Source organism: Rattus norvegicus, chromosome 8 (genome assembly GCF_021556685.1).
Source record: "Rattus norvegicus strain SHRSP/BbbUtx chromosome 8, alternate assembly SHRSP_T2T, whole genome shotgun sequence".
NCBI classification, from domain to species: Eukaryota; Metazoa; Chordata; class Mammalia; order Rodentia; family Muridae; genus Rattus; species Rattus norvegicus.
Genome location: NC_141541.1, coordinates 127,936,231 through 128,006,945, shown reverse-complemented (window position 1 = coordinate 128,006,945; position 70,715 = coordinate 127,936,231). Strand labels below are relative to the sequence as shown.

Below are 70,715 nucleotides of genomic sequence, written 5' to 3'. Positions count from 1 at the left end.
CTCATAATGATACAGGGAAAATGTCAGGGGTGTAGAACATTCAGGAAGACACTGTGCAGTGAAATTCACAGCCCTTCTGAAGATTGTTCAAAGTTAATAATCCAGTCCAAGAGGAGGACTTTGCTCAAAGATGGCTTTGGAACTTTGAGGTATGGGTCAGAGACATGGCTCAGTAGAAATCAGGGCTTTCCTCTAAGCCTGACAGCCTGAGTTCAGTCTGCTAGATCCCATAAGCTGTTCTCTCATCTCCCCATATGCGCTGCAGAATCTATACAAGTGCACATACACACATGAATGAATGAATAGGTGTAATTTGAAAGTACAAGTCTTGGGCTGGAGAGATGGCTCCGTGGTTAAGTGTGGCTTAGTCAGTAGGGAGCTGACCTAGGAGGCAGGAAGCCCTGGGGTCATCCTTTAACACCATGGAAACTGCATATCTGTAATCCCAGCACCCGAGGCAGGAGGATCAGGAGCTCTTCACAGTGAGTTTGAGAGTAGCCTGGGCTATGCGCAAAACAAGATAAAACCAAAAGGTTAACTGGTATTTGTCAGGAACTAGATGTAGAACTATCATGCCAGCACCCAAGAGACTGAGACAGGAGGATCACCCCAAGTTTGAGATCAACTCAGGATTCTGTCTCAAAAGAAACAAGAAAGCAAACAAAACAAAGGAGGAGGAGAAGGGGGAGGGGGAGGAGCTAAATACTAGCTCAACAGGAGGATCGGGAGTTCAAGGCTGCATGAAGAATTCAAGGGCAGCCTGAACTATAGGGCGCCCTGTCTCAAGGTCGGAAGAGAAGGGGCAGAGGCTGGATACTAAAGAGGTCCCTTTCTGTGAAGACTAAGAGCAAACAGAACCAGCCTCTGGAGTTAGAATTCAGAAGAGCGTCTACCTCACAGAGAAGCCATGGGAGAGCTCAGGCATTGCCCTCCCTGGGTCTTCCCAAGGGAGCATGGGTGAACTGCCTGGGGTGATGGAAATGATGCCCATCTTATTTTGGTAGCGACTCTCCTGTTAAAAGTCGTGGAGACTAGAGAAATGGCTCTGGTTAAGCAGAACACTAGCTACTCCCACACAGCAGCTCATGACCACAGGTAGCTCCATTTCTAGGGGATCTGATGCCCTCTTCTGGTCTCTAGTGGGTACTGCATGCATGCGAGCACACAAGCACACACACACAGGCACATGCACATGCACATGGATAAAAATGTTTTATTTTAAAATGGGTTTTCAATAACTCATAGAGGAAGGGAGGGTTTTCTGATCCTCAGAATGGAGGATGGCTGAAGAGTGACCCTAGTCAAGGTCACTGGGGTCTTGACAAGACATAGTGACTGAGGACTTGGCAGGATCCAACATCAGTCTGAATTTCCTCTGTCCTGGTGTTGTTTGTGGCTCAGCTTACAGACACTGGGCAGTGCTCGCCTGGTAGTTTGTCAGTCTACCGGCTAAATTGTGTGGTGATAGCTGGAGCTCTGCAGCTATTTGCTGTCAAGAATAATTTAGTAGACCTATAAAACTTGATTCAGCTTCTCTCTCGTGCTCCAAACAATGTACAGATAGATATGAATCATCTTTATTTACACCTTAGGGTGGGATTCCAAGGAAGAACAGCATATATCCGGACCATCTCCCATAAAATCACTTACTGGCGGGTTGGGGATTTAGTTCAGTGGTAGAGCGCTTGCCTAGGAAGCGCAAGGCCCTGGGTTCGATCCCCAGCTCCGAAAAAAAGAACCAAAAAAAAAAAAAATCACTTACTGTCACCAGCAATCTGGCTTAGTGTATAAAGTGGATAACTGGAATTCAATCCCCAGCACCCATGAGAAACTCAGTAACCCCAGCGCTCCTGCTATAAGATGTGAGGCAGAGGCAAGAGAACCATTCAGCTCATGTAAACAGCACAGGAGCAGAAACATGAGAGACCTTGCCTCAAAAAAAGGAGTAAGGAGAGGACTGACTCCAAAAGCTGTCCCCCAACCTCCATAAGTGTGCCATGACATGTATGTTCACACACACACACTCACTGACCTCCACATATGTGCCATGACATATATACATACACACACAGACCTCCATATATGTGCCATGACATATGTATACTCATACACACACACCCTGACCTCTATATATGTGTCATGACATATATACATACACACACAGACTTCCACATGTGACATGATAAATGTATGCACAGACACACTGACTTCCACATATGTGCCATGACACATGTATGCTCATACATTCTGACCTTCATATATGTGGCATAACATATGTATGCTCACACACACAGACCTCCACATGTGATATGACATATGTATGCACACACACACTGACCTTCATATATGTGACACATGTGTACATACGCATACACACTCTGACCTCCACATGTGACATATGTATGTACACACACACACATATTAATTACAAAATGAAACCTAACTGACAGAGAAGCTTGGTGAATGGATTAACCAAATGGTCACCAACCAATTCGTCACTGATGGAATAAACCCACGATGTATGTGTGTCTCAGGATATAACACATTAAGACAGATGCTGTAGCCATCCATGTTTTTGTGGCTACAATAAAAAAAAGACGCTTTATAAAGAGAAGAGGCATTTTTAACTCATGTTCTGGATGCTGCTGGGCCACCTTGTAGTGGAGGCCACCTTGGTTATGTAACAGGGCAAATGTCATCAGGGCAGGAAGCCATGTAAAAGGGATTCTCACAAGAACTCTCCTTGTAATGCCCACTAACCCCTCCAGGGGGCAGCATCCCTGGTGACCCTGGTACAGGATCCTAGAAACAAACTGGAGACAAGGCAAACCAAATGTACCCCCATGGCCGACGCACATCACTTCTGCGAACTATAGAAATAACATCGCATTGATGATCAGAAGAAAACCTAAGTCTGAAAACGTTGGCAGTGAAAAAGTTAAAGAAAAACTGCAGGTTACATTGTCCTGTGTAGCTAATGGATCAAGCCTGGCCCTCCTGGGCTGACCACAGCCTCACCTCGGCGTCTAGGGCAGAGAGAAGGAAGAATGGCTCACAAGGTTTCCAGGGGGATGAACGGAACTGTCCTGGAGTCTGTGTGTCCAACCAAACATCTCTGCTCATCTCTCATCATTCCTGCTCCTGTGTGGCAGCTCAAAGGACGACAGTCACTTCAGAAATGAAAGACACCCTGCTTCATTGCACTCTTCTTAGGAATATGATTTTCTCAAAATCTGGGCCAAGGTAAAACAGGGTTGTAAATGATGCCAAAGTCCGCCCCTTCTTCTCCACGGAGAAGAAAATTCTAAGCTTGTCAATCCCCACGCTATCTGCTTCACTATTCACCCCTCCCCCCACTCAGAGCATCTCCACACACCATTCACCCCCTCTCCCCACTCAGAGCATCTCCCCAACACCATTCACCCCCTCCCCCTAGAGCATCTCCACACACTACTCATCCTTTCCCCCATGCATTCGTACCTCCATGCATTCGTTTGTTTAAAAAAATACACTGTTAAGTTGGTTCAGTCACTGCCCCTATGCTTTTAAAAAGGTTTTATTGTATTTTGTTTATTCATATTTATTTATTTATTCATTTATTTTAGTTTTTTGAGACAGGGTTTCCCTGTATATCCCTGACTGTCTTGGAACTCATTCTGTAGACCAGGCTGATCTAGAACTCAGACATCTGCCTACCTCTACCTTCTGAATGCTGGGATTAAAGGCATGCACCACCATTTTATTTCGTGTATGTGTGTGTGTGTGTGTGTGTGTGTGTGTGTGTGTGTGAGTGAGAGAGAGAGAGAGAGAGAGAGAGAGAGAGAGAGAGAAGGGATTTGTAAAGCCGGATGTCTCTTTCCATTACACGGATCCCAGGGATGAAACTCGATTAATCAGACTTAATATCAGCTTCCTTTACCCACTGAGCCATCTCACCAGCCCCCTCTGCCACTGACTTACTTATGTCACATCTGAAAATCCCCCTTCTGGGGACACTGTCCATCTAGTTCTGCAGGGATGCCTCAGCCCCAGGGACTTTGGCAAATACAGTAAGGAGCAAAGTTCAACCTGAGCTGCCCAGAGCTACAACACCAGCAGAGATGGGGCTCAGCCAAAGACATACAGGTAGACACCACGACAGGCATCACAGACGGGGCTCAGCCAAAGACATACAGGTAGACACCACGACAGGCATCACAGAAAGCTCTAATGTGTTTCCAGTGGCCACTAAGACTGCATGCAGACTGTGTGCATGCCCATAAAAGGTCTGAAGGGCTCCAAGCAGGGCTGGGGGTATCTGAGGCTCCAAAGGAAGAGGTAGAAGCCAAGATATTTTTGCAAACTGCCAGGGTCACACCCACGTCCCTTATCGAGAGTAATTCCCAGTAGCCCACAGGGACATCTGCCCAAGTGGTGTCTGTGAATATCACAGGCACCCTAAATCAGGATTACATTGGAAAACTACTTTTTGTTGCTGATTTTTTGCAAGCTCACCAGAAACTTAGCAAAGCTTAAATACAGAAATGTAAAGGTTTCTGTACCCACTGCTTCTGACAAGTGTCTAGGTAGAAATGAGAGTAAAGAACCCATGGGCAAGCCAGGCGTGGTGGCACACACCTTTAACTCCAGCAGAGGCAGAGGCAGGCAAGTCCCTGAGTTCAAGGACATCCAAGGCTACACAGAGAAACCCTGTCCCAAGGAAAAGCAAATCAAAACAACACCCAAGTCCTGGGCAGATCCCCTGTACTGGCTGGCATCCCAACAAGCACAGTCAATGGTACCAACTCCCCTCTTAGTCCCTGCTACACTAAGGAGCCTGCATTAAGGGGCTGGAGAAATGACTCAGTAGGCTTTTTTCTTTCTTTCTAAGATTTATTTATTTATTATAAACACACTGTAGCTGTCTTCAGACACACCAGCATCAGATCTCATTACAGATGATTGTGAGCCACCATGTGGTTGCTGGGATTTGAACTCAGGACCTCTGGAAGAGCAGTCAGTGCTCTTAGCCACCAGAGATGGCTATCTCCCCAGCCTCAGGCTCAGCAGTTAAAGAGGTCCTCTTACTTAGGACCTCTGTTCAGTGCCCAGCACCCACACCAGGCTGTTCACAACTTCCTGTAACTTCGGGTCCATTGGATTTGACATTCATTTCTGGCCTCTGAGGGCATCTAGATACATGTGGCACACACAAGTGGTGCACACACACATAGACATGGATGCATGCACGCAGGCGCACACACAAAACAAATCTGAGAAAATTTAAAGAAAAAAGATCTGCCATTAAATTCTAAAATGCATGATCAGAAGCCCGCTCGCCTCAGGTCTCTACTCCACACAGGAATGAGAAGCCTAAGCTAGTTAATACCAAGGAGGAACGCAGTGCCTGATAAATGATTTCCCTTGCACGGTGATTTTTGAGACATAGCTTTGAAATGGCCACTGTTGTGTTTATAAAAGGCTAAAGGGTAGGGGGTGTTATGTTCTATGGAGGTGTGGTGAGGTATGAAGAAAGGAGGTGTCTTGGCGGCCCACACTGAGACATCCCTCCCCACCTCCTCTCCCCAGGGACAAGCCACAGGACGGTATAGTACAGAACAGAGTTTATTCAGGGTGTGGGGAGGGAATTAAGAGGGTAGTAGGGGGCTGGAGAGATGGCTCAGAGGTTAAGAGCACCCGTCTACTCTTCCAGAGGTCCTGAGTTCAATTTCTAGCAACCACATGGTGGCTCACAACCATCTGTAAAGAGATCCGATGCCCTCTTCTGGTATGTCTGAAGACAGCTACAGTGTACTTATATATAATAAATGAATAAATCTTAAAAAAAAAAAAAAAGAGGGTAGTAGGGCAGAGAAAGAGAGAGAGAAGTAGAGAAATAAAAGAGTAGAGGCCAGCCATGAGCACGTGGAGAGAAGTGGGGAGGGGAATGGGGAGAGTGGGGACAAAGAAGGAAAACTGTGAGAGAACAAGAGAGCAAGATCTAGAGGAAGGGCAAGCGGCCCCTTCTATGGTGTCAGACACACCTGGCTGTTACCAGGCAACTGTGGGGGTGGAGCTTAGACAGAATGCTAACAACTACAAGATCTGAAAGAAGAGAATGAGAGGGGCTGGAGAGATGGCTCAGTGGGTAAAGGCACCTATGGTTCCTCCAGAGGGCCTGAGTTTAGTTCCTGGCAGCGTTCAGTAGTTTACAACTACCTGTAACTACAGTGCTGGGGCCTTCTGGCTCCTCCTGGCCTCCACCATCACCCAGACATGTGGTATGTAATTAAAACACACATAAGTAATAATTTTGTTGTTGTTTTGAGAAAGGGTTTCTCTGTGTAGCCTTGACTGTCCTGGTCCTCACTTTGTAGACCAGGCTGGCCTCAAACTCATAGAGATCCACCTGTCCCTGGAGGAATTAAAAGCATGTCCCACCACACCTGGCAGAAATAAGTTTCTATAAATTAAAAGAGAAAGAGGATGAGATATGAAGGTGGATAAACCATACTGATATTCGATAGAGAAAACGGTAGGAGTGGCCAGGACATGACCACGGTGCACCCCCACAGAAGGGATGGAGAGCGAGCTATGGGAGGGAAAATGGGAAAGAAAATCGGGGACATGTGGGAGGGGAGGAAGGGTGTGAGGGGGAGAGGAGTCACCAAGAAACAGAAACCATCAGAATAGACAGAGAACTGGACAGGACCAAGGCCCAGAAGAGCAAAGAGAGATCAAAGCCTGGAGAAAACAAGCCTTGACAAGGTCACCATGCCAAGAGAAACACAACCCCCAGCACCAACTGACCAAATACTCTTCCTATGAGGAAAGAAAACACCCAAATTCTAAGTGATACCCAATCATCTTTTTTAAATTTATTTATTTTATGTCTATGAGTACACAGTAGCTGTCTTCAGACACACCAGAAGAGGGCATCAGATCCCCATTACAGATGGTTGTGAGCCACCATGTGGTTGCTGGGAATTGAACTCAGGACCTCTGGAAGAGCAGTCAGTGCTCTTAACCACTGAGCCATCTCTCCAGCCTGAAGCCCAAAAATCTTGTGGTTAATATCGTATACACTGCTTTGGGGGAAAATTAATTTCTCCTGGAAAGGCAGCTGAGCAGAAGTTGGCCTGACAGCTGTGAGCCCCTGTGGAGTCCCTGATAAAGCTAGGGTGTACAAAATCCCAGCATGCACCAGGAGCAAGGTTGGAAATGCTAGTCCTCAAGCAGGGAAATCCAGGCTGAAAGTAATCTAAGGAAAATGGGGAGTGAGTGTGCAGGTGTGTGTGTGTGGACAGTGAGTGTGCAGGTGTGTGTGTGTGGACAGTGAGTGTGTAGGTGGGGGGAGGACAGTGAGTGTGTAGGTGTGTGTGTGGACAGTGAGTGTGCAAGTGGGGTGAACAGTAAGTGTGTAGGTGTGGGGGGACAGTGAGTGTGCAGGTGTGTGTGTGTGTGTGTGGATAGTTAGTGTTCAGGTAGGTATGTGTGTGGACAGTAAGTGTACAGGTGTGTGTGTGTTGAGTGTGTGTGAGGACAGTGAGTGTACAGGTATTGGGGGAGGACAGTGAGTGTGCAGGTAAGTGTGTGTGTGTGTGTGTGTGTGTGTGTGTGTATGTATAGTGAGTGTGCTGGTATGGGGGAGTAGTAGGACACCCAAGCCTGCCCTCTACAGTCTCATCTGTGGCAAACACAACCTAGATCTAAATAGTACAGCAGGTGGAAGTTTTAAAACAAAGTCACTCTTTCCACTGCTTTCTAAACATACCTGTGACCAAAATTAGTGTGGCTCAACAAGTGACACCATCCTTGACCCTGCTGGAGCCCATGCCCTCGCCATGCTTCATAAGGCATAAGGAGCTGTACAGGTTGTGAGGACAAAACTGACTCGGGGCTCCTAGAAGGCGGGCCGCCTTTGAACCCTGCACCAATGGGGCATCTATGGGAACTGCACATTGCGAAGCTGCTCCTCCACACTCAGGTCAGATTCCTTCCCTAGAGCAAACAAACACCTTTCTACAGAGCGTCTGGGGCTCACCAGGACTGCAGTCTCTTGGACACTCTCGGCCCAGGGTGCTTCTCTCTCTCCAGCTTAGAGACAGGGCAGTTTGTGAGACAGACGTTCAACTAGAGAAGGAAAGGAGGGAAGACAAGTTGAGGACAGCTACCAGTGGGTTCCCAAGACCTCTATCAACCCCCATTCTTCAGGCCCAATGGGGAGAGACATAGACTCCAGAAGTCAGCACAGCATCAGGGGTCTAACCTGGGCTCCATAATGCAGCCAGAGGGAGATGACCTGGGCCTGTACCTCAAGAGAGGACACTCCTTCAGGAAGGTTATCCACTCAGGTGCTTCCTTTGGGAGCCCTTCCACAATGGTGGACACCAATTCTCTAACCAAGGAGGGACAGACAGAGAGCCACACCCTCCCGTGCAGTAAGACATCCAGATGGAAACCATGATTACTAGCAATGCCCAGCAACCTAAGCACCTCCCCAAGTTGGGGAGCTAAGTCCTTCCCACAGACATCCAACCTCAAGACCTCGAGAGTTCCCAGAATCCCTGAGGAGGCACCCGGGCTCTGACAAGGTCTTACCCAGAAAGGCAACATGGGCATAGATCTCCAGCATTGTGTCCCTGTACAGACCCTCTGTGCAGGCTGCAGGATGTCCCATGGACTCTGTGTGAAGTACACAGTCACATCCTCAAAGGTCATCACATCCTGAAACAGCAAACTCCCGATCAAGCTTAAGTGAGGCGGAGAAGCTCTGCACTTCTAGGGAGTCCACGACCCCAAGCCCTCATGAAGAGCAGCCAGCACTGTAGCCAGGGACCAACCCAATGCTCCCACTTTCAAATGTGCAGCCCCAGCTCCGTGCCACCCACACAGCCTGGGGTCTCACACAGCTGTTCCAATATTCAGCCCAAAACCAAGGCAATACCCGCTTCCTGGTCACCATAGCAACCAGTAGGGACATATTCCTGGATTTACAGACTGCCTTTCAAGGAATGATCATCCTCGTGTACACCTGTGTCACCTGGGTTTTCTTTTTAAAGTAGAATGTACTTCTTAATTCTTTGAGAATTTCATACATGCATACCATGTATTTTGGTAATATTTACTTTCTGATCCTAACTTCTCTCAGACCCACCCTTCAAGCCCCACCCCACCCCCATGTCTTGTCAGGTGTGTGTCTCTCCAAGCCCAGTCAGTGATGTTCATATGTGTATGGTGCAGTTGACTACCAGGGACCACAGCCTTCAAGAAACTGATACTACCTCCCCAAGAAGGCACCGACTGTTCGTAACTCCTCAGCTAGGGCTCTGGAGCTCCTGAGCCCCTCCCTCCTCCAGTTAGAATGCTGACCGGCTTGAGACCTTGTGTAGGTCATATGCAGACCACCACATCTGCTGTGGGTTCATGACTGTAGTGGTCCTGTCATGTCTTATCAGGGTGAGAGACTCCTCCTGACCTATGGTTCTTGCAATCTTCCCACATTCCTCTGTGGTAGCTCAAGTCTTGAGTGTGACAGAGATGACCATTTGTGGCTGAGCACTACACTTGTCCCCTGCACTTTGACCAGTTGTGAGCTTTGGCATTAACCACTGTCTCCTGCACAAAGGACCTTGGATACAGTCTGAGTGCTGCACTAATCTGTAGAGATAAATGAATTTAGAGGGCAGTTTGACCCCCTGGCTAGGGTCACCCCCTGAGCCCTATAGACTCCCAACTATGGGTCTGTGGCCAGGCATGTGGTACTAAGCATGTGTTTCCTCCTATGGAAAGAGCCTTAGAGCCAATCAGAAAGCAGTTGGTTACCCCGAAAGCATCAGGCTGCTGTTGCACCATGGACATAACTTACCATGCTGGTCATTTCTGTAGCTCAGTGTTCAAAGCTGGTCTCACTGAACCCGAGAAGCCTGCATTATCACCTTCTGGTGGCAAGAAAACCAGCCAGCAGGAAGGAAGTCAGTACCAACTTGATTTGTTCATGTGCTGTGACTACAGTTCTGTTGATGTTATTAGTCAGCTGTCACTCATGCTGACCCCACCCATCTGCATTGTAAGGAATCACCCGTTTGTTCCTCCCCTAGCTTCTTTTCAGATTCCCAGCACCAATCACTGTGTAGAGCAACGAAGCTCTGAAAAGTCAGGGTTTTGCAAACCACATTTTCCTGTCTTTTGAGAAAGCCAGCTCTCTCAGGAGAAGTGTGTGTGTGTTCTGGCTTCCTTGGAAAAACAACTCTCTAACTGTGGGTCTGACCCCAGTGGAGTCACAGAACTAAACGTGAGTCACCAAAAGCAACCAAAAAAACTGGTTCAGTGACCAAAAAACTGACTTAAATCAAGTGTGTAACAAGTCCAAGGTTTTTCCATCTGTGTGGTAATGTGTGACTTCACCGCCACTGTAAACACATGTGTGTGCTCTGCATGACAAGAACTCAAAAAAGGTTGACTCAATACTCAAAGTGTCTGTGGAAGGCGCTCACAGGCCCCAGATCACAGCAAACCTCGTTCCCAGCCCCTCCCCTTCTCCAGAAGCTTCAGTCAGTAAGGTACTTCCTGCACAGCTTGAGTACTTGGGTTCATTCCCTTGAACCCACGCGGTGGAAGAGTTGACTCCTGAAGGTTGTCATGTGACCTCCACACACCGTCTGTGGCACATATGTCTGTACACACACAAATAAGTGTATGGGGAGTGAAAGAAAATGCACACACTAGGGGCTGGGGATTTAGCTCAGTGGTAGAGCGCTTACCTAGGAAGCGCAAGGCCCTGGGTTCGGTCCCCAGCTCCGAAAAAAAGAACCAAAAAAAAAAAAAAAAAAGAAAAGAAAAAGAAAATGCACACACTGAACTGAACACTGGTCTCTTGACAATAAGTCCACAACGGATGAAGCAAACTCTTCAACGAATTTTGGGTTGTTTATTTTTAAGGGATGGATCTGGTCGATGTCCGACACACGCACACACACATACGCAGTTATTCCCTCTCCCAGAAGAGCGCATGGGCTCCCCTGAAAGGACCTGGAGTTACAGGAGGTTGTGAAAGAATCAGCAGGGATTCTAGGAACCAAATTTTGTTCCTCTGGAAGAGCAGCAGGTACTCTAACACAAAGGTGTGGCCAGGCTCGCTCCCCTTCAACTCCTGATATTCCTGCTTCTGCCTCTTCAGCACATCCTACTAGCAAGGGATACCACAACCAGCTCAATAACGAACTTCTAACTTAAGCAGGTGACTCGTTCGCGGACACGATCTGCGCTTCCACACTCACGGGATGTCCTGGCATGGCTTTCCTTTCTTTCATTAGTATCTGCAACGTCAGCCTCACCACTCCTAACATTTATTTCCTCCACCATGGGCCACTGGCCATGAACTTCGGCGTGGCCCAAGGAGTCCTTCAGCGTTTCGGATAATGGACAGCTAGTCTGAGGAGGAAGGAAGCTAACTCACCTGAGGCCAAGCGGTTTGGAGCATGACTGGTGTCCCTGACTCCTGGCACTGTTATCTGGCCTTAGATAAGCAAGACCTTAGAATCCAAGGGAACCGCAGGAGTGCTAGGGGAGGGACCTTGCCCTGAATCACGGAAGCCTCCAGTGGTGTCTGGGTTCCGTGTATCTCCCACTGTGGCCCCCAACTCCTCGGACACTTCCATCCAAAGCCTTCCTGCCTCCCACACAGGTGGAGGCCTCCACTTTACAGGCTTTGCAGCGCGCTTACAAAGGAGCGTGGGTCTGACAGCGAGGGGACAGACATCCTCTGAGGACAGATGATGTCCCAGGGGCCCAGTGCACCCCGGGCCGCGGGGGCCCCCACATCATATCGTCCGTTCGTGGCAGTCTAGGAACGCAGAGGGAAGATCCCACCTCGGACCCAGCACCAGCTGCAGTTAAGTCAACGACCAACTCGCCGGAACACTCTACAAGGCCCCGACCCGGAAGTACAACACACTTCGGCCGCTCTAGACCTTCCGGAGGCCTCATCTCGGTGATAACACCGCCCGACCCCTTGACCGTAGGGCGGAGTAGGAGGAGTTTGATGTGTCTCAAGGCGCCTGCGCACTTGTTTAAAGGAACTAACACGCAGGCTCCGGCACATCTGCTCTGAAGATCACAGAGGTGCGCTTTAGGACATCTGGGTGCGGGCGCACTGGGGCAGCAAGTGGTGAGCGTTGCTCGCTCCGGGCATAAATTATACAGATTCGTTTGAGCGATATATGTGGCACCAATTTTAAATAGCAACATGACTGGACAAAAAAGTCACACCTCCACAAATAAAGATTGGACATCAGTGTGCTGATGTGGCCAGAAAATTGGTTTAGCCAGTCAGTTCCCAGCACCAGAGTCCAGGCGGCTCAACTCAGCGCCAGCAAACCTAACGCCCTCTTCTGGACTGCCTGACACTGCACTCACAGCATATACCAACACAGACATATGAATCATTCTAAAAAGTATTTTAATGATGGGGTTGGAAGAATGTTTCAGCAGTTAATAGCACTTGTTGCTCTAGTAAAGGGCCACGACTCCATTCTGGCACCCACATGGTGGCTCAAACCATCTGTTAACTCCTGTTCCAAGGGACCCAAAATCCTCAGACACCACAGAGGTGCAGACAGCCCAAGCTGGCAAAACTCATTTACATAAAACAAACCTTTCTTTAAATGGTAAAGCAGTAGAAATTATAAGGTAGAAAGAACCTATTTCTCACTGGACACCAAGGTACTTACCTGTAAATGCCAGCATTTCAAAGGCCTAGGCAGGAACCAGAAACCCTACCTCAAACAGGTTTTTTAATGTTCAATAAGGAAGGTGTGGTGGTTGAAGGCCTATGCAGGCTAAGGCAGGAAGTACCCTGGAGCTCAGAAGTGGGAAGCCAGAAAAGCAAAGTGAGACCTCATTTTCTGGAAGCTAGCCAAGTGCACGGCAGTCCCAAGGCTAAGAAATCCTCAGTAGGCAATAGTAAATACCCCTGAAACCAATCACCAAATACCTCACTGTAGTAACCATGCTATTGGAAGGAACTGCTGACTCTTATCTCCATGAGTTCAGTCCCCTCCACCCCTGCCCCCTTACCTCAGGCTATTGCAGTAAACCCAGTTCCAGGTATTAGTTCTTAACCATCAGTGTTTCAGTGCAGTGAGGAATTGGCCCCTTTTGCCAGCCGAGGGACCAACCTGAGTCTAACTAGGTATGGGCTCTGTGCAGAAATCCACTTCCTTTAATTCCCAGCCCTGGGAGGAAAACTGTTGCTTCCTAACAAATCACCTGCTAGTTGGCTGGTTGAAAACAATACATTCTACTCCACTCCCATGGGGATAGGGAATCGTGGGGAGCAAGGCTAGAAATCTCAAGATTACTTTCAGTGTGGTCTCCTTTCCCACAAATCTTCACAGGCCACTTTTTGGACCATAAATAATTCCACCATGTAGAACTCTTTCTGCCACCAATGCCTTGGGAGTATGGGAAACGTGCTACTTATTTCAATCCCTTTCTCACAATCCCATGAAGGGAATGGGCTCATGGAATATGGGACCACCACCTTCCTGACAGCAGAGGGCCCAATGTGTACTCTGAAGTGCATAGATGTAATGAGCATTTTCAATTTCCTTCCCACTCTGTAAGACAATTGGGGCTGGGTAAACTGAAGTACCAGGGTTTTTAATCTTATGACCTACTTCACAGTTCCACTCGGGAGCTCTATACCTTCACTGTGCAGCACTGGCTGGCCTCAAACTCCCAAGTTCACATCCATCTTGAGTGCTGGGAGTAAATGCCTATGCACCATACCAAGGCCTGGCTCATGTCCTTCTTAAAGGCTACTCAAAGGACTACTCCATATTGCACCATTTCCTAGAAGCAGCCTGAATCCTGCCCTCAATCTTCTACCTCATGGGATAAACACAGCCCTTGAAAGCTGCAGACAATGACAGAACCCCACCCCCACCCCAGGTCATTCCCAACTTGTATTCCCAGGTGCCCAGGTATAAACCCTTGGACATCAGACTGAAAAGCACCCAGTGTGCTGGGGATCACCCTACAAGCAATCCACCCCCCACTTCTCTTATCTTTTTCAAGAACCAAGCTTCTCTCCAATCATCCACTTCCCTAGAAATATTCAGAGCCTATTTTACAGTCCAAAATTATCAAAATCATGCCGTGGAAAGGGAAGAAACGCTAAACGCACCACACATGCTGGACAGGCAAGCCGAGCCTCGCAGTAGCTTTCAAGGGTTGTACTAGATTCTAGATCATCAAACAAAGGTGGGAAATACAGTTATCTGTACAAGGGCTAATAACACTGTACTGTCGTGGTACCCGTGTAAAAAGGATCAGTTTAATTCTGGCTGTATGCTGAGTACTGAGGCCTGGGCAGAGTGAGTTTATGTAGCTAATCCTGGAAAGCATCTCACCAGTCCATTCCCCACTTGGTGATAAGCTTAGAGTCCACACATGAGATCTACCACTGTGTCAGTCAAAAAGAACCTTTATTCTTTGTGTAGCCTCCTCATGCTTTCTTGCCAGCTGCCTTTGGAGCAGGTGCCTTCTGGGCCGGGGTCTTCTGACCCTTCTGACCTTTAGCAGGGGGCGCTGCCTTCTGGCCTGCAGCCTTCTGTGCAGAGGCCTTCTGGCCTGCGGCCTTCTGGCCTGGTCCTGTTGCCTTCTTGGCTGGGACCTTGGCTTTAGCTGCTGCAGCGGCCGCAATGGCAGCCTTAGCAACAGCAGCTTTTTTAGGAGAAGCTTTCAGGAGAGCAGCTCTCTGGAGTTTCTTCACTTCAGTCTTGATTATTCTGTTCCTCTGAAAAAAAGAACACAGGAGAGCATTTGCTACAGGATCACACAAAATATACCAGGTACCCCAGCTGTCTTGCTGGCCTCACCTAACAGGAATTTTAAACACCTATCACCTACACCACCATGAAAGGGGCTGGCTACCATGCCCTTTTACCCTGCATCAAATACAAACATACATCTGAAAACTTACCATTTTCTTTGCCTTCATGACTTTGAACCGATCAAAATCTGTCATCTTGGCTTTCTGTTAAAAAGAAAAAAAATTGATCTCCCCCAACACTTCTCAGCACCCCACTCTCCAGAACTTAAAGCTTTGTCATTACCCTTTCTCTGGCATCAATTTTCTTGGCCCATCGTGTGGCGGCCCACTTTGTATTGATGTCTGCCTTCTCCCAAGCTTTCCGTACATACTTCTGGCGCGCACTGTGAGGAGCAAAGGCACAAGTTACTGAACCAGCCTCAGATTCAGATCAAATCCCCCGAGCACACATGCCACTGCTCACATATACGTAAGCCCAAAGCCATATCCTTTTGTAGGTGACAAGAGCTGCTCCTTACACGTCATATTTTGTACATTAACTTGGCCAAGTTTCTTAACCACCAAGAGTACATAGTAACTGTTACTGCTCTGAGACCTGTACCCCTGACCTGCGTGTCTCATGGACCACCCGAGTTAAATGTACGCTGGTGGCTCATTACAGCAGGTGCTTCAGTGCACCAATCCCTGAAGACAACTGCACAGTACTGCAGAAGTCTTAACCTGCATTTCCAAGAAAAACCAAACAATCACTGTTGCCTTCATTTCCAAGCTGGAAACACACTTCTTCATGTTAAATACCCAAGTCCATCAAATGACAGGTTTTTGCAGGGGGCATGGTAGCACCCACCAACCGCATTACTAAGGGAAGTCAAGACAGGAAGGTTGCAAGTCTGGGGTCAATTTGGGCTACCCAAGAACAGCCATTTTCACTGAATTTATAAGGGGTTGGGGGGTGGGGGAGACTCAAACAGTAAAGCGGAAGACCAAATATAGCTAACTTCCACGATGGCAAACGAATGAAGCCATGTTAAGTAAATTAAGGTATGTTTGCTAAATATAGACACCTTTTCTGGGTTGGCTCCAAAACACCTGTATTGTCTGTATATAATGGACCATGGCACCAAACCAAAGAGTGACTTAGAACCGGGTGTTACCTGTGTGGGAACTTGAGGATGAAGTCAGTGAGCTGCATGCATTTGAAAGGCATGGCCTGTCTCCTCACCCGGGTGCAGGGTCCATCCACTAAAGCCTAGAATACAAAATTGAGAGCCTTAGTCACCTCATGTTCAAGATAGCTGTAACCTCTATATAACCTCTGGTCTTCTTCAGGGCCAAATGTACATTACTATTGAGATAAAGCCAACGTGCACTCTAACCCAATATCCCAAACACCTTCATTGTGGGTCTTTTCCCCCAGACAAGGTCAAGTAGCCCAGGCTGGTGGCAAACCCCTGGTTCTCCCACCTCAACCTCCCAGAGCCTGAGGTAACGAGAGCCACCACAACTATCTTCAGGGCTGGGGAAATGACTCCAGGGTCTCTAGCAAGCAGTCTTGTCAACAGAGCTGCACTTCCAGCACCACTGGTCTTTTACAGTTACCTCATTTAAACTCACTGGTATTTGTCTGTCTGGTTTACCCGGTGAACTAATCTTGTGAGATTACTTACCTACCCTGCACTTCAAACCCTGTGCCCAGCGTTTCCTCAAAGTAAAGCTGTAATCTGAAGAACGCCACCCTACGCCGAGCACCATGTATAGTGCTGTCAATCTATGGCCCCGTTAAAGATTGTAAAAATACTTCGTCCAACACGTACCCTGTTTTGATCAATAACATCTACGATTGCGACCAGCTTTCCAGCATGGGGCCCAAAGGAGATGTAGGCCACTCGGCCAACCTCCACGAAACGCCTGAACACCTAAAACAGGAAGAGAAGACACAAGGGTTGGCTTTAGATATTCCAAGTCCGATGTTTGCCGGCAACACAGGGCTCAGAGCCGCCGTGGGGGCCGAATTTGAACTTAGCAACCAGTCCTTTTAACTTAAAAGTGTCCTGCATGCACTTTTTCCAGCACTCAAGTAGCCCGGATTCGCTCTTACCCATGTCTGATACTCCCTTAGTTCTCATACAATTTTCTCATTGTTCGACTCTGACCCACTCCCCGGTTCACTTTTTCCCGAGAAATAGAGCTGAAGGGAGCTCCCGTGGAGTCAGGCCGTCGGGGAGGGCCGAGGCCGCAGTAGCGCCGCCATCCCCGAACTTCAGGCCCGACCACTCCCGCCACTGCGCACGCGTGGCCCCGGCAGAGCCATCCACGCGAGCCACGCTCCACGAGGGCTGGGTTCCGCGCCCCACCGCCTCCCCACGCGCTTCCCAAGTCGCACAGAGCCACTCCACGCCGGGGCTCGCCCGCTCGGAGCGGAAGACGAGCGTCCGGACCGCGGTGCTCGGAGCCCTCAGCAGACACACTCACCATGTTGGCGGCGCTCAGCGAGAAGGGAGAGGGCCCGCCCTGCCGTGCGCATGTGTCGGCGGAAGCTCCGCCCCTACGTCCAGCGTATCCACCGATTGGTCGACAGGGAACGTGCGTGCTTTTACGCATGCTCAGTAGGTAATGACATGGCGGTGCCGGTTCTTAGCTGGTTGCTCCTACTCAGACACGTGCTGTGAACTTGGTGTTGTAATTCCTCTTTTCTTGTTTGTTTGGGTTTGGGATTCTTGGGACAACGCTCAGTGTCTGTCTTCTCTGTATAATCCTGGCAGTCTCGGACGCACCAATGCTCCTGCATGTCTCCCAAGTGCTGGCATGACAGAGCGGTCGTCATTCCTGAGAACTTTACAGATAGGAAGGACTCAAAGGCTGATCTTTTCGTCCGAACTGCCCAGAGCCCACTTCACTTTTCTTCTGTATACAAAGGATATAAGTAAAATACAGCCGAGCATGCTGGCGTGCGTCCTTAATCCCAGCACTCGGGAGGCAGAGGCGGAAGCAAGTTTGGATTTAAGGCCGGTTGCCTTACCAGTAATACATATTGAGACTGTCTTAAAGAACAAAGATACAGGTTATTTGGAACAAAAGGGGGCCGCGGTTGGATCCAGAATCCCAGATCTTAGAGTTTCATGCCTCCTTTACAAGCCTTACGTTGCATTGTTTGGGAAGATGCACCCTCTTAGTTTTTCGTTTGCCCATCTGTGTTTCTGAGAGGGTGCGAGTGCCACTGGGAGTCAGCACTTGTGGAAATTGGTTTTCTGCTTCCACATCAAAGGTCCTTGGGACTAAACTTGGGTTATCAGATCTGGCAGCAGGCGCCCTTACCCACTGAGCCATGTCACTGGCCCGAACTATAATTGTTAAAGACATGAAAAAGAGTGGCCGCAACAGTACCTTTTCTTTTGCTTAGGTTTTTGTTAGTTTGTTTTGACAGGGTTTCTACAAAACCCTGGCTAGCCTGGAACTATGTAGACCAGGCTAGCCTCAAACTCAGAGATCCACCTGCCTCTGCCACCCAAGTCCTGCTATTAAAGGCATGGGTGACCATGCCTGTCCCTTTTAATGTTTTTAATAGTATACACCGGAAACTGTAGAGAACCATACACAGGAGAATGGATAAAGTTTGGTAGCCTGTAATCAGGAGACTTTGGAACAATGCAGGTGAAATTCACACAGAACCCTAAGTGAAGTAAACAGATGTGAAGAATATATACTTTTTTTGGGGTTTTTTTTTGGCCAAATCTTGAATGTCAGAAGTATGGATTGTGGCTCTGGGAGGTCACTTCATGGGTAAAACATTTATCAATAGGTCAGAACTTCAAATTCCTAACATATGCTGTGGGCGGTAGTGGCCTGCCTGTGATTCCAGATCTCAGGAGGCTGAGGCACTTGGAGCCTAGGGGCTCACTGACCCAAGAACTAATCTACTTGTTGAGTTCCAGGTTCAACAACTGTGATGGTTTGTTTATGCTCGGCCCAGGGAGTGGTATGATTAGAAGGTGTGGCCCTGTCGGAGTAGGTGTGTCATTGTGGGTGTGAGCTTAAGACCCTCATCCTAGCTGCCTGGAAGCCAGTATGTCTGCTAGCAGCCTTCAGATGAAGATGCAGAGCTCTCAGCTCTGCCTGCACCATGCCTGCCTGGATGCTGCCATGCTCCTGCCTTGATGATACTGGACCGAACTTCTGAACCTGTACGCCAGCCTCAATTAAATATCCTTATAAGAGTTGCCTTGGTCATGGTGTCTGTTCACAGCAGTAAAACCCTAACTAGATAACAACAGACCTTGTCTTGAAAAGTAGGGTGAAGAGGCATGGAGGAAGACAGATGCTGGCTTATGGGGATGCACACATAACCGAATGTGCACACACAACTGAACGTGGGAACAAGCGAGCAAAAAGCACGATAACAAAACAGGCTAGCACCGATCTTGTTTTTCCATGGTTCAGGCTGCATTGCTAGAGTGTAGCAGGCCGGTCATGCTGTCCCTCATCCCCCAGTTCAGTACTGGAGTGTTTGCTTTGTGCAGACAAAGATCTCCAGGTAACACAGGTGTCCTTTTTTTCTCCAAGCATGTATTAACTTAAAAAATATTTTAAAGAGAAAAGAAAAAACCTTTTCTCCCTAATGAGAGTTCCCTGGACTTACTACCAGAGAACTTGAGGGTAGGAGTGGGGGCTGAGACAGTTTAAAATCCAGTGGTATAGTGAACATACTTTGAGGATCACTGGAGAATTCCTTCAGCCTAGAGGACTTTTCCATAAGTGTAAAGTCAGATTATGTTACTCCATTCCCATCCCTCCCGAATTCACTTTAACCTCCTAACCTAGAGGGTCCACAGCAGAACCTGGCATCCAAGCCCCTCCATTGTCTCACCCAGACACCCTCCATGGCTTTTGTTGTTCAGTTTTTCAGGATAGGGTTTCTCTGTGTAGCCCTGGCTGTACAAAACCCTGGCTCTGTAGACCAGGTTGGCTTTGAACTCATAGAGATCCACCTGCCTCTGCTTCCCAAGCACTAGGGTTAAAGGCATTGCCACCACTCTGCTGTTCTCTGAGGTTTTAATGTTTTGTTTTTTTCCTCCTGGAAAGACAGGCCATATCTGTGAAGGGATGTCCCAGAACCTTCACCAAGACCAAGCATCAGGCTGCGGTCAGGTTTCTATGGGTTCTGTTTTATGGACAGGGTAACTATTCCAAGCAAGACTTGCTTTGCTCTAATGGAGAGGTTCTCAAACCTGTGGATCTCGACCCCTTTCACAAGGGTCACCTGAGACCATTGGAAAATACAGATATTTACAATTCATAACAGTAGCAAAAACACAAGGTAGTAGCAATGAAAATAATTTTACGGTCAGGTCACCACAACACGAGGAACTATATCAAAGAGTCGTAGCATTAGGAAGGTTGAGAACCTTATGAATCATAATGTACTATCTGATATGGCAGGATATCTGATATGCATGACCAACAAATTAAGAATCCCTGCACTAGAGTCCAGAGAGAAGGTAACCAGGATTTCCACTACAACCCTCTATAACTAGAGCATCACAAGACTCCAGGCAGTCCAATCACTGAAATAGGAAGGGCAAGTTGAGGTTGACACCGGGAGCCAAGATTACAGCCCCCATGCTCTCCGGTTCCTCTGACCTCTGCCTAGTGCCAATGAAAAGGCTGGTGAGAGGCTGGAGAGGGCTTAGTGGAGTTCAATCCCTGATATCCACATCGGGTGGGCCACATCCATCTGTAACTCCAGCCCCGGAGGATCTGATGCCTCAGCCCTCCAGCCGCACATAGACCTAAATGCAGGTGGAAGCCCCAGCAGCTGTCCTTGTTGTTTCCTATTGGTCCCATCCCTTGCTTGTTTCAGAGAACCAGGTAGATGACCTGGGGAAGACAGCAGGCACCCTGCCCAGCTTATCACAGGCCTGGTGCCCCCAACTTCTGCCAACAGCTGCTTTGTGGATGTAACTTGGGTTTCCTACTCACCAGGGATGGAGGCCTCAGTTTGGCAGAGAAAACCTTTGAACCCTCAAAGAAAAAAATATCTGTACCAGAAGTGAAGCTAAAGCGACCCTGGCCCCGACTGATTTCCTTTAAAAGATGTGTAATTATCTGTGTATGAACAAGTGTGCACACCCATCCAAGTATGTGGAAGTTAGAGGTCAATGCTGGGTGCCCTATCTAGTCCCTAAGTGGCTCACAGCAAAAGTCCTCAAAGAGGTGGATGGCTCTTCCTTGCAACCCCATCCTATGGCTGTGGTAAGATGCCACAGGAGGAGCTGTCAGAAATGGCGGTTCTTGTCAAAATGGTGGCACTGCAACATCTCAGTCTCCAGCCTTCACAGGAGTCTTCACAGGAGCTTCCCCTCATGAGCTGTCCATAGTGGCCACACTTTCCCTGCCTCATCCTACAGCCCTGGTGCAGGAACAGGACCTGTCCCACCCTGTCTCCAGCCTCCCCAGCAGCTGCACAGAGATGGTGCCTCAACCAAAACCCTCTGTGACTGGAAGGACTTTGAACCCTAACCCATGGGCCCAATACAGACAAAAGGAGCCACCAATTCCTGAATAGGAGAGCCTACCAATCACTGAGCTCCCCAAGCTCAGGACTTGAAATCTCACCAATCCTCAATCTAGAAATCTTGGCCCCTGAAAAGCTCCGCCTCCTAAGAAATCCTGTATAAGCCCCGCCCTTTGTCTAATTCCCTGCTGTCTGCTTCTGGGAACAGAGGGCTGCCACATCTGGATGCCTCCCTCCTCTTCCTGGACCCTCCAATAAATCTCTTTCATGAGACCTTCTACCTGTCATGACTCTCATCAGAAGAAGCCATGAAGCAATGAAGAGATGGGAAGGAGTGAGAAAGTGGAGCAGGGCTAAGGCTCCTGAGCTCCTGAGCTCTGCTGGAGACACTCTCCCCTGGGAGCTGCAATGCCTCTGCTGAGGAGGCTTTCCCTCAGAGCTGTGTGGTTCCTGGGCTTCCAAACCCAGGGAACCCTTCCAACCAAGTAAAGACACTTACACTCTAGTTTGCTTTCTATTGCTGTGAGAGAACACATGACCAAAAGCAACTTGAGGAGGGAAGGATTTATTTGGCTCACAGCTTACAGTCCACCATGAAGGGAAGTCAGGGCAGGAGCTGATGCAGAGGCTGTGGAAGAATGTGGCTTTTTGGTTTGCTCCTCTTGGCTTGCTCAGTTGCTTTCTCACAAAGCCTAGGACCACCTACCTGCCCAGGGGTGATACAGCCCCAGGTGGGCTGGGCCCTCCCACATCAACCGCTGACTAACCACAGATTAAGAAAATGTTCTACAGACGTGCCTCTTATCCCCCAAGTGGGGCTCCTTCCTCCCAGAGGACCCTGGCTGTGTCAAGTAGACAAGAGCAAAACGGCACACTGGGTGCCTTCCTCAGCGACTCTTCATCCCAGTTTTTTGAGACAGTCTCTCACTGAACCCAGAGTCTGCCAGTTCAGCTAGGTAAGCCACTGAGCCCCAGGGGTGTACTTGTCTCTACCTCCCCAGGATGACCACTGCAGGCCATTGATCTGAACTCTTCACGTGTATGATGGGGACTCAAGTTCAGGACTTTACAACATTAAGCCCTTTTTCCTAATGTGGGTGGAGGGGGCAGGGGGCAGGGGGCGTAGTTCTCTTGGAGGCCAGAGAGAGCGACCAATCCCCTAACGCCAGAGTTATGAATAACTGTGAGCTGGAACCTGAAATCTGGTTCTCTACAAGGGCAGTAAGAAAGCACTCAACTGCTAGTCACCTCTGCAGCTCCGAATGAGCCCCATTTCAGACAATTTTTGTTTATTTTATGTGTTTGGGTGTTTGCCTGAATGTACTTCTGAGCACCAAGTGCAAACAAACTCAGTACCGGCAGAGGCCAGGAGAGGGCATCACATCCCCTGGAACAGAAGTAAACGGACTATGAGCAGCCATGTGGATCCTCTGCAAGAGAGCAGCAAGTACTCAACCACTGAGCCAGCTCTCAACTCCCTCACAATAAATCACTCATCCTGAGAAGTCTGCGATAGCTGGAGAGTGAAGAGGCACCGTGTGAGAAATCCCAAGGAAGAGCTTTCTATCAGACGGGTGCAAAGAGCTGAGCGAAAAGATGTTTCAGACAAGCGTTGCTGAAAACCCTCCCCCCACCGCCGCAACACATGCACAAGGTCCTCTCAGTGCTGCTCCCCCCCGGGGGGGGGGGCGCAGTGGGCAGTCCTGCCTGGAGGCCAGTGCAGAGGGTGGGAATCTGAAAGAGGCGCTCCGGAGGACTGACAGGGCTGGAAAGTGCTGGCTCAACACGTGCTTCTCAGAAGCTTGTTTTTAAGTTGTTATCTGTTGGAAGCAGCTGTTCGGACCCCGCTGTCCGCGGAGACGGAGCAGTCAGCACCTGTATTCTATTAGGAGAACGGGGTCCCAGGAAGCTCTACTGCCTGGAGTTTGAGGGACGAAGCAGGAAACAAGCACTGGACTCAGGAGCGTGGCTCAGCAGTAAGAGTTTTCCTGGGACACAGGAGAACCGACGTTCAAAACCCGAACCGCCGAAGTGAATACATTTAAAGTCCGTCACCGTGGTTCAGGAAAAAAAAGTTTTTTCATGCGTTCTTAAACACGAGGCTTTTATATTTCCTTGATTTTATTATTAGGTCGTTAAATCTTTTGGAAAGGAAGCCTTAGATGAAACCTCAATTTCGGTTTTTACAAAGTAAAACTATTGCGTATAAACTGCGCGCAGTGGTGCACGGCTACAGTCCCAGTACGCGACAGGCTGGAGGAGAAGGTCCCGAGAATTTGAGATTAGCCTGGCATATATAGCAAGCACCAGTTGGGCATCATGGCAAAACTTTCTCAAACAAAAACCAGGATTGGGGAAGTGGCCTCGTTGGTAAGGGGCTTGTTGTGAGAACCTAGTTCAACTCCCAGAACTCACATTAGGAAAATAGGAAGGAAGGGAGGGAGGGAGGGAGGCAGGAAGGAAGGGAAGAAAGAGAAAGGAAAGAAAAAAAGAAAGCCAGGTGTGATAGTATTATTTTGTAATCCCAGAGCTGGAAGTGGGGAAATGAGACAGCTAGAAATACAGTGGGCTGACTCAGCTCCTCGCTCTGCCCCTCTCTGGCAGTGTGATACTGATTAAATTAACCTCTTATCTCCTCTCCTCTGTGAAATGGCATCTAAAAGCTTTCTCTGTTTGCCGGGGGGTGGGGTGGGGGGGTGGAGGGGAGGAACACTTGCAATCCCAGCTACTCAGGAGGCTTAGGTGGGAGGAGTAGGACCAGCCTCAGCTGCTGTACCAGTGCATACAGGTCTGAGCTGGAGTGGAGAGCCAGATGCCTTGTCTGGGGTGGTGTGTGTGTGTATGTACTATGAGAGTGTGTGTGAGACTGTGTGACTGTGTGTATGGCATATGGTCTGAGTATGCGTAGGAGGAGCACAGACATAGGGGCCATTAGAGTTGGGATAGCTGTTGGGATAGCTGGGACAGTGTGTGGGTATGAAAAAGTGTGGCTTTCCGAGTGTGTGGAGCCAACAGGGTGACATCTATAGTGTATATAAGATAGGAAGGACCCAGAGCAAGCTCTCCGTCTGTAATCCAAGAGCTCACGGATGACAGGGGTGAGAAACACAGACCTGTCAGAGAAGGTGTGGCCTTGGCAGGAGGAGAGGCAAGCAGCTGCCTTTCTTTCCAATGACTGCAACCTTCCAGCCAGGAGCTTGTTATTTAACTGTCATCTTCAGCATGGGTTGCTTTTTAAAGCAAGCACAGGGTTCTGGTTTTATCCAGTCCTTGTTTGTTTTTAAGTGAAGGAGCTGTGGGGCTTCTAGGAGTCAGAGACTGGCATGTAAAATCAAGATATTTGACTTTTTTTAAAAAAAAGATTTATTTAACTTTTTTAAAAACATTTTATTTATTTTATGTATATAAGTACACTGTTGCTGTCTTCAGACACACCAGAAGAGGGCATCGGATCCTATTACAGATGGTTGTGAGCCACCATGTGGTTGCTGGGATTTGAACTCAGGACCTCTGGAAGAGCAGTCAGTGCTCTTAACCACTGAGCCATCTCTCCAGCCCTATTTAACTTTTATTTAAAATTTATTCATTAGCTTTTATGTGTATGGACCTTTTGCTTGCATGTCTGTCTGTGTAGCACGTGCATTCAGTGCCGGAGAAGGCTAGAAGAGAGAATCAGATCCCCCAGAGCCACAGATGGCTATGAGCTGCCACACTGGTGTGGGGACCTGAGCCCAGGTCCCATAGAAGGGCAGTCATTGCTCTTACCTGACGATCCATCTCTCCAACCCCTATTTTTATTTCTGATTTATGCATCTCAGTGAGTCTGTGTCAAGACCCTGTCTCAAAACCAAAACAAAGGCTAGGGCTATGGCCCAGTCAGTCAGTAAAAGGCATGCAAGGCTGAAGACCTGAGTTTGGGACCCAAAATTCATGTCAGTCATAAATAAATAAAACCTGGGATCCCAGTCCTGTGGAGGCAGAGACAGAGCTATAAGCTACACAGTGAGACTCCTCCTTCTAAAAAATACCACCCTCTGTCCTTAGGAGAAAGGACATTGAATTCAAGTTAACAGATACATATTGCAAAATAAAAATAATAGTTTATTCCATATGGAGCCAACGACCAGCCTTGAGGCACAGCATTGATTTGTCGCTTGTAGCTACTGGGTTTGAAGACCTTTCCCATCCCACTTTGGAAGCAAACATTCCCAAGACTGCCTTTTCTTTCCCCAAAGTCAAGCTGGGAAGCAGTTATGCAGGAAGAAACGTAGGGATGTTTTTTGGACAGGATCCTGGATACCTGTGGGAGCAGTGGGAAGAAAGCACACGCCGACATGGTTATAGCCCAAAGGCACCTTGGGCAGGAGCTTTGTCAGGTCAATGGGATCCACCCCCAACCTCCCACCTTGGTGCAGTCCACTGGGTGCGATTTACAAGAGGGAACAGCGGGGAGGCAGTTACACAAGGATGACATACTCCAAGTAGCAAAGTCATGACCAGAGCTCCAAGTGGGCATTCCAAAATAAGAATAGCTAATAGCTTAGGGACTCCTGTGTGGCTTTGTGCTTCAGGTTCTGCCTACATGACAGAGGCCGTCTGTCCTTGGGGCTGTGAGTCTTCTTAGGCTGGGCATGTGACTCAGGCTGGTCGAATAATTGCCTAGCATACATGAAGCCCTGGGGTTCCACCCCCAGGACCTCACAACCCATAATCGCAGCCCTCAGGAAAAGAGCTACTTAGTGAGTGGTCTTGGCTACATAGTGAATGGGCTACATGAAACTCTGTCTCAAAAGGTATCATCTTCCCTGCTAAGTGCTACAAGCTACCAGTCAGGGAGCTTAGTGCTTACCAGATTGCTAAGAGAAAGTATCAGTGGCTTGAGATAGGGCCCCACTCAACTAAAAGACTGGAAGGCCTTGCAAAGGAACTACAGGTCAAACCTACAGGGTGAAGTGTCTGAGTCAGAGCCTTCCTGGGCAGCTTGCTAGGAGGAATACGGAGGGAGAGAAAATGGAAACCCAGCCTGGGTCAATCCTTCCGAATTAAATTATACTCTCAACATCCTCTGGAGGAGACAGGGTGAAGCCCTTGACACCAACTGCCAGTGTCTCCTTGATTTCCAATGGATCAGCAAGCGGGTACGAAGGGTGCAGAGGCAACACCCACTGGGTGGCTGAGGGACTCCCAGGAGGTGCTCCAGCAGGAACCAGTGGCTGAGAGGCACGTGATCTTGGCATTTAACCACGGGACAGGTCCTGGTGGCAGCCACTTCACTCCCTGCCTGGTGTCACTCTGGTGGGTTATGGCAGCCTCAGGCCCCAGGTGCTGCTTGGAAGATTCAATCAGAATCCACTGCTTGGTCAAAGGCATTCTCAGAGCGCTCCTTTGTCCTAAATGCTGAACATAGATAGAAAAGAAATGCCAGGCACAGCAAGGCGATAGCCGTGAAGAAGGCCAGGACTCCCATAAACACCGGCGGCTGTATGGGTAGTTGGATCAGCGGACTTCCAGCTGGGATCTGGTTGGTCAAGCTGAGCATGTAGCCTAGGGACCAGGCGATGCTGCTATTCCCCACCTGTGGAGGAGAGCGGACGGCTCAGTTCTCAGGTAGAACTACAGGCTAGTCCCATCCCATACCACCGTCAGCCCCACAAGGACACCCCGGAAAAGAACTATGATCTAAGACATATGTTCTGACACTATAACACAGCCACAAAGAATTGGGGTTCCACCTTCAGTACTACAGACAATGAGAAACTGAGTTCCCTACAAGCCCGTTGAAGTGGAGGGTTAAAACAATGCAGTCCCAGCAGTGAAAACATTCCTGTTGTGCAGGGAACCTGCCTGTTTGTGGTTAAAGAAAGGGTTAGAAGGCATTGACCCAGGCTGAAGAGATCACTCAGCGGTTAAGAGCATTAGCTGCTCTTCTAGAGGTCCTGAGTTCAAATCCCAGCAACCACAGGGTGGCTCACAGCCATCTGTGATGGGATCTGACGCCCTCTTCTGGTGTGTCTGAAGACAGCTACAGTGTATTTATATAGAATAGGTTATTTTTTTTTTTTAAGGTTTTTATCCAACCCAAGACTGGTTCCTAGGAATAGGGGGCCAGCCCTAGTGGGAAGCTCTCTTCTGATAGGTGCATCTCCACTTTTTTCCTTCCTTCCTCCCCCCACCCCTTTAAAACAAGATGTCATTAAGTAAATCCTAGCCTGGAACTCACTATGAAGGCCAGACTGGCCTTGAACTCAGAGACCCAACTGCCCCTGGCTAGGATTAAAGGTGTGTGCCAGCATGCCTGGCCTTCAGTCTGCTCTTTGATTATCGAGTTTTGAGGCTGTTTTCTTAGGCATCTCTGAGGTTTGAGTTTGCAGTCTTTACTGGGAACCAAACTTAGGATCTGCAACTCTAAATTTCAAATAATGCTCTTCAAGATAGCTTAGCCAGATAGCAAATATTAGCACCTCGGTTAGCATTTGCTTGATATTTATTCAGATTGCACTTTTACGTATGTGGGGGGGGGGTGTTTGTGGGGGTGGGTGTTAGTGTTTGTGGGGGTGGGTGTTAGTGTTTGTGGGGGTGGGTGTTAGTGTTTGTGTGTGTGTGAGTGTGTTTGGGGAGTGTTTTTGTATTTGTGTGTATGGGTGTGGGTTGGTGTTTGTGGGTATGTTTATGTGTGTGTGTGTTTATATGAGTGTGTATGTGTGTTTGTGTGTTTGTATGTATGTATGTGGGGTAGATGTTTTTATGTGTATTTGTGTGTGTGTGTTTAGTGTGTGTTTGTGTGTTTGTATGTATGTATGTGGGGTGGATGTTTTTATGTGTGTATTTGTGTAAGTGTGTGTGTGTGTTTGAGTGTATGTTTGTGTGCCCACAGCATACATACACAGATCATTAGACAACTTCTTTCAGGAGTATAGGTTCTTTCTTCCCACTGTGGATCCTACAGTGGAACTCAGAGAGTCAGGCCTGGAGGCAAGGGCCTCTCTCCACTGAGCCATTAACTGACCCTTTGCCTGATACAAGAAAACTATTGTTTTAACTTTCAGTCTGTCAGTATCCTAACTCTTAAAAACATAAACATTTCTCTTACAAATGAATCACATCAGTTGCTTGTTTAATTTTGCTTATTCATTTAAATGTGCCTATTAATTTGTATATTATTATGAGACAGGACCTCATACATCCCAGGCTGGTCATAAATTTACTAGTAGCAGAGGATGGCCTTGAACTCCCAATTTTCCTGCTTCTACCTCCTGAGTACTGGGATTATAGGTGTTTGCCACCAGACCTGGCTAGCACAGGAGGCCCATTTCCTCACAGGATTTACAGATATTCAGTATTCCACAGAATCCCTTTCCAACACCCCACACACACACACACACACACTCTCTCCCACTCCTACTCCCCTTCTCTAGCTACAACTTCCCCAAGTGATGGCCAGAGAGGCAGCCTGGCTTACAAATCTAATCTCACCAGACTCTTCCTAATGGAACCGGGAGTTTCATCTCCCAGGCTGGCCTAAACACACAGCACACCTGGGTGACCTTAGACTCCTCATCTCCTACCACCCGAGTGCTAGGATCAATTACAGGGGTGTGCACTGTGAGACTCAGCTCAGGACTCCCTGTTTTTTTGGGGTGCTGGGGAAGTAGGGTTCTGCCTGGGGTCGAGTATATGCTAGACACACATTTTACAAATGGAGCCATTTCCCAGGCGAAGCCTTGTGACCAATGGCATTGTTGACAAGTCTGGACTTCTAATATCCTACTCCAACAATCTCCATTATTTAGCACCTATGTGGTGGTCCAAAGACAGCTTACAGAAGTCAACTGTCTTTCTCCATTGTGGGTTTGGGGAGGGACTCTTGTCATCTGGCTCTTCGGGCTTTTATCAGCTAAGCCATCTGGCCAGCTCCCGGAAGGAAATGCAAACCAAAGATGTCTCCTCACAGACTGATTCTCAGTGCAGACGGTCTTCATTCTTCCGACGCGCTCGGCAAACGACCGCTCTTGCAGAGCAGGGCTCAGCACACAGGCCAACGGTCTGCACTCCCAGAGAGCACCGCCCCCTTAGATGACTCAATTCTACTTACATCAAAATAGACAGCCCCAAGCTTAATTCAGGATATTGATTGGATTAACTCAATTTTGCCAAGGCTGGAGTTGAACAGAATGGCTCCAGACATCCTGCAGGCTTTACTGAAGCTATTCCTGACCGGAGAACATCCTCTCGGAACCGAGGAACACAGTACAGGCCAGACAGATTCCCAAGGTGATGTCCTGCCTGAAACAGCTGTCCTTCTGCTCCCTTAACACTTTAGTCACTAGGCAATGCCTGCCTGTCTGTCTGTCTGTCTAGCTACCATCTACCTATCCATGTATCTAATTTATTTGTCTGTCTGTTCTCTTTCCAGTTGTCTATCTCCATCTATCTATCTATCCATCCATCCATCTATATCATCTGTCTGTCTGTCATCTATTGCCATCCTCTATCTATTGCTCAAACAAGAGGCCCCTCCCCATCTTTATATTTTGTCTGTAAACATGGTGACCTTGGGCTCCTTCAAAGAGAAAATTCTTACATAATAAGAAGGTGCTAATATGACCCCCCCCACACCTTCAAGGCTGCATCTCACATTGTCTTTTGTATAACACGGGGAGTACCTAATTATTCTTTATAAATTATAAGCCATGAGTGGTGGTGGGTGGGTGGATCTCTAATCCCTGTACTCACATAGTGAGCTCTGGGCCAGCCTGGGCTACACAATTAAGTCCAGGCCAGCCTGGGCTACACAATGGGGTTCAGGACAACCAGGGCTACACAGTAAGTTCCAGACCAGCCTGATCTACATAATGACAACCTGTCTCAAAAAAAAAAAAAAAAAAAAAGAAAGAAAGAAAAGAAAAGAAAGAGAAAGAGAAAGAGAAAGAAAAGAGAAGAAAAGTGTAGGCTCACCTTGCAGTTTTGGGGGGATGAAAAATCTCAGACACGTTTTGTATTTCATGTTCTCACCAAAAAGTTCTTTGGCACTGACTGGGCTCTCTAGTCCTGAGCTGAAGGCCAGCATCTAGCAAGCCCAGACAGCCCCACCCTCAGGAACCTCACCGTCCATCTATTCAATTCCAGTCTTCTTATCTGCAGCACTCTGGGAACAACTGCTTTAAATTCTGTCACCTCTTCTCTTGAGGCACTAACAGGTGCCCAGCAAGATTAGAGCATCTTTCAACCTTTGACCTCTCTTCCACAATCCTTTCTATGGAAAGGAAGAAGAGAAGACTCTTTGTGTTTGGACTTACTTCTTTTTCAAACCGTATCTGAGGCCAAGTTGCCTCAGTGAATTTGTATCCATTTATGAGCAAGTGGTAGATGTAGTGGGCTGAGAAGCAGTAGGACCGGGCATACGTCTCATCAAATCTGGGGAGCAGGGACGGGAGCTGAAAAGGGGACAAAGACACCTGAGAGGGGGAGCAGGCAGGAGAATCTCAAAATGTGCGTGTGGGAGAGCCCAAGGGCGACAGCGGTGTTTCAAAACCAGTCACTCACAACTTCAAGACGAAAACGACATTAATGAAATTGCACAACAGCTGAGACTCCTACCCAGTGTTGCGTCAGAATCCAGAAGGTCACAAGGTCATCTACACCACGTGCTGCTTCAACCCACCGAGCCTTTTCTCTTTCATGTTCACTTCAGTTGGGGTCTCACCTAGCCCATGCTAACCTTGAACACGCAACATGCACATATACATACGTACGTATATACACTCATGTGTACATACATGCTCACCTATGCATTGCATATACATTCACACATGCATGTTGGAATATGGTCAAGAACAGAGTCGTGTGGGGAGAATTCTGAGTGCTTGTGAGAAGACACCAAGAAAACAAGACAAGAAAGGCAGCACCGTTCTCAGAGTGGTCCTGTGCTACTCCCAGATAACAGATAGGAATGACTTTGCTTCGGATTTTTTCTTACAACTGGCCAGGTTTTTTGTTTATAGCCTCTATGGAATGGGAGGCTTGTCCTTGTGACTGCACACTTTACTCATATGACTCTTGCGAGTCTGAATTGTCCGATGCTCTGAATAAAGTTGGCTATCACATGAGACTTCAGTCTGTCTGATTGATTGGCTCCATTCTCTCAGGTCCCACTGCCTCTAGAGCCAGTAGACACACAAATACACATACATACAGATATAAATATATAAATACATACATGCTCATATGCACTTACACACAGAGATACAAATATATGAATATATATGCTCATACATGCTGACACACACATGCATGCACACACACACACACACACACACACACACACACACACACACAAGGACTAAGCACTGTTGTTTGGTCTGTCCTGATGCTCACCCTCTCTTTTCTAATACTGACCTCGCTCCAAGTGTGTCTGCAGAAGTCCCAGCTGCTGTCATTGAAGGAGGTAAGGGAGAAGCTTCCAGAGAGGTTTAGGGCACTGGCTGTGTAATAGAATCCTGCAAATGCCTGTGAGCAGGACAGAGACAGTGAGTTCTCCAAAGGAGTGTGCTACGGAGCTACCTGGGCAGGGAATAGCGAGAAGCAGGATAGAGGATGGGAACAGGGTGGGAGAGAGGCACCCCTGGGAGTGCAGAGCCCCACCTATAGCCCCCACCTGCCAATGGGTCTTGACTCTTGACTCTTACCACAAATGGCCCTTGAACCTTGGGCTGGTAAATGCCATCAAAGGAGCAGGCATCTTGCTCTTGGCAAGCACTGAAGTCAAACACAGAAGCTACCTTCTCCCTGCACAGCTGTGGGTCACCAGTTCCTGTGAAGGTGATGGTATCACTGGGGTTGTAGCTCTTCGGCCTCTGCTTCTCCGTGCACAGGCTGCCAAACACGTGGCCCATTGTGAAGGTGGTGCTGTAACCGTGAGGGTAGCAGGGGTTGCTGATGTTGGCATCTGTAGAAGGGCTCTGGAGGCAGACAGGGAGGTGTGAGATGGGGCACTTTCCTTCTGGAAGATTCTCCCCACCACTACCCTGTGATGCCAAGGGAGAGGCTGAGAGCCACCACCCTGCTGTGCCCTGCTGCCCTGCAGAGAGAACAGGGATCCTAAGGGGTTTACACTCCACACAGCCCTGCCAAGAACGTTTCAGGCGACTTGGAATATACATGATAAAAGAGGCGGACAAATCAAACACTGATAATAAAAATCATAAAACATTATTTTAAAATAATTTGGGAGGGGTGGGGAGATAGCTCAGTTGGTAAAGTGCTTGTTACTTAAGCATGAGGATGTGTGTGTGTGTGTGTGTGTGTGTGTGTGTGTGTGTGTGTGTGTATGAGCAGGTGAATGTGTGTATACACCTGTGGAGGTCAGAGGTCAATGTCAGGTTCCTGGATCTCACTGTGTAGCCATGGCTTGCTTTTAAATCACTATGTAGACCAGGACTGGCCTCACATTCATAGAGATCCTACTTGCCTCTGCGTCATAAATGCTGGGATCAAAAGTATGTGCTGGGGTTGGGGATTTAGCTCAGTGGTAGAGCGCTTGCCTAGGAAGCGCAAGGCCCTGGGTTTGGTCCCCAGCTCCGAAAAAAAAGAACCAAAAAGTATGTGCTACTCCACCTACCCTTTTTTTTTTTTTTTTGGAGCTGGGGACCGAACCCAGGGCCTTGTGTTTGCTAGGCAAGCGCTCTACCACTGAGCTAAATCCCCAATCCCTCCACCTAGCCTTTTTAAATATTTATTTTATTTCTGTGTATGCATGTGTGTGTGTGTCTTTGCGTGTATGAGTGTGCATGTCTGTGTGTGTGTCTGTGTGTGTGCATGTCTCTGTGTATGTGTGTCTGTGTGTGTGTGAGTGTGCATGTCTGTGTGTGTATGTGTGTGTGCATGTTTGTGTGTCTGTGTGGTTTGTGTGTGTGCATGTCTGTGTGTGTGTCTCTGTGTATGTGTATGTGCATGTCTGTGTGTGTGTGTCTGTGTGTGTGTGTCTGTGTGTGTGTCTGAGTGTGCATGTCTGTGTGTGTGTGTCTCTGTGTGTGTGTGAGTGTGCATGTCTGTGTGTGTATGTGTGTGTATGCATGTTTGTGTGTCTGTGTGGTTTGTGTGTGTGCATGTCTATGTGTGTGTCTGTGCAGTGTGTGTACATGTCTCTGTGTGTGTCTCTGTGTGTGTGTGCATGTCTGTGTGTGTGTGTGCACGTCTCTGTGTATGTGTGTCTGTGTGTGTGTGAGTGTGCATGTCTATGTGTGTGTGTCTGTGCAGTGTGTGTACATGTCTCTGTGTGTGTGCATGTCTGTGTGTGTGTCTGTGTGTGTGTGCATGTCTCTGTGTATGTGTGTCTGTGTGTGTGTGAGTGTGCATGTCTGTGTGTGTCTGTGTGTGTGCATGTCTCTGTGTCTGTATGTCTGTGTGTGTGTGAGTGTGCATGTCTGTGTGTGTCTCTCTGTGTGTGTGCACGCATATGTGTGAGTGTGCATGTGCACACATGCACGTATGAGCATTTGGGTGCTCTCAGCAGCCAGAAAAGGGTATTAGATTCCCTGGAACTGGAGTTATAGGTTGTTGTGAGCCACCATGTGGGTGCTGGGAACTGAACCCTTGTCTTCTAAAAGATCAACAAATGTTTCTCCTTCTCTTCCTTTTCTTTTTTTTTTTTTGGAGCTGGGAACCGAACCCAGGGCCTTGCGCTTGCTAGGCAAGCGCTCTACCACTGAGCCAAATCCCCAGCCCTCCTTTCTTTTTTCTTTCTATTTTTTTTTAATTTTTTTGAGACAGGGTTTCTCTGTGTAGCACTGACTATCCTGGTATTTGTAGACTGGCCAAGCTGGCTTCAAACTCACAGAGATCTGCCTACCTCTGCCTGCCAAGTGTGGGACCAAAGGTATTCGATGCAACACCAGGCCTAGCCACACTTTGTTTTTTGAGACACGTTCTCTCACTGGCCTGGAATCGTCCATGTAGGACAGATTGGCTGGGCAGCCCCAGGGTTCTGCCTGCCTCCACCCTTGCACTTACATCCCCATGCTAGGCCTTTTCTCATTATATAGCCTTGACTGCCTGACTTGGAGTTCACTATGTAGACCAGGCTAACCTCAAACTCACGGATTAAAGGCGTGCACCAATACACCTAGCCATGCCTGTCTAGGGACTCGAACTCACACCCTTAAGTTTGAGCAGCAGACATTTTCCCCACCAAGTTATCACTGCAGCCAGATCCTCCCTAGTTTCTCTTACTTCCATTTGCTGGAAGTGGAAGAGGAAAGGGAGACAGGAAGAGAGGGCTAGAAGGAGACCCCAGGTTTTCATGGGACTCTGGTGTTATTTCTATCCACTTTGCAGACTGGAGTGGGGAAGGACGCTCAAGGCAGACCTCCTCCTCCTCCCTGGCGTAGGCCCTCCCACCCCGGTACCTGCAGAAGCATCGCCAGGAACTTCTTCTCTGCTTCGTTCCGGCCGTAGCACTGGAAACTGTGCGTGTAGAGAGTGTACGTGTAGCCGTACAAGGACACCTGCACCGTGTCGCTGGCGTTCGGCTCCATCTTCTCTTCCGACACAAAGGATATCTGGGTGGAGGCGCCGCCCAAATCCAGGGCTCCTGTGGTGTCTACTCCGTGCGGGTGCACCCACATGTGCCACAGGTTCTTCTGCACAGCAGGGAAAGGAAGTGAGAAGAAAAGCCAAAGACACCATCTTCTCTGCTTGCTGGGGCTCTCCACCCAAGGTCCAGCCGCTACTGCTAGGCAGGGGGACCCGGCTGCACTCGGGGCTGCTCCTGCTAGGCAAGGGGGATGTGGCTGCACTCGGCGTTAGTTCACTCTTATTTTAGGGATTATAAAATGATCCGAGGGGTAAAACAAATGTATGTAGCTCATGTGCGAGGAGTGGGACAGGTAGGGAGATGAGAAAAAAATGAGAGAGCCTGGGTTGTGTGGTGCCCTGCTAGTAGCTCCCTGCAGGAAAATGTAACCCTTGGTAACTGAGTCTAAGGCCTCGAAGGTCAGGGGAGGCTAGACAGGTGGAGTTTCCTGTGAGATTACTCAAATATTAATCATGCCAATTAATCTGAAAAGAAAATATACTCGTTGGGGATCAAAGGTCTAGTCTGGGATGTGGTCTCAGTGTCCTCCGCAGGGACCGGACTGCAAGGAGACTTTGGACGCAATGTGAAGAAGATGCCTTCTCTCTGGGGGCTCTGGACAAGCATTGAGGGCTCTGTAATTTCCAGGAAAGTCACGGAGCCTCTTGGAAGGGCCATCTTTAAGCCGCCCTTCTAAACATCCCGGAGCCTGGTGTTTAATTTAGATCCTCCCCAAATTTCTTACGAATGAGCAACGTGGTCCAGGATGTCAATGCCCTTCCTCGGCTGCTGTCCCCAAGTGCTTCCCCCTGAGCATGGACCTCTACCTCTGCTGTCACCCACGGGGACCGGATAAATGGTGAGATTAGAAACCATGCATTTCTTTCCACACACCTCCAGGAAATTTCCCATTATATAGTTGGCTGTAATCCATCCATACACCCCTTCCTCTTGCCCAGAAATGATTTGAGCACCCCTAAAATCAAAAGGCTGGGACTTGAAGTAGCTTTGGATGCTCTCAAGGACTTCATGAGCTGCTGTCTCATTTTGCAACCTATGCAAGGCACAGAACACAAGAGGCTGAGCACAGAGGTGTGGCGGCCGCCTGCCCATCAACCCCCTTAGTGAGGAAACACCCTTGCTTCCCCGTTCGCCATCACTGTTCCCAACCCCAGGCTGGTCCATTCTCCAGGAGGTGGGTAATCGGACTTCTTATCTGTATTGCTCTAGCTCAGGCCGGTGGAGAACACAAGACTGGAGAGGGCCCAGCAGTACCCTACAGCCTCTGCGGCATCACAGAGAGGAACCTCATTTGGTCAAACATATGAGCTTAGGAGGGGACGGGAAGAGGGAGGGCTCAACCTCTAATTCCTTGAGAGAGTTGCACTAAGAAGGGACATGTGGGTCCTCATGTCCCTGGACAGCCAAACCCCAGCATTTATCTGACCCTCAGAGCCTGATAGCATAGCATCACCATGCCACCCAGGCATGGTGTCACCAAAGCTCCTATCTGTCATGTTACCCTACAGACCAGCAGTTCTCAGCCTGAAGGTCTTGACCTCTACCAGGGTTGAACAACCCATTCACAGGGGTCACCTAAGACCATCGGAAAACATAGATATTTATATTACGATTCATAACAGTAGCAAAATTACAGTTATGAAGCAGCAATGAAAATAAATTTATGGTCCAGGGGTCACTGCAGTGTGAGGAACTGTATCAAAGGTTGAGCAGCATTAGGAATTGAGAGCCACCGCTCTAGATAAAGCTCACATTGCTGGGTGGAGGTGGTGCACACCTTTAATCCCAGAACTGGAGGCAGAGATGGTTGGATTTCTGTGAATTCTGGTCCAGCCTGACCTATAGAGTATGTCCCAGGGACAGCCAGGGCTATAGAAAAACCCTGTCTCGGAAAAGATAGATAGATAGATAGATAGATAGATAGATAGATAGATAGATAGATAGACAGACAGACAGATCCCTTTGTTAGTGGGAAAAGGAAGCCCAGTGCCTGCTTTCCTAGTGAGGGAAGGAGGAAAGGTCCTGGTTGCCCCAGGCAACCGTAAGGATAAAGAAACACCAGGAAAGGCTCCATCCAGCTCTGGGGTTCTTTCCATGATGGTGTTAACACGCCTGGTCTTTCTGTTTTCTCCTGCTGGGATCAGGAGCAGAGTTCCTTCCAACACCCAGCAGCCTGTACTGTGGACAGATTTACATTTCTGTTTTTCCTCCCGGAAATGATTTTTAAAATTCTATTTCAAAGTCAACACACCACTACAATGAAAAGCCAGAGAAGGCTCTGGGCATGTACTTGACGAGCAGGCAAGGCCCAGGTTTAATGCCCATCACAAGGAAACAACAAAAATAACAACAAGAAAAGAGGTTGAACTTAGCATGGTGTGTGTCCCCTATAATCTGTAGAGGCAGGAGGATGACTTCGAATTCAAGGGCAGCCTGGCCTACATAGTGAGTTGCAGGCTAGCCTAGGCAATAATAGATAGGGTGAAACTCTGCTTAACAAAACAAAGACATGGGGTTGGGGATTTAGCTCAGTGGTAGAGCATTTGCCTAGCAAGCACAAGGCCCTGCATTGGGTCCTCAGCTCCGGGTGGGGGTGGGGGCCTTAGGGAGGAGACCAAAGACATAAAAAATGCGGTTTTAGTTTGGTTTGTATTTTTTTCCTAAATGTCCCCGGGATCAACGTCATGTCTACTAATTCAGCAGGAACAGAGTGGATGGAGTGAGATGTTTGTTCCATTAAAAACTCCAGAAGCTTTGACTAGGGTGAGGAGCAGACATTGTATCATTTTACAAAGGTTTCTGAAACATTCTGCAGAGGGGCAGGGACTCCGCGACTAAGGCCTGAACTTACCACAGACTTTAGTTGACTGTTTACTGGTGCCAAAAACAATAACTGCCCTCCAAGGAAGCACAGGATACCCAGCGATCAGAAGTCATGTCAGAGCTTTTCTCCATTTCTTGGTAAAATCACCATGGAGAAGGAACCCAATTTTAGAAGTATGTCTTTCATGGTGTTAAAATACTGGCTAAAAATTTCCCAGCTCTCACAACCTAAACTTGCATAGAGTATAGGCTTTCTTCTCTTGGGTTTGCTCCCCCAAACAAAATGATGCTCTTGGCTGTTTCAGTCGGTCACATGGGTTCCTCTGTGCCCTTAGCCCTTACCTCAGCAAGCGCATCCCAGCTGTGGCCCCCAGGTAAACTCGGGTGGATTCGTGGAGATGCTTTGGGACCTGTTCCTTGACCTTTAGCATGCAGTCCTCAAAGGCTTTGGGGGCATCTTGGGGGTTATTCTCATAGCTGGAGATTCCCGAGCCTGAAGAGCAAACAGTCAGAACTCACTAGCACTCCTTGGAACAAACAACAATAAAAAGACTTTTAAATACAAAGTCAGGGGTGGGAGATGGCTCTGTTGATAAGGTGTTCACCATTTGTTTATATGACATGTGTTAATGATCTTCAGAACTCATTCAAAAAGCTGGGTGCAATGGTACATTCTTGTATTCTTGGAATCCCGGCTTTCGGGAGGCAGAGACGGGAAGGGTCCCTGGGGCTCCCTGGCTAAGCTCTGGGTCAGCAAGAAATCCTATAAAGAGATCCTATTGAGGGAGAGAAGGGGGGGGAAGGAGGAGGAGGAAGGAGAAAGAAGGACAAGGGGAAAGGGGAGGGGAAGGAGGAGGGAAAGAGGAGGAAGAGAAGGAGGAGGAAGAGGAAGAGGAAAAGGAGGAGGAGGAAGAAGAGGAGGAGGGGAAGGAGGAGGGGGAGGAGGAGGAGGAGGAGAGGGGGAGGAGGAGGAGGAGGAGAGGGGGAGAAGGAAGAGGAGGAGGAGGAGGAGTAGGAGGAGGAGGAGGAGGAGGAAATAGAAAGATTAAAACCCAAACCCAAGTTGGAGGGTAGTGCCTGAGGACTGATAGCCAGGTTGGTCTGGCTGCCATTGGCACACCTGGGCACACTTTGCAACCTCACATGCTAGCTGTCTGTCAGTGGAAGGGGCTGTTGGCATCCTGGACGCCATCTGTGACTCAGGTACAATATGGATTCATGGAACCCTCAGAACACCATCTTTCCTGGGAAGGGTGTCACCTCAGGAATCCACAAATACTCTGAGGGAGCAGAGACCACAGACTCCAGCCGAAATTACAGAGCGAGGGTTTGGCTTAGTGTCACACCCTCGAGGACACGTGGCTCCTCCTCTGGCACTAATTCGGTTTTCTGTTTTCTCAGAATGGTGGCCAGCCACAAGGGTTGGTGAACCCAAGCTCATCCCAGAGGCCTAGACCCTCAGGGTTTTCATTTACCAGCGTCTCCTGGACGGTCTCTGCCTCTCCGTGTAAGTGCCTGAAGCTCTGGCTGCTACGGGAAAGCCACCATAAATGGCTGTGTGTCTGTCTGCCTGTCCATCTATCTGTCTGTGTGTGCACATGTGTGTGTGTTCCTCTCCTACAAGACTGCCTACCCTACAAGCATGAACTACCTGGCTTTATCACATCATCCTGTACAAACTGGGATGTTGGAGAATTTGTTCAAGAAAATATTGACTCTTTGCTCTCACTGTGTGGAGGGGTGACTCCTGTTTCCCACCATCACCTAGGAGACCACTGAAGAAGGAAATCTCCACCATTCACTGCCCAGACATCCCCCAAGGCAGAGGGCCGGAATGAGAGGGAGTGGACAGAGCTGCCTCCACAGATGGACAGCCACACGGTACTTCAGTCTCCTGCCCCCAGCCCAGGCCTCCTGCTGCCCCCCGGCCCAGGCCTCCTGCCCCCGGCCCAGGCCTCCTGCCTCCTTTACCTTTCACACTACATCTGAAGGTTTGGCTGACCACTCCTGTGTTATTCTCCTTCTCTGCTGGCCACTGATACACATAGACAGTGGTTCTGGAAGAGCCGGCATCCAACACGATTCCATACTGAAGGGAAAAGGAAGAGTGGGCAGCAGGCTGGACCCTTCTGGGCGTTCATCTCACTGTGGATTACTTGGATGTCACTTTTATTTATTCTTCATACATTTCACACATGTGGACTATTATTTTGGTCATATCAACTCCCAATTCCTTCTCCAACCCTTCCTTATCATGACCCCATTCCTCCACCCCGCCAACTTCATGCTTTCTTTTCATAGGCCACTCCGTCCAGTATCATCGGCATGTGTGCAGGTATACAGGCCTCTAACTTTCCTCCATCTATGCTGGAATGGTGACTGTGTGGACCTTGCATACACCATGTGCTAGAGACCACAGCTACTGTGAGCTCACTCGTGCAATGGCTCCAATGTGAGCTCACTCGTGCAATGCCTCTGATGTGAGCTCACTCGTGCAATGGCTCCAATGTGTCCAGGGGACACGGCTCCAGTCTCCAGCTCCTACAATCTTTCCAGCCCCTTCTGCACTGTTTCCTGAGCTATGTGGGAAGGGGGTGAGTCCTCCACGGCTTCTCATCCTGTGCACTCTGACCAACTGTGGATTTCTGTATTAATAGCTGTCCACTACGAAAGAGAAGCTTCCTGGATAAGGACTGGGATGAGGATTGGGGACTCGCTGATCTATGAGTAGAGATGTTTTAGAAGGCAGTTTGACACTGTTGTAGTTTGTATATGGAGTGGAATGTGATGGTTAGTATATGCTTGGCCCACTATTAAAGGTGTGGCCTTGTTGGAGTAGATGTTGTCTTGTTGGAGTGGGTGTGTCACTATGGGTGTGGGCTCTAAGACCCTCCTCCTAGCTACCTGAAGTCAGTATTCTGCTAGCAGCCTTCAGATGAAGATGTAGAACTCTCAGCTCCTCCTGCACCATGCCTGCCTGGATGCTGCCATGTTCCTGTCTTTGTAATGGTCTGAAACTCTGAACCTGTAAGCCAGCCCCAATTAAATGTCCTTATAAGAGTTGCCTTGGTCATGGTGTCCTTTCACAGCAGTAAAACCAACGCTAAGACAGACACTATGTTCGTTTAGCAAAATAGCAGTAGGGAGAACCTTGGTTATCATAACGCGCATGTTTCATTTAGGTAGAGACAGATCAAGAAGAGAGAACTAGGGGTTGGGGATTTAGCTCAGTAGTAGAGCGCTTGCCTAGCAACCGCAAGGCCCTGGGTTCGGTCCCCAGCTCCAAAAAAAAAAGAAAAAAAAAAAAAGAAGAAGAAGAGAGAACTATTTGTCCCCAAACTAGCTGTAGCTCCCTGGACTCTGAAGAGGGGATGAGAGGAGGTGGGCGGGCTCTCAATCTTGGTCACGTATGAGGGAGGGAGCTTAAAATACTCAGTGCTGAGGCTCCACACCAGACCAGTGAAGTCTGAATCTCTAAGAATAGATACAGCACTCCCTGCCCAGGAAATTCTAATATGCAGATGACTTTGAGAACCGAATGTGAAGGAGCTGGTAACCAGCATGTGAACACCCAGATTCCCCTCCCCCTTTGTTCCCCTCCCCCCTTCATCCCCTCCCCCTTCATTCCTCTCCCCCCTTCATGGAGACCTCAGAGGCCAGGGATAACAGTGAGGTCTCTGTGAATGCCCAGGCTTACTGTGGGGGATAAACAACCAAAAGAGGCTGTGGGAAGACATCGTAGGAACGTCTCACAAGGAAGAGCCTTGTAAATGTTCACGGTTAAGGCAAAAGGGTGATCAGCTGCACCCCTGCGGTACTTCATAAGTGAACAAGTACCCAGCCAGGAGCTGCTGGGAGGAGCTAGGGTTGTGGACTGGTCAGCCCAACAGGGGTTAGGCAGCAACGAGTGCATCCCTGGACCAAAGTGGATGATCACAGAATTCATGTTAGGAGAGGAATTAGGGATGCTGACCCAAGGCCAGAGTCAGCTGGGCTCCAGGGGACTCCAGGGGACTCCAGGGGTAGTGTCAGTCTATGATCTCAGCAACTGGGGAAGTTGAGGCAGGAAGGTCAGGAGCTCAAGGTCTACATGGCAAGTATGAGGCCAATCTCGGCTACATGAGACCCTGTCTCTGAAGAATAAACACACGAGAAAATAAAAAGGTCGCTCTCAGCCAAGGGTGGGGCCCGCCATGCTTGTCATGCATGGGAGTCTGAGGTGGGATTGCTGCACTCTAGGTTAGCCTGGCCACAGAGTGAGACTTGTCCCAAAAGGGGAGTTACGGATAGCTTAATGGGTAAAGTTCTCTCTGGACAAACCTGACGGCCTGATTGATCCCTGGAACCCATGTTAAGGCAGAAGGAGAGAACTGACTCTGCAAAGCTGTCCTCTGGTCCTGAGTTCAAATCCCAGCAACCACATGGTGGCTCACAACCGTCTGTAATGGGATCTGATGCCCTCTTCTGGTGTGTCTGAAGACAGCTACAGTGTACTCACATATATAAAATAAATAAATAAAAATCTTAAAAAAAAAAAAAGCTGTCCTCTGAACTCCTCATGTGCACAGGGTATGTGCACCTCCCCACATCATTCATATACATATGTGTATATGTATACACAAACATATATATATATATAGCACCTCCCACATCATTCATATATGTACACACAAACATTATATGTAGCACCTCCCATATCATTCATATTTATGTGTATAAACATGTTTTATATGTGTGAATACATTTGAGTGTGTGTATATGTGTATTAGTCTAACATGGAGGGCCTTTATATCACAGGTACAAAAGCCAAGCAATAAAATTAACGGGGTTATAAAGAGAGAGCGAGATAGGAAAGGTGAACCAGTGGCTCAGGTATAACTATTGTCTTCACCTCATGACATTTAATGTCGGATAGCCTGCTCTATATGGGCTCCATAGGTTCACGTAGGTGTGCATGTATATATTTATGCACAGGCAGATCCTACTACATCACCCAGGCTGGTCAAATTCTTGACCCTCCTCCTCAGTCTCCCATGTGCTAGGATTACAGGGGGTGCCACCATGCCTGGCGACAGTTGTGTGTTTTAAAAGACATTATTTTTATCTCATGTGTGTTTACCTGCACGTATGTAAGTGCACCACATGCACACCTGGTGCCCACGGAGACCAGGAGTGGAGTTACAGTGTGAGCCGCCATGTGGATGCTGGGAATTGAACTCAGGACCTCTGCAAGAGCAGCCAGTGCTCTTAAGCACTGAGCCATCTCTCCAGCTCCAGTCATGCTTCTAAATCAGGTTGCAGTTGCACTGCACATATGTACACAGGATTTACGGGCATTTAATGCTCTTTCCTAAACAAATTTTCATAAAACCCTCTCTTCCAGTAACAACTCCATTATGTCTTTTGTGAAATTCGGAATATTCACTTTAGCACTTCTCTGGTTCTAGGCCTGTAGGAAAGTTCCAGATCTCTCCTCTCTGGAGCAGTCGCCTGCCCGGCTCCCGGATCACAGCTTCTCCACTCTATTGAACGAGAAAACCAGTAGCGTTGGCTCTTGGACAGCTCCTTAATCCCAGCCCTTGAGCTTGATGAACCTGATAGGGATGCAGACCTGACCCCTGTGGCAGACAAGGCTGCCATTGTTCAGAGCTGTCCCGGGCAGAGACTCCCAGTGAGATTAAAGTGCAGGTGGAAACTGAAGCCAGGCCCTGAAGAGGCCAGGGAGGATCAGCCTGTTTTTTCCCTCCTCCCTACTGAGGAGCTGACCGCCACAGCTGTCACTGGTCCTGCCACTAACACACACACACACACACACACACACACACACACACACACACACACACACTTGAAACCTCACAAAGGGAGCAAGCTATCTTAGAGTGTGAATCCTCAGTGTACCAGGGTAAGGTCAGAAAGAAGGCAGAGTAGCCATTCCTTGTAATGCCAATTAGTACTGAGCTTTGAACAGTGGCTGGACCTGCAACTCTGTTGCTAACCCACCTCTACTGAAATACGTGGTGTCCGTGAATTTGTGTCCATGTGTATGTGTGTCCATGCTGCGTGTGTGTGTGTGTGCGTGCATGCATGTGTGTACAAGTATGTGTGTCCACGGTGAGCACACCAGAGGCTGACACTGGGTTTCTTCCTTCATTATTCTTTATCCTTTAAAAAACGATCTATTTTTATTTTGTGTGTACAGGTAGTTTGCCTACATGTATGTCTGTGTGCCATGTACGTACGGCGCCTGGTGCCCTTGGAGGCCAGAGAAAAGCAGCAGATCCTCTGAGAGGGGAGTTGCAATGGCTGTGAGCTGCCATGTGTCAGGAACTGAACTGAACCCCTCGGAAGAACAGTCAGTGCTCCTCACCACTGAGCCCCTCTCCAGCCACTCCACCTGGTTCAGTGGGGGGGACAAGGGCTCTCGAGTGCCGGGCACTCGCCAATGCCAGGCTAGCTGGCCATCTCCATCTCCCAGAGGTAGAACCAGACAGGTGCCGTGGCGCCTTCTCCTCACACTCTCATGCAAGGATCGCTTTAACCGCTGAAACGTCTCCCCAGATGCCCACTGTCACGTGCAAAGTGGAAGAATCTATTTAACCCACATTCGAAGATTATTTGCTTAAATCTCTGGGCGCACTGTGGATGTGGTGGAGAGGGACAGAGTGAAACTCTTCCACCTCAGCTAGGCAGGTGACGGTTACTCACTGTCACTCTCCACCGAGGGCCATACAGAAGGAGTGGCAAGTGGCTTCGGAACTCACAGAATCCAGCCTATAGGTTACCACGGCCACACGGGTGAGCCTCAGCGTGGCACGGCCCCGGGGACTGTGTCCTGAGGACTTCGTGCTGTTACGGAGTTCCGCTCTGCTTGCTGCTCTCACATCCCTCCTAATCTAAGAATCGTAGGAAAGGGGCCAGAGAGATGGCTCCGCGGTTGAAAGCATTGACTGCTCTCCCAAAGGTCCTGAGATCAATTCCCAGCAACCACGTGGTGTCTGACAACCATTTGTAACGGGATCCGACGCCCTCTTCTGGTGTGTCTGAAGACAGCTACAGTGCACTCATACACATAAAATAGATAAATAAATCTTTAAAGAAAAAGAAGTGTGTGAAAACTCTAAGGGGTGCACACTCCCTCCCTGGACAGTGTCTCTGGTGCTCACGGCACTAATGCCCAGTCTCTTACAGACATAACCACTGGGGCAGATTAGCCATTCCATCACCACCCCAGGGGAGAACCTAGAGATGTAGATTGTCAGCAGTGACCTCTGCCCTTAGAAAGCATTTGGAAAAATGAAACTTTTAGTGAAGGCAGGTCGAGATGATTTTGCTCCTGGCTCTGATGTAGAAACTCTCAGGGAACAATTTGACGTTCGAAAAGGCATACTCTTATTAGTTAAGCCAGGGAACAAGAACAGAGGCAGCCCTGGCTGACGTGACTCTCACTGAGGCTGGACTGGTGAGGATTGGTTTCTTGTACCCATTTCTGCCCTCAGCCTCCTGACATGATTTAATAAGAATTGCTGACGAGCGGATATGCATTCTGAGGACTTCTTTTTTTTTTTTTTTTTTCTTTTTTTCGGAGCTGGGGACCAAACCCAGGGCCTTGCGGTTGCTAGGCAAGCGCTCTACCACTGAGCTAAATCCCCAACCCCAGCATTCTGAGGACTTAGGGTAGATATGACTGGTTTTTTTTTTTTTTTTACATGAAAGTTTAGGTTCGTGATTCTTTTAAGATTCTTACGAGATTAGTTTTAAAGATAAATAATAAAATAATTACTCCTTCCTCTGCAACCATAAATTTGCTGCCTGCCAGGAAGAGAAGCTGGCTGAGAAAAGCACCCTGCCTGCTTACATTTCATTTATCTCTGACAAGTTGCTTATGCAACTGTACGTGGGTTTTGGGGAATAATTTGTTTTCTTTACCTGTACTACGTAATGTTATTTTTTTGTAAAGGTATTGGAGAACACATTGGTTTTTTGTAATCATTCACTAGAAGAAAACCAAAACATAATCACATTGTAATTTCATACTGCTTGGAAGATTTTGCTAGCTGTGGAAGCTATGGAAGAAAGAATAAAGGGGGGGGGCTGGAACACTATTCCATCAACTTCTGCCCATCAACTGTGTGTGTGTGTGTGTGTGTGTGTGTGTGTGTGTGGTGTATGTGCACGTGTGTCTGGCTATATGCTGAAGCTTGCTCCATCCCTCAATGTACATATGTATGTACATATGTATATATGTAAATATGTACATATGTATATATGTATATATGTAAATGCTTGGAGCCTGCTTGTTGTAGCTTTGCTCTAACCATTCTATATGTGAAATGTGTATATGTCTATCTATAGTTCTGTATATATGTATATATGTATGTACATATGTATATATGTAAATGCTTGGAGCCTGCTTGTTGTAGCTTTGCTCTAACCATTCTATATGTGAAATGTGTATATGTCTATCTATAGTTCTGTATATATGTATATATGTATGTATATATTTATGTGTATTAAGTTATTGTACTCCGCCTTTTGCTTTATCCACTCAGTGTGTGTATGTGTGTGTGTGTGTGTGTGCATGTATGTGTGTATGTGAATTTTCTCTCTTTCCTTCTCTTTCTCTCCAGCCCCAAAGAGTTAAAAGAGTTTATAGTTTTTCCTGATGGCCACAGGGAGTGCTGGCCCCAGTAAATCAAGCTTTCTTCCCTCAGAGAAAAGTCTGTTGAGTAACTTCTCTAATTGCTAGCTGCCTTCATCAGCAGCTCCTGTAGGTATCTGGACCCACCACACCCCACATCCCCACTGTCAGTACCTCTAAGCACCGACCCCCAACAATTTACCCACCACATGGATGCCAAAGCCAGTTATTGGCAACCCTCTGTTCAGTGTGAGGTCAAAATGAAGCATGGTTTGAATGTGGTTCTGATGGTGTATGTGGTATGTTCCACTGGACATAGCAGTAGATGCCCTTAACCCCAACACTCAGGAGGCAGGGGCTGGCTGACCATTGTGAGTTCCAGACCAGCCCAAACTACACAGAGAGACACTGACTTAAAAAAAAAAAAAAGGAATAGGTCTTCCTCCTCTCCTCCTCCTCTCCCTCTCCCTCTCCCTCTTCCTCCTCCTCCTCTTCCTCCTCCATTTCCTCTTCTTCCTCCTCTTCCTCTTCCTCCTCCTCCTCTTCCTCTTCTTCCTCCTCTTCCTCCTTCTCCTCTTCCTCTTCCTCCTCCTCCTCTTCCTCTTCTTCCTCCTCCTCCTCTTCTTCCTCCTCCTCCTCTTCTTCCTCCTCCTCCTCTTCCTCCTCCTTTTCCTCTTCCTCCTCTCCTCCTCCTCTCCCTCTCCCTCTCCCTCCTCCTCCTCTTCCTCCTCCTCCTCCTCTTCCTCCTCCTCCTCCTCTTCCTCCTCCTCCTTTTCCCATGTAGCCCTGGCTGTTCTGGAACTCAGAGATCTGCCTGCCTCTGCCTCCCGAGTGCCGGGATTAAAAGTGTGTGCCACCTCTGCCTGACTGGAACAGTCTTCCACACAAGCCTGTGGTCCAACACTCGAATACTGCGTGATCTGCCAAAAGCAAAAGTGCAGGTGACAGGTGACAGGTCATAGGTCAGTCATCTTAGATTTTTTCCTAGCACTCACAGACTTCTGGGCAGGTGCACGCCGGGAACTAACTCTACCTGGTGCTTTAACAAGTTGTATTGCCTTCATAAGGCTGGTGTCATGGCCATCTTATTAGACACAGGAGAACAGCCCTGAGACTAGGCCTCATTGACTCTCAGACCTGTCTATTCTCAGAGTCTTCAGGTTTTCCCAGAGTCTTAGGAAACCAGGTCTGATGGGGCACTGCAGAGTAACAGGCCTAAGATTGTGAGATATACGCTGCCTTTGCTTGAACAAAAGATCTCCTCAAACTATACCCACGGAGCATGCAAAACTGGCTGGAAAGTGGACCAGCTTGTATTAGGAAGCAATCAGGGACTTCCTTCTAATTGGGAGGAATCAGTCATCCACTTCTTGCTGCCTCAAGATTAGCATAGCATGGGCCACAAGGTACCCTCATCTAGGCGACTGAACAAGACTCCATGAGTGCTAACAGGAATGACCTTCGCACAGCCAGACTCAGTGACTGTACTTCAGGGGACATCAGTAGAGGATGGGCACAGGAACGAAGACACCTGTGGTCTTCTACCCAACAGGCCTGAGTAGCTCACAGAGGGAAAGCCCATCCCTGAACCCTTACAGGACCATCTTCAATGGTGACAACCAGCGGCTATAAGGAGAAACGGCACCGGGATATTGGGAACAGGTGGAGAAGCCTCAAACATAGGTGGTCATGATTGGGGAGAGAGGGAAAACCCTCAGAGAGAGATTTTGGAATTTGTGGTAAAAGAGCAGGTGGGAGCTTGAGTGGAGAAAGAAAGTGACGACATCATGTTTACTCTCCAGGCTGTGGAGCAGGTCAGACCAGTAATACAAGGAACTGGGGACATTTCTGACCCACGATGGAGGTTTTCTTAATGGCTCTACTCTTAAGCTTGCATCAGTCAAGGTCAGGCAAGTCGCGGCTGGATTTAAGAGCAGGTGTCTACCCTTTCAAGGTAGGGGGAGAGTAATCAACACTGTAGGCGCAGGGGAAGCTGGTGCCTCATTACCCATGCGCACAAGCAGAATAGGGCTTGCGGCATGAGAACATAAATATTACCGTGGCTAAAAGGCTCTCAGTCACCGAGCTGCACTCCTGCAGCTCCATACCCCGCCCCTGGCATACCGCAGAAAACCAAAACACGGAGCTCTTAACCCCAAGCAATGCTGTGTGTGGAACTCCCATGGCCGGTTGTCAGTCATTTGTCCCAGCCTCTACTGCCCAGAGCATCCGTGTGCTCACATTTCATTCCACTCAAGCAAAATGACCGTCAGAATCAGGCTACTTCCTGTGCCCTGCAACTGTGGCTAGGGCCAGCATCTATTTCCAAATGGATTGAAAATCCTTTCTTTCTGTTTGTCCCTCTGGCTTCTGGGTGTTAGGATTATAGGTGTACGCAATCTTGCCAGCTGTTTAGTAAATAGTAATGACACACCCCATAATAATAAAGCACAGTATGAAAATACACAAGCCAGCCACATGGTCATCTATTAATGCTAGCACGCGTCTCTCTGTCCTCTTACTTGGCTGGCAGCCCAGCACCTTTGCTGGCACCAGTATTGCCACAAACGCATGCGCGATGAATACTGCGCCGTGACGTCACAGTGGTGCACGCCACTAGCGGACAGGACATTTCAGCTCCAACTCCTGCAAGCAGCTACCTTGTGCCCGCCCCTCAGGCCAGTGGTGAGATCCACCCTCTGAGACCCTGACTTCTGAGGATCAGAACCACAGCATGCTTTAGAAGGGGGGCCGTAGGCTCAGGGTAGGCCTGTCCCCTCATTTATAGAGACAAACTCGAAGCCCAGTTAGAGCTGGTCCTTTTGAAATGTGGGACCCAGGTGTGCGGTTCTATTTACAGGCTCTAAGGTGGTCTCAGTTTTCCCTCCCATCCCGGAGTTCTACAAGGCTTCCTGAATCAGTGCCTCTCTCATCCCTTGCTTCCTGTGCTCAGTCCTGGTTGGATTCATTGTCTTCTTGTCAACTTGACTCAAACTTCCCAGACTCCTCTGGGAAGAGGAAACCTCAATGGAGGACCTGCCTCCATCAGACTAGCCTGTAGGCATGTCTAATGAGCATTTTCTTGGTTGTAGACTAATGTCTGAGGGCCTATCCCACTGTGGGCGGTGCTACTCATAGGCAAGTGTTCCTGGGGTGGATAAGGATACTCTACAAACTGAGCAAGTCATCTGGAGGAAGCCGAGGGGAGCGAGCCATGAGGAGGAAGCTAATAATCAACGTCCCCCATGGCTTCTGCTTCAGTTCCTGTCTCCAGGGTCCCATCTTGAGCTCCAGGACTGATTTCCCTTCAGGATAGACTGTAAGCTGAAATACCACCCCCCTCCAAGCAGCTCTCGGTCATTGTTTCTTTATTATAGCAATAGAAAGCAATCTAGGACAGCTCTCACCTGAGGCCTAGCTCTCCTTCCTGAGCCTCCTGAGCCTCCGTTTAGAACTCAGGGTCAGGAGAAGCTAGAGGAGGGAAGAGAGCCTGGCTGGGAGAAAGAGAAACAAGGACTGATCTTAGTTTTAGTCTTGCGACTCGATAGACAAATGTCTGTCGCTTTGCCTGCAAAACAGGGGTCACCAGTGGTGGCTCTGCCATCTCTGCAGTTGACATAAAGGTTAAGAGAGACAAACAGCGGGTTGGGGATTTAGCTCAGTGGTAGAGCACTTGCCTAGCAAGTGCAAGGCCCTGGGTTCGGTCCCCAGCTCCGAAAAAAAAAAAAAAAAAAAAAAAAAAAAAAGAGAGACAAACAAACAGCAGTGTGTGGGGGCAGCGCTCACTGAACCACGCAGAGCATGTGAAGTGTGAAGACGATCTTAACTGAAGTCCAGGCTATTCAGTTTGGAGAATAAGGCAGAGTCAGAGCCACAGAAAAACAGCTTCTCTCACCTCAGCTGATGCCTTGGGCAGTATAGCTCACCATTGGACTATAGCTTAGGTTAAATAGTTTTTTTCCTTTACATTCTTCATAAGGACTGAGTTTTTTTTTTTTTTTTTTTTTTTTGGTTTTAAAAAAGCGTTTTATTTTATTTTTATTGCACGTACATGTGTGAGGTAGAGGGGCGTGTGAGTGCAGGTACCCTTGCAGGCCCAAAGAGGACAGCAGATCTTTTAGAGCTGAAGCTATAAGAGGTTGCAGGTGGCCCAGCGTGGGCCCTGGGAACTGAACTCAGGTCCTTTGCAAGAGCAGCGAGCCCTCTTTACCACTGAGCTATCCGTCTAGCCGCTGAGACTCTTAAGTAAAATATTCCACATCGTTAACCCCAGCATTAGGGAGGCAGAGGCAGATGGATCTCTGAGTTCAAGGCAAGACTAGTCAAGAGCGCATTCCAGGATAGCCAGAGCTATCGTGTAACGAGACCCTAACTCAAAAACAACCAAGACATCAGAATGAAAAGGTCTTACGTCAACCCTTCAGAATACCAGACAAAGCCATGGGACCTGAGGTAGAGTTACTTCCTTGTTTTCTGAAAATGTCTACTCCAAACACAACCCTTGAGCAGTTGCTGGTGGCAGGAAGATGAAGAGAAAATGTGAGGTCAAGGGAGAGTCACATAACGCAGAGGACTGGGCTCCTAATGGAGCCCCCTCCGGCTAACGAGACTTCATACATGTTTAATGAGCCCCACGCCCAGTGACAACAGAGCGGAGGCTCTGAGTGGCTGCCAGCGCCTAAAATACCACCGTTTAGGGTATTTTATAAAATGTTGGCTGATTTCCAAAATGACTGAAGGGCTCCGTGACCATCATTTTCTTTCCAGGCCCACTCCCTACTCTACCATCGTCTCTCAGAGTGAAGGCCAGCAGGCAAGCACAAGGCTACTCGGGGTTGAAGTCAGAGAGGTCTCTGGACCTACATACTAAGTCCTCAGTGGTTTTGCAGGGGGTTGGAGGTATCACACATATGGCCCAGACCTGAGAGAAGACCTTAGACCACAAATATGGCTCAAGCAGATTTGTCAACACTCTTAAAACCAGGAAGACATGTCTCCCACTGTTCACTCAGTCAGACTGCAGTTTCCAGGAACTTATACACTGGCCAGAGTGGGAAGTGAACAAGACCCACAATTCTTGGGTGCACATTCTATAGTGTATCCTATAGTCAGAAGTGAAACAAGGCCACCCAGGCCCTGGACAAGGTACCACTACTCAACCTGTACCTCAAACGTCACAAACACAGCAGCCCCAGACTGCCCTTTGGGTCTCACACTGCTCTCTCCAGCAGAGGCAGGAAGAGTTCCTCCCCTAAGTTGTGGGGTTTAGGATGGCCGACGCTGACCACATTCTGGCTTACCTTCAGCCCTGGAGAGAGAACCTGTGGGTGGTGGATCTGGATGAGTGTAAGTGTCACAAGTACCACGATGCTCACAAGCAGGACCACCAAGGTGACGATGGCTGGAGTCCTCGAGAGGGCCCTGAAGCCTGCAGTGAGGAGCCAAGCACAGCGAGATCCAAAAGTTGTTCTTTGACCTCCACGCACACATGCACACGCGCGCACGCACACACACACACTCATCCCCGAAAGTAAATATGTAAATGCAAAATGGAATTTTAAGTGCACATTGAAAACCTGGGTTTTCTACGAAAGCATGATACAATCTTTTCCTTAATTTCGGTGAAAGAAGTTAGGACCGTAGTTCTCAGCGAGTGGAAACCATGCTGTTTATAAAGCCGGTAATCAGCACAAATGGGAAGAATGAACCCCTGAAGGTATGGGGAGGGAGTTCATGGGGAGGGAGAGGTGGGCATCTTCTGTAGTGATTGGTGTGCTCCCCATGTTAACAGGATTATGGGGGGGTGACAGCGCCCGAATTTGTCAAAACTCCACAGTCCTTTAAAATCCTTTGGGGGGCAAACTTGAAAAGCAAAAAGCAAAACAGCTTCTTTGGTACAACTCCCCTTTTGAATCTTGTAATTCTTGATAATTGTATTTGTGCTGGGCCTGGTGGTGCCCAGCACTTGGTAGGCAGAGGCAAGTGGATCTCTGTGAGCTCAAGGCCAGCCTGGTCTACATAGTTCAGTGTAGGCCACTAGGCTTACTAGGGTTCCGTCATGAAGCCCTGTCTCAAATAAATGAAAGAATTCCATACAAAACATTAAGACATAATCCCCAGCTTTCAGAAGGTGAGATTGGGAGTATAACTTAAGGCCTATCAATTTTCCTTCTATTAATCACCTGTAGTTTTACAAATATAAAAGCTAGTTAATTAAAACATTGAAGTCGGTTGGGCTTGATACTACCGACCTACGGTTATAGCACTCCAAAAGTGGAGAGCTCGGAGGCAGAGGGATCTGGGATTCAAGTCTAGCCTCTGCCACAGAGAAAGTCCAAAGTCAGCCTGGGTTACACGAGAACCTGTGTACTGGATGGTTTTTTGTGTCCATTTGAATAAGCTAGAGTTATCACAGAGATAGGAGCCTCCCTTGAGGAAATGCCTCCATGAGACCCAGCTGTAAGGTGCTTTCTCAATTAGTGATGAAGGGGGAGGACCCAGCCCACTGTGAGTGGTGCCATCCCTGGGCTGGTGGTCCTGGGTTCTATAAGAAAGCAGGCTGAGCAAGCCAGGGAAAGCAAGCCAGTAAGCAATATCCCTCGATGCCCTCTGTAGCAGCTCCTGCTTCCTGACCTGCTTGAGTTCCAGTCCTGACTTCCTTTGGTGATGAACAGCAGTGTATAAGCTGAATAAACCCTCTCCTCCCCACCTTGCTTGTTGGTCATGATGTTTGTGCAGGAAAAGAAACCCTAACTAAGACACCCTGTGTATTAAAAAAAACAAAAACAGACTAACAAACAAACCTTATCTAAATAATTCTCTTGGTAGAACTTCTAAGGCATAAATACAAAAAAGTACTTAGTGGCTGAAACGTGATATCATAACAGAAGATAAGGAGATATCAATATTTCTCTTAAAATTGGCTGTTTAAGTGCAAACTATTTGAAATAAACACTCAACTCTTCGGTTGTATTTCAAACATTTAGTCCCTCACGGCGGTGGCCCTGTGGATTCGGGATGAGGTCCTTCATCTCATTTCTACAACCCCATCCCTTCCAAAGCCATGAGTGCATTCAGCCCTATTCCAGAACATTCCCTCTTATTACTCTAAGGCCTGTGATTTACTTCCTCTTTATTTCTACATTTTTTTTTTCCTGGAAGAAAACAAAGGCCTCATGCACCACCACCGTAATCAAATTAGACACAGGCCCATATCCAATTGCATCGCCTTGCTCATTGCATGAAAAGTGGTCAGCGGAAAGTGGGGTGGGTTGTCCAGAAGAGCCAATTCCTTCTGCCTGTTAATGAGGACAAATGACAGACACTTCCTGATGGCAAAGGTGACTACCTAACACCACCTTCTCCTCCCTTGTCGGGGTGGGGGTGGGGGTGGGGGAGTGTGAACAGGTAAGGCATCCACGGAAGACTGGAAGATGGTTTGTCAATATTTACCAAAACTCAAAGCTTACTGCCTGACCCCAAACTGCACTTCTGGAAACCCATCCCACTTCACTTAACCCGTTCATGTGAGGTGACTCATCTCGAAAGTTCAAGCGGCCATATAGACCTGGAGGAGAGCCTAATCCTGTGGCATTGACCCTCGGAGCATCAGAAGGGGCCCTGGATCACTTCTCTGTGCTTCTTTTTTTTTTTTTTTTTTTGAGCTGGGAACCGAACCCAGGGCCTTGTGCTTGCTAGGCAAGCGCTCTACCACTGAGCTAAATCCCCAACCCCGCTTCTCTGTGCTTCTGAATACAAAGTCCCCAGCCAGCCAGGAAGCAGTGAATCTGCAGAGATGAGCTCACAGTTGTTTTCAAACCACATCAGTGGCAATCTCAGAGGCTTAAGGGACCCCCCAACCCCCAACAAGACCTGATAGTGTTAACCTGCCAAGTTTAATCTACCCAAGGAAAGAATGTAACTGATTAGCTTGTACGTGGAATGTTACGGTGTCTGTTAAAATTCCAATGCATTTTGGGGGAAACGTGCAATGCAATAGAAACCATAGTCCTAGTTGCTCTTTCCAAAAATATTCATATAAGTATAAATTGGTCTTTTGCCCTCAAGTCATGCCCTTTTGGAAGCCAAGAGTCAGCAGTTTAGGGCATAGTTAAGGAACCTCTTCAAGGGGAGGGGTGTGTGGAATGTAAGCAGTATCTTGACCACAGCCAGGGGCTGGCTTCCAGGATCCTCCAGCTTCAGCACTTTCCAAGTGAAAAGCTGTGATTACCTTCAGCAAACACTTAACCCAGCAAAAAAAGCTCATTACAAAGTGACAGACCAGGCTGGGTCTCATTCATGAAGACACACAGCCTAGTGCTGTGAAAGAGATGTGGAAGGGCTGGGCAAACACTGTTAATTGCAGGCGCCTACCCGAGCCTGGAGAGGAGGTGAGGTTAGCTGAGTGGATGCCTCCCACCTCCACAGAAATAGATGGGGGAGGGGGGAAACTGCTGGGGAGCCGGGAAGCCAGGCAACCAAGCTGGGCATGCTTGAAAGTGTGTGGGAAAGTTGGGGGAGGGGAGAGAGATAGTCAGAGACAGAGAAACAGACTGGCAGATGAGAGGAAGAGGGGAGAGGGAGATAGAGACAGAGGGAGAGGAAGAAAGAACAGGAGGGGATGGGAGAGGAGGAAGGGGAGGGGAAGGAGGAGGGGGAAAGGAAGGGGAGGGGGAGGGAGAGACAGACAGACACAGAGAGACAGAGACAGACTGATAGATGAGAGGGAGATACAGAGACAGAGGGAGAAGGAAATACAGAGACAGAGGGAGAGGAAGAGGGGGAGAGAAAAAGGGGGAGAGGAAGGAGAGGGGGAGGGGGAGAGGTGTTCCTGTGCAACCTATCATAGTACTCAGGACACTCCAACTCTATCAGGATTCATCCCCACGTCAACAATACATAACACAAACCTTACACATAGCTAGGTAAGGAAACCACAAGAGCCAAAATAATGGATTATACAAACAGGAAAAACCATTTAAGCCAAGCATTCGTGTCAGCCCTTGTTTCCTGCGGCCTTGTGGAGAAGCATTACTTTTATCTGAAGAATGCCAAGGGTGAAACCTAGGTGAGCCACGGCGTCCGGGATAAATGATAAACAGCCAATTCACAGCGATACGATGGAGAGCTACTAACCAACGCTGGGATTCTCCCCGGATCTGACAAAACCATGCTAGCCATCCAGTGAGGGACACTTACCTGCCTGTTCACAGGGCTGGCGGGTCATCACCGTAAACATCTTCAGTCCGAGCTGTAGGGGTAAGAATACAGAATGAACGTGTGGCTAAGTTTGCACGTATTAATACTGAGCACACCGTCATCTAAATCGAAGCCTTTTTAGAAACAGTGCGGTCAAACCAGAACTTCAGAGACTGATGGAAGTTGGAGCTCCAACCCCAGCATCCCCTCCCCAAACGTAAAGCTGGAAGAATGGATTGGTTAAAACTACAACTAGAGAGCAATTTTGAAAATAAAACCACAAAACCGTGCGTGTGTTTCTTCTTCTTTTCTCCTTTGGGTCTCTCCACCTGTGAACAGCACCGGGGCAGAGCGAACCCCCTCTTAGGAATATACACAAGGCTGGGGCTGGGCTGTACTTCAAAGCACACCAGCAAAGCCGGTTCGCATTGGTGTGTGCTGGTGGCTGCCAGCATGCAGTCACCCTTAAAGACCCGAGGGGTGTCTCCAGCTCCCGGAGCCGAACACCGGCAGACAGCTGTCAGGTCCTGGGGATTAGGGTGGGGATCTAGGAGTTGGCCCGTCCCCAGCACCTGCAGGTCTTGGGGCGTTTCGTGACGCGGTGTCCTGTGCCTGTCAGATGACAGTGCCCAGCTCCCCGGGTTTCGGCTCCAGCCTGCGGTCCTCTGTGGGAAGCTGTGCCGGGTCCTTCTCTCCCTGCTTCAAGCCTCCCGCAGCCTGCTCCATCCCACTCCTGCGCGCCGGTCCAGACCTTACCTGCGCGCTGCGCTCGCTGCGGATCGCTGAAAAGCGGAGGCGCCTCTGGGGTGCGGGAGGCGCGGGAGCCTAAGAGGCGGAGCGAGGTGGCGTGGGTGGCGCAGCCTGCTGGGGCCGCCTCGGCGCGGAGGCCAGGACCTCTTTCACCTTCCCAGGCTCCTCCCTTCCACTTCACCCCAGCCTGCCCTGCAAGAGGATGGAGGGGGAAATCATTGCCACGTGGGGGGTAGCCAATCCTTTCTGGCCTTGTATTAGTTAATTCCCTCGTTGCTATGACAAACTACCTACAAAAGGGACCTGAAGGTGACTCACGGTTGTAGGTACTGTCCTTGATGGCCGGGAAGGCACGTTGGCAGGAGTTTGGACAGCGGCCACACCGTCAGCAGTCAGTACCTGAGACCCCAGCCTGACACACTGGTACCACCCTCGTTTAAGATGAGTCTTTCCGCCTCAACTAACCGAGCCTAGACCCCTAGTCTCAGACGTTCTCAGAAGTGTGTCTCCTAGGTGATTGTAGATGCTGTCAAGCTGACAGGGTTAGTTATCTCAGTGTCCCACCAGGACCCAGCCAGATAGCTTCTCACACTTTTATCTTCTAACTCCCTGCGCAGTCCCCTGAACCCAAGGCAGAAGAGGAGGCGATGTGACCTTGCCTCCAGTCCCAAGAGGCACCCCCTGTGTGGTAGTTTGAATAAGTTCGGACCCCATAAATTCACGTGTTTGAATGCTTGGCCACAGGAAGTGGCACTATTAGGAGGCGTGGCCTTGGTGGAGGAAGTGTGTCACTGTGGAGGCGGGGCTTTGAGCTTTTAAATGCTTATACCACGCCCAGTGTGAAATAACTCCAGTCTCCTACTGCCTTATGATCAAGATGTAGAACTTTTGGCTCCTCCAGCACCATGTCTGCCTGCACACTGCCATGCTTCTCACCATGATAGTAAGAGACAGAACCTGTGAAACTGTAAGCCAGCCTCAATGAAATGTTTTCGTTTATAAGAGTCTCCGTGGTCCTCATGTCTCTTCACAGCAGTGAAGCCCTAAGACACCCAGCCTGCCTGTCTTCCACCTGTCAAGACAAATAACCTTTTAAAAAGAAAAGATGTATTATTATGCTTATATATTGTTTATTATATAGTATTACCTATGCTTATTATGTATTATGTGGTGTGTGTGTGTGTGTGTGTGTGTGTGTGTGTGTGTGTGTGTGTACCATGTGTGTATGGGCACCCATGGGGCTTCAGATCCTCTGAAACTGGAGTCACAGGCAATTGTGAGCCTCTGTTGTCAGTGCTGGAAGGCTGAAAGGAGAATGGAGCCTAGTACCCTATTTCATATGTTGTTTTGAGACAAGGTTTGCCTATGTAGCCCAGGCTGGCCCTGTACTTGTTCCTGCCATAGCCTTCTAGTACTGGGGTCACTCTTGGGCCACCGCACATGCTACAAGGTAACTTTATTTTCCTAGTTTCCCCCTCAAACATTTTTGGAGGGAAAAACAGAACCAAGAGCCACTCTGAGAGCCTACATGATTCTGTGCAGACCGCTTAATCTCCCTGGGACACGGGTGTGCCATGCAGAACACCTAGAACTGGGTATGGTGAGTAGGCAGGTGGGGCCCGGTCACGTGGGTGCATGCTGGGGAACACAGGACAGTGCAGACATGCTCTCAAGCCAATCTGTGGTGTGATTCCCAGGGACCTACTTAATGGGGACAGAGAGGTGGTGTTCTTCATTCTGAACGTCACTGAGTCAACAGTCAGAATGAAAACAGCTTGGAAGAAGCCCAATAGGACAGATGACAAAGAAGGGCAGCCTGGGGACTGCAGAGACCCAGAGGACCTGGGAGCCCACTTCTGGTGCCACCTCTTAGCTCCTCTGAGGGCCCAAAGCTAGAAGCCCAAGTGAGAGGCTGTCCTGTTGTATTTCCTGTTGCTTGAATAACACTCTGACCAAAACCAACTTAGGATAGGAAAGGGCTTATTTGACTATACTTCCAGGTCACAGATCATCGATGAGGGAAGCCAGGTAGGAACTCAAGCAGGACTGCAGACAGAAACCATGAAGGAAGTCTACTGGACTTCCTCAGCTTTCTTATACAATCCAGGGCAGCCTACTCAGGGAATGGTGCCACCCACAGTGGGCCGGGCCCTCTAACATCAAGACAATCCCCAGTAAAGATATCCACAGGACAACCTGACCTAAGCAATTCCTCAATTGAGGCTTTCTTCTAAAATGACTCTAAGTTATGTCAAATTGACAATCAAAACTAAGGAGGACTGAGGTCTTGGACCATCTGCCTGTGGCTCAGTAGGTCTGGAAGGAAGGGCTGAGGGCAAAGGCTGCCTTCTAAAGATCCACTGGTTTGCTCCTGTGCAAGTAGGGCTGAAGCCCCTGTAGGAAGGATGAGAGGGCTTTAAAAGAGGAATTCCTACTTGAAAACCTCTGAGCCTAGAGGGAAAAGCCCAAGCCACGGCCCTGTAGCAATGGTGTGTGTGTGTGTGTGTGTGTGTGTGTGTGTGTGTGACTGTATATATATGTATGTGTGTGCATGTGTGAGTGTGTAAGTGTATGTGTGTGCGTGGCTGAGTATGTAAGTGAGTATGTGAGTGTATGTGTGTGAGTGTGTGAGTTATGTATGTGTATCTGTGGGAGTATATGTGTGAGTGTGTAAGTGAGTTATGCATGTGTATGTGAGTGTGTAAGTGAGCTATATATGTGTGTATGTGAGTGTGTGAATGTCTGTGTGTGTCTGAGTATGTCTGAGTGGGAGTGTATGTGTGGGAGTATATGTGTGAGTGTGTAAGTGAGTTATGCATGTGTATGTGAGTGTGTAAGTGAGCTATATATGTGTGTATGTGAGTGTGTGAATGTCTGTGTGTGTCTGAGTATGTCTGAGTGGGAGTGTATGTGTGGGAGTGTATGTGTGAGTGTGTAAGTGAGTTATATATGTGTATGTGTGAGTGCGTGTGTGAGTATACATATGTGTGAGTGTCTGAGTGTGTCTGAGTATGTGTATGGGTGTGTAAGCGAGTTATGTATGAGTGTGTGAGTGTATATGTGTGTGAGTGAGTGTGTCTGAGTGTATGTATGAGTGTGTGTGTGTGTTCACAAGAAGCAGTGTTGGATGGAGACGGTCCCTGCTGAAGGACTGGTATATGATCTGCTCTGGGGGAAGGGGTGCTGTCTACACTATGAGATTTATTTTCTTTGAACACTATGGAGCACTGGAACATAACACGTGCTAAAAACCTGGGTCCCTATGCATCCAAGGGTACAGAAGTCCACTGACTGCCGCTGGCACACCACCAGAGATCTGCTCTAAGGCATACATCTGACAGTAGCAACTCTGGAGAGCTGCTGGGAACCAAGAAACATTCTTGGGCCAGGGCACCTAAATGTATCTAAAAATAACCGAGGTCTATCTGAGCCTCCTTTCCTTCTTGCTCGCCTCAGTCTACGGGACTCTGAGTGTCAGCCTCCTTTGTGAGCGTCTTCAGTTCTCCCTTTAGTTCCCTGCAAGCTCAGCTCTGGTTCACACTGAACAAACATCTCTGCAGCTCCCAGACTAGTCCAGTAACTCAGAGGCGCTTCACCGTCCCCCTGAAAGCACACATATTGGAAGGCACAGATGCACACTGCATCCATCACCCTCAGCTCTGGAACACAAGCACGCATGGACATAAGCCTTCAGAGCGCTGATCGCAGAGTGGCCCGGGTGTCTTCCCTGCTATCAAGGCATGTTAGAAAGCTTCAGCAATTACACAGGATTGGGTACAGGAGTCTATTATGCCGTCTGAGGAGCCCAAGCAGACTAATTGTGGAGTTTAGACTATGCCAAAGGAGAGGCTGATGCTGAAACTGCTGGCTCACCGGGAATGGATCCTAGCGTTCACTGTGTCTCAAAATAGATTTTTAGATGGGTCAGAAGTTGAAACATAAGAGAAGAATGCAGTGTACTATAGAAATACAGAACCCTTATCACTGGTGAGGATGCGTCTCTCCCAGCATCCGGGGGGCGGGGGGAGATGGGAGAGGGGGCAGGGGTGTGTATGGTGGGGTAAGGGTGATAAGTCTGACGACCTGAATTCCTCCCCAGGACTCACATGGTGGACAGAAAGGATCAGTCCTGCACAGTGTCCTTGCCCTCCACACATTTGCTGTGGTGAGCATTACCCCCAACACACACACACACACACACACACACACACACACACAAAATAAACAAAAACAATGTCCTAGCCAAGAGCTCACACAATGGTAGAGTTAAATCCCATTGGACTGTAGAATAATAGGAATATCAAAAATAGAAAAATAAATGACTTGCAATAGACAAGTTTCAGAAGAAGTGTAAATGACTGGTACGTTTGGAAAAGAGGCTCAATTCCAGTTTTCCAATGAAAACTTTATCATGTATGAGTGTGCTAAGTATATATATGTATGTGTGTGTGTGTATGAGTGAGTGTGAGTGTGAGAGTGTGTACTGTGTGAGTGTATGTGATTGCGTGTGTGTTAGTGAGTGAGAGTGAGTGTGTGTGTGTGTGTGTGCATGTGTGTATGTGTGCGTCTGTGTGTGCGAGTGTATGGGTCTTTGTTTGTCTTCATTCTTTTTTTTTTAAATATTTATTTATTTATTATGTACATCCATACACTTTCTGTCTGCATGTGTGCCTGCAGGCCAGAAGATGACCCCAGATCTCATTATAGATGGTTGTGAGCCACCATGTGGTTGCTGGGAATTGAACTCAGGACCTTTGGAAGAGCAGTCAGTGCTCTTAACCTCTGAGCCAACTCTCCAGCCCCTGTCTTCATTCTTTGACACAGATTTTCACTCACTGTTTAGCACAGGCTGGCCTCAACCTTACAGCGGCTCTCGTGTAAACCTCCCTCCCTCCTCTTGAGATTATAGCAGTGAGCCACCTCCCCCAGCTTAAAATCTTAACATCTTTGGAGAAAATTTCTTTTGTTTGTGATTATTTTTTAGACTTATTTATTTTATACGTATGAGTACACCATCACTGTCTTCAGACACACCAGAAGAGGGCATTGGATCCCATTACAGATGGCTGTGAGCCACCATGTGGTTGCTGGGACTTGAACTCAGGACCTCTGGAAGAGCAGCCAGTGCTCTTAACCGCTGAGCCATCTCTCCAGCCCCTATTTATTTATTTATTTATTTATTTATTTATTTATTTATTTTTAAAGTCAATGCTGGCTGTCCGGGAACTCCCTATATAGTCAGGCTGCTCTTGAACTGACAGAGATCAACAGGCCTCAGGAGTGCTGGCTAAGGCATGTGCCCCTAGGCCTGGAATAAAATTCCTTTTTAGCAGTGTTTCAGAAGGCTGTGTAGTTAGGTGCTATCGTCTAACTTTGGCGAAGCTGTCAGAAACATGCGTGGGAGAAAGTGTCGCTGGGAACTGGAATTCTGCACATAGAAGAACTAACCTAGATCTGTGTCCCTTCAAAATGGACCAGAGGACTCAAGTTTAGGCCTGGAACTGAAATCTATAGAGGGAGGTGGGTAAAGCACCCCAAGTTATGGGCACAGGTGAGGATTTTCTGACGTCTCCACTGGCAGCAGAAATGATCCTGAGAATTGACAGGAGAGGTCATACAAAATTTAAAAGCTTCTGCACAGCAAAGGAGACAATCAGCAGTGTGCAGTGGCCGCTGCAGAGTGAGAGGCCTTTGCCAATAGCACACCAGATGGGGACTAGACGCCAGGATATAGAAAGACTCACAAAGTCCAAACACGGAAGAGTCCAGCCACCAGGTCACTGCGGGCACTAAAAACTGAATACGTAGATCTCGGAAGGAGAAATGCAAATGGCCAATAAATACAAGAAACGGTGGTCAGCATTCTTTTTTTTATTTTTATTTATTTATTTTTTATTAACTTGAGTATTTCTTGTATACATTTCAAGTGTTATTCCCTTTCCCGGTTTCCGGGCAAACATCCCCTCCCCCCTCTCCCCTCCCCTTCTTTATGGGTGCTCCCCTCCCCATCCTCCCCCCAACAATCTAGTTCACTGGGGGTTCAGTCTTAGCAGGACCCAGGGCTTCCCCTTCCACTGGTGCTCTTACTAGGATATTCATTGCTACCTATGAGGTCAGAGTCCAGGGTCAGTCCATGTATAGTCTTTAGGTAGTGGCTTAGTCCCTGGAAGCTCTGGTTGCTTGGCATTGTTGTACATATGGGGTCTCGAGCCCCTTCAAGCTCTTCGAGTTCTTTCTCTGATTCCTTCAACGGGGGTCCTATTCTCAGTTCAGTGGTTTGCTGCTGGCATTCGCCTCTGTGTTTGCTGTATTCTGGCTGTGTCACTCAGGAGCGATCTACATCCGGCTCCTGTCGGCCTGAACTTCTTTTGCTTCATCCATCTTGTCTAATTGGATGACTGTATATGTATGGGCCACATGTGGGGCAGGCTCTGAATGGGTGTTCCTTCTGTGTCTGTTTTAATCTTTGCCTCTGTATTCCCTGCCAAGGGTATTCTTGTTCCCCTTTTAAAGAAGGAGTGAAGCATTCACATTTTGATCATCCGTCTTGAGTTTCATTTGTTCTAGGCATCTAGGGTAATTCGAGCATTTGGGCTAATAGGTGGTCAGCATTCTTGACCAACAAGAAAATGCAAATTGGAGCAGCTCTTTGGAGATCCCGAGGATCTGTATCTTGCTTCAACAGAGTTTGGATGGAACAGACCCGGGGACTCCCACTTTATTAACTTCCAGCCGCCTTGCAAGTCTCTGCAGTCTCGGCCTCCAGGACCATCTCCTTGCCGCCTTTGGCTCCTAGGACCAGCCAGCACCGTCTTCTCCGTTAGCCCCATACTCCGGATCAGCCATGACCTCTCAGATTCGTCAGAATTATTCCACCGAAGTGGAAGCTGCCGTGAACCGCCTGGTCAACCTGCACCTGCGGTTGACCTAACTGTCTCTGGGCTTCTTTTTTGATCGGGATGACGTGGCTTTGGAGGGCGTAGGCCACTTCTTCTGTGAATTGGCCGAGGAGAAGTGCGAGGGCGCCGAGTGTCTCCTCAAGTTGCAGAACGAACGCGGGGGGGCCTTGCACTCTTCCAGGATGTGCAGAAGCCATCTCAAGATGAGTGGGGTAAAACCCTGGAGGCCATGGAAGCTGCCTTGGCCCTGGAGAAGAACCTGAACCAGGCCCTCTTGGATCTGCATGCCCTGGGTTCTGCCCACACAGACCCTCACCTCTGTGACTTGTTGGAAAGCCACTTTCTGGATAAGGAGGTGAAGCTCATCAAGAAGATGGGCAACCACCTGACCAACCTCCGTAGGGTGGCAGGGCCACAACCAGCGCAGACTGGCGTGGCCCAGGCATCCCTGGGCGAGTATCTCTTTGAGTGCCTCACTCTCAAGCACGACTAGGAGGCCTCTGCGCCTTCCAACGGGCTCCCTACTCTGCTCCCCACCAACCACCTCAGCACCTCCACCCGAATGAACCTCTAAAGCCACTAGGCAGCTTTGTAACTGCCCTGGAGCCTCTCCAAGTCTTGGGCCAAGTAAAAATAAAGCTTTTTGAAACAGCAAAAAAAAAAAAAAAAAAAAAAAAGCAAATTAAGGCTGCCATGATCCCATCTCACACCCCCGGACATAATGATAATTACTAGGAATCAGAGTCCAGGAACTACAGAGATGGCTCAGCGGTTAAGAACACTGACTGTTCTTCCAGAGGCCCTGAGTTCAATACCAACTACTGTAATGGGATCCGATGCCCTCTTCTGGTGTGTCTGAAGACAGCTACTGTGTACTTACATACATAAAATAAATAAGTAAATCTTAAAAAAGAAGTCAGAGAGCAGAGATGGTTCAGTACTTAAGAGGGTTTGCCACTTTTGCAGAGGACCCAAGTTCTGTTCCCAGCACCACATCCAGCAGGTAACAATGTAACTCCAGCTCCGGGAGGATCCCATTCCCTTTTTAGCCTCAGTGGGCACACCCACACACTCACACACACCCACACACATAAGTAAAACAAACAAACAAATCAGAAAATAAGACTGACCACACATGCTGGTGAGGAAACAGGAATCCTGATACACCAGTGGTAAGGATGCAAATTTGTCCAGTCACCTTAAAGATCAGTGTGGAAGTTCCTTAAAAAGTTAACAACTGAAGGACCATGTGGCTCAGCCAGAGCACGCCTGGGTACATACACAGGGCTCTGAGTCAGCAGCACACATGCTCTCCCACATCCCTGTGCCTAGCTGTACTCTCTCTGGAGCCAGGAAACTCCATCAGAAGCTGAACAGGTAAAGAAGTTGCAAATGCGCTGTCGAATGGGATTATGTCATCTGCAAGGACGTGCACCGTACTGGAGACGCCGCGTTAACTGTAACAAGCCAGTCTCAGAGAGACAAATACTGCATGTATCCTTCCATATCGGAACCCTGATTTAAAATTATATGCGGATAGCTATGTGTGCTGTAAGGGGACTCGGGGGAGGGGAAAAGGAAGCTGGTGGTTTGAACAGGTTTGTCCCCATTCCCTGTTTGTATGCTTTGACATAGGGAGCGACAGTTTAGGAGGTGTGGCCTTACTGGAGGAGGCGTGGCCTTGTTAGAGGAAGTGCATCCCTGTTGGGGCGGGCTTTAGGGTTTAAAGCTTAAGCTACGCCCAGTATTAAACATGCATAGTCTCCTCCTGGCTGCCTTCAGATCAAGATGTAGAACTTAAGGCTCTGTCAGCAACGTGCCTACCAGCACGCTGCCATGATTCTCACCATGATAATGGACTGAACCACTGAAACTGTAAGCCAACCCCAATTAAATGTTGTCCTTTATAAGAGTTGCCTTGGTCATGGTGTCTCTTCACATCTATCACCCCCCCCCCCAACCCCCGACTAAGACAGAGGCCCCAAGGGAAGTGAGAAGTAGGTTAATGGAATATTTATTTATAGGAAGCAGGAAATACCAGCTGTGAGGGTTCACACCTTCCATCCCAGCATTCAAGAGGCTGAGGCAGGCGGATCTCCGAGTTCCAGGATAGCCCGGTCTACAGAGTTAGTTCCAGGACAGCCAGGACTACACAGAGAAACCCTGTCTCAAAAAAAAAAAAAAAAAAAAAAAAAAAAAAAAAAAAAAAAAAAAGGAAGAGGAAGAAAAGATGAGCAGAGGGGAGGGACTGTGGTGGAGGAAGAGAGGGGGCCGCTGGCTGTACGGTGGAGAGGACTCTGAGAAGGGAAAGCATGGAAATAAAGTGACATGGCCCTGTCATAAAACCCAGCAGCTGATCATGAGAATCGAGTGGCCTTGCCTTGGAGCAGGTGTAGGCATCAGGCCTACCGTGAGCCTCCGTGGGGGAAGCGTCTGTATTCTTCCGCTTTGGGCTGCCTGGGTTTCTCGTCTGGGAGTGTTACCAGGCTCCATCCTGACTCTTTGGCCTTTTGTTCCCTTCCCTCGTTCTGTCTTTAGAGATCCTCCCCAGTCCCACTCCATTTCTTCTCACATGGACCCTTCTAGCTCAGGCTTCCCCTTATCCTTGCAGATCTGACTTCTTTTGGGCACCTCATGGGCTACTCACAAAATGGAGTCTCAAACTAAGCTCTTCCTCTGTGCCACAGAGCCATCCACTCCATCAGTTTTCTTTGGCTCAGTGGGCAGCTCCCATGCACAGTGGGAGAGCAAACCTTCAGCCTGAGGTTAAGTCAGATAACCTTTCTCCACTCCCTACAGTCAGGGATGCTGTACCTGCTGACCTCTGACCCCTCCTCTCCACCGAGGAGGATGGCAGAACCAGGAACTGGAGTTACAAATGGTTGTGAGCTGTCAGTGGGTCCGGGATCCAAACAGGCAAGTGTTCTTAGCCACCAAAATCATCTCTCCAGCTCCATGGTATTATTTCCAAAATAATTAGTTTTCGGTTTCCATCTTTGAATTTGAGTGGGAGTCCTTGGGGTCGCAGGATCCTCTCTGCTAAACAAAGGTCCACAGAGGTCACAGATGAGCACACTGTGGAGCCCTTTTATAAACTGTGGGCTCTGGCTTTGTGGGGCCGTGGAGGGCAGGAGCTGCCCCAGTAAAGCCTTGCGGTGCCCTTAACTTTATAATCAGAGGTTCCCACTTCTGCACACCCGTGCTCATCATCCTCTATGATTTTAAGCACCCGATTTGAGCCTTGAAACCCTGCACTGCTGGCTGGACTGTGCCAAGTTTACTTCAGGATTTGGCTGGCCTGGACTTAGCTCTCCTGGCAGGTTGGGAACCACATTCTGTTCATAACTTTCTTGTCTGGATCCCAACCACCATCTCAACATCACCTGGGTCCTTTATCACCAGTGTTCCTCTCTCCGTGGGGCCTTTGTGATCAGAGGCCAACTTTGTTCTTATTCAAATTGTTGCTTTCTTTCCGGTTTAAATTTTTTGTTGCCTAGCCCCTTGTTCCGAAGGAAAAGAAACAGTTAGTTTGTAACCGGAGGGTAATGAATGGTTAATGGGCATAGTTTTTCAGAGAGATTTCCATCCTCTAGACAAACACTGAAGACTGCCAACATCTCCAGACATCCCTTTGGACCGTGGGCTTTCATATTTAATGAGCATCCAGCATGTTCTAGGTAGTCAACTACGACTGTTTACTCCCTGTAACCTCAGTGGTGATTTCTTTACAGGCTTTAACCTAGACACACACACACACACACACACACACACACACACACACATTGTGTTTCCAGTGGACGTTTATTGTCACTAAGCAATGCTCCTGCTTTTTGTAAAGAATGTTTTTATTTTTATTTTTATTTTCATTTCATTTTATATTGTTGTCTTCTGTTTGTTTTGGGCTTGTGTTTTCCATCTAAAGCGTATGGTGTTTTCAGCATTAGTATTGCCTCCGTTTTCATGGGGCGCACTGAGGGTGTGGGCAATAACCCATTTTGTTTGAGGTCTCTGGGACAACCCTGACCAACAACTCCTAAGAAGGGTGTCATGCCTGGCACTGGGGTTTTTGTTAGATAGTCTAAGGGGCTTGTGGGGGAGGAGGGTATTATCACCTAAAGTGGCATAATTTTAATATATATATATATGTGTGTGTGTGTGTGTGTGTGTGTAATTTTATATATATTTTATATGTATATATATGTAACTTTAAGTAAATATAAAGTAAATATCCTTAGTGTTATTTATCCCTCCCTCTTTCTGTGTTCCTCTCCCTCCCCCCCAGGTAAGTCTCCCCCCACTATCTTTCCCATTACCCACTTCATAGCACCTGTGTCCTCCTAGTCTCTCTAGTGTCCTCTGCCCTTTTAAAGTCTTGTCCTAGTCTGGTGTCTGGGTCCGTGATAAAAACCACGATCGAAAGCAACTTCCGGGACAAAAGGATTTATTTCAGTTTACAGATCATGTCCCCCTCCCCAGCAACTCCCCCCAACTCCACCCTGCTCCCAGGAGAGGGACTCCAGAGCAGGAGCTCAAGCAGGAACCGAAGCAGACACCAGGGAGGATGCTGCTGGTGGGCTTGCTCCCTTTGTCTAGCCTTCAGACAGCTCCCCAGTACAACCCAGAGGGCTGCCTGTCCAGGAGTGGCTCTGCCCACTGTGGGAGGATCCTTCTATGTCAATTAACATCAAGAAACACCCCCACAAATGTGAACACAGATAATCTAGATAATCCCTTACAGAGGTTTCCACGGAAGTCTGAAGCTAACTAGTTCTCTATTGAACATAAACTCTGCCTCTCTCTGTCTCCCGTAATCTCCACCCTTCTCTTCCCGGCTCTGACCACAGAAGTGTCACCCAATCTTCCTTGCCAGTTGCTTTGTGGTTAGATGGCTAATGGGTGTCTGCAGAAAGACGGGTGGAGAAGAGAGAGCTTAAAATACTTCTGGCCCCCTCGTGCTCACATTGAGCTGCATAAACTAGCATGGAACTCCTCAAACTGGGGGTCTTGGCCCTATGTGGGGTCACATGACTGAACGTAGACGTCAGGAAAATCGGCAACAGTAAAAGCTTTTTGAAAGTACAGATGTGGGCTGGAGAGATGGCTCAGTGGTTAAGAGCACCGACTGCTCTTCCAGAGGTCCTGAGTTCAAATCCCAGCAACCACATGGTGGCTCACAACCATCTGTGATGAGATCTGATGCCCTCTTCTGGTGTGTCTGAAGAGACTGACAGTGTACTTATATGTAATAAATAAATATTATAAAAAAAAAAAGAAAGTACAGATGTGAATAAGAGACCAAATAAATGAGGAATCCAGCGTTGCCGAAAGCCTCTGCCTGTGTTGTGTCACGCGGCGTCACTGCAACCCTGATTCTGAACACAAAACACACATTCCAGGTGCATGCTGTCACACCCTGTAAAGCGGGGGAAACACCTCAGGTTACATGCACATGCTGTCAGGGCATAAAACTACGCTTTCGGCGTGGCTCCACCCTGCCTAGGTCTGCTCAGCCAAATTCTGGGAAGTATGCTAAATCATCACCAAATTAATTAATTAACTGTTTTATGTGTACGAGTCTTTTGCTTGTGCCTGGTTCCCAGGGGGCCAGATGAGGCTGTCAGTCCCCTAGGACCAGAGTTGCAGACCATTGTGAGCTGCCATGTGGGTGCTGGGAATTGAATCTGGGTCCTTGGATTCACATTTTTTTTTTCTTTTTTCTTTTTTTTCGGAGCTGGGGACCGAACCCAGGGCCTTGCGCTCGCTAGGCAAGCGCTCTACCACTGAACTAAATCCCCAACCCTGGATTCACATTTTTTTATTATTCCATGTTATCAATCACAGAGTTTTTACTGCCCATGTAAAGCTTTCTGCTCTTAGAGAAACTTGGTGGTTTCTTTACAGAAACTGTGGCTTTTGATATTTTTCTACCATTATTCCTCAGCATGTAAATATCACATTGTTTTATCATCAGATTGTGTTATGTTCCAAAAGAAGCAAGCCCATTTTACTACAATGTAAATTTTCTTCTGTCACTGATAAATGATAAAATTTATTCATCTTCTCATTAAAAGCTTGCTATGCTAAAGGGAGGCCTTAATGTGGAAGATGAAGATGAGGAATCGGATCAGATATCAAGAGTTGAGGCTGGGAGCCTGGAGAGATGACTCAATGGGGAAGAACAGTGGGTCCTGAGTTCAATTCCCAGCAACCACATGGCAGCTCAAAACACTCTTATCTCTACTCCTAGGAGATCTGATGCTTTCTCTGGTCTCCTTGGGCTCCAGGCACAAAAAATCATGTATATACTACTACTACTACTACTACTACTACTACTACTACTACTACTACCACCACCACCACCACCACCACCACCACCACCACCACCAACAGCAATAATAATAAAATTGATGATGATTTAACAGAATACTTCCTAGGATTTAGCTGAGTAGGCCAAGACAGAGTGGTTTATGTTGGGACCCTAGTTTTACATAAGTGGCCCCCTGGCTGGGAGGTTCTTGGAGGAGGCCGACTCTATTTTGGTCAAGGATAGTCTTTGCCAATAACTTTCTCCTCTCAATCTTCCAGTTCAATGATTTTCTCTTTAGCTGTGTCTATGGGGGTACATTTTGGCAGTCTAATCCCATTATCTGCCCAGTGACTTCTAGACTGGGAGGGAGGAGAGTAGAGTCTGTTGAGATGTATATTATATACACAAACAAACAAAAACAAAAGACTGGAAGTGAGGATTCAGTTTGATCAAATTTGTAATGTGAAACACTACCTGGTTCATGAGATACATTGGAGTTACATTGCCACCACTCTAGAACATTCTCTCTATGATCTGTGTGTGAGTTACTATCAATAAGCTGTGCCCAGCCTAAACGCCCCAAAACTGTGATGGCATAGTGCGTGTGCTTGACTGTGGCCATGCACTTCAGGGAATGGGCATGCACAGGTTGGTGCGTGCTTGGCTACTGCCAGTCTTGTTTAGCCTTCTGCATGACATCCTGCATACAAAGCCATACATAAGCACTAGGAACTGTGAATGGACATGCTGAGTCACCCGCACTCTGCAGAGACCCAATCTCAAGGTTTGGGGTAAGGCAACATTGTGAGCTAATTGGCCGTATCTTTGTTGCAGGAATGGAAACATAACAATGCCTGCGGGAACTTTAATAACCTCTGTTCTTTAGTAGCTTAAGATGTTGTTAGGACAGCACTGGCTGTGCAACAGCCTCTCTCAGAGGGCAAGGACCACAGCGGTAGCACTGCAGTCTTACAACATGGGGGGTGGGGGGTGGAGGTTGCCTCCTGGCTCACCTCACAGCACTGAGCGGCTGCCCTGGGTGGAAACATCAGAAGGAGAATGAGAATTGGCACTCTTGACCCCTGGCAGGCAGGAGACGCCTAGCCTTCCCTTTTGTTTCTCTCTCCCCTTTCATTATAGTTTCCAAAAGTGCTGCTGTGGGCAAAAGAAAAAACGCTGATGT

At 48.3% G+C, this 70,715-nt stretch overlaps 3 protein-coding genes and 1 pseudogene across 15 annotated transcripts in view; 1 reads left to right on the top strand and 3 right to left on the bottom strand.

Moving 5' to 3' along the window:
* Znf621 (zinc finger protein 621) overlaps positions 1–11,907 on the bottom strand; it is a 77,730-nt gene extending 65,823 nt beyond the window's left edge. Inside the window, exons 1-5 of one of the 10 annotated variants that reach the window (XR_015628131.1) lie at positions 11,438–11,907; positions 8,581–8,706; positions 8,024–8,112; positions 3,019–3,233; positions 1,194–1,489 (exon numbers count right to left, since the gene is read on the bottom strand). Coding sequence is in view for 4 of the 10 variants with exons in the window: in XM_087564228.1 (XP_087420354.1) it covers positions 7,003–7,027; positions 8,024–8,112; positions 8,581–8,706; positions 9,848–9,859 (252 nt within the window). In the remaining 6 variants the exon portion in view is untranslated. Of the gene's footprint in view, positions 1–1,193; positions 1,490–2,103; positions 3,234–6,828; positions 7,028–8,023; positions 8,113–8,580; positions 8,707–9,847; positions 9,921–11,437 lie in introns of those variants that run through there. The other 9 variants (XR_015628132.1, XR_015628130.1, XR_015628135.1 and 6 more) reach the window with 9 other exon arrangements.
* A 2,294-nt stretch (positions 11,908–14,201) lies between these two features.
* Rpl14 (ribosomal protein L14) lies at positions 14,202–17,312 on the bottom strand. Its single transcript, NM_022949.3, is given in 6 exon segments — positions 14,202–14,779; positions 14,966–15,019; positions 15,099–15,198; positions 15,970–16,064; positions 16,630–16,731; positions 17,288–17,312. Coding segments are annotated over 6 exon segments (645 nt in total). The 5' UTR covers positions 17,291–17,312; the 3' UTR covers positions 14,202–14,488.
* A 7,353-nt stretch (positions 17,313–24,665) lies between these two features.
* Entpd3 (ectonucleoside triphosphate diphosphohydrolase 3) lies at positions 24,666–56,379 on the bottom strand. Of its 4 annotated transcripts, none has more exon segments than NM_178106.4 (11): positions 24,666–26,901; positions 30,623–30,760; positions 31,722–31,832; positions 32,012–32,284; positions 34,730–34,963; positions 35,791–35,950; positions 38,083–38,233; positions 39,712–39,829; positions 51,679–51,806; positions 55,577–55,628; positions 56,149–56,379. In NM_178106.4, coding segments are annotated over 10 exon segments (1,590 nt in total). In that variant the 5' UTR covers positions 55,617–55,628; positions 56,149–56,379; the 3' UTR covers positions 24,666–26,664.
* A 6,782-nt stretch (positions 56,380–63,161) lies between these two features.
* Positions 63,162–63,718, top strand: Ftl1-ps5 (ferritin light chain 1, pseudogene 5; annotated as a pseudogene).
* Positions 63,719–70,715: the final 6,997 nt, after the last annotated feature.

What these genes read in the sequence shown, in the direction of transcription:
- Entpd3 (XM_087562514.1), bottom strand. Translation starts at nt 55,616, where the DNA reads ATGTTTACGGTGATGACCCGCCAGCCCTGTGAACAGGCAG. An exon ending in GCTGGGATGCGCTTGCTGAG is followed by an intron (nt 35,951 to 38,082) that starts GTAAGGGCTAAG and finishes TGCCTTGCATAG; the next exon opens with GTTGCAAAATGAGACAGCAG. An exon ending in TAATGGGAAATTTCCTGGAG is followed by an intron (nt 34,964 to 35,790) that starts GTGTGTGGAAAG and finishes CCTGCTGTGCAG; the next exon opens with AAGAACCTGTGGCACATGTG.